We start from the raw sequence: 61,503 nt of genomic DNA, 5'->3' as shown, positions 1-61,503 counted from the left end.
AAAAATTGAGAAAACATTAATTTTTGTGTTTATTTTATTATTATAGATGCGCCAATTTAAGGTCTGTGGGAGAAAACCCACGCAGACACAGGGAGGACATTCAAACTCCACCCAGAGAAGAGCCCAGCTCAGACTCAACATCAGCCCACTCTCTGCGAGACCACAGTGCTAATGTTATGGGGAGTCAATAAACCAAGCCTGGACCCAAAAGCAGACAGGTGAAGCGGCAATCACTTTAAACTGTTTATTCACACACTCCAAAAAGAAAGAAAGAAAAGGCAGAATGGAAGAGGGATTCCTCAGTCAGTTCTCATCCTCACTGACACTGATGCAGCAGCAGAACCTCCTCTTCATCCAGGAGCAGAAGCGTTTGAAGCCATTCTTCCTGCCCTTTTTCTTCCCCTTCTCTTTCTTCTCCTTGGGCTCTGTGTCACCTGAAGATCCAAAAGACATTAAAGACTCCATTCGTCCTCAGTAGCATTAACAGCAATGTGAAAGACTTTAACAAGTCAAGAGGACACAAGTGGAGGTGAGCATTTCCTACCAGGTGTTCTGCCAGTGATATCCTGGTCTTCCTGCTCTGTGTTACAGGTCTCAGGTATAGGGGAAAGGGGCTCCTTAACCCCCTGGCTGCAGTCCACTGGACAGTTATCAGAAGTGTGCTTGGGCCTATCTGATGGGCTAAACACAGATATAAACACACATACACACAGTTAATATCAGAGTCCGGATGCGTCATGATGTACACATGCTCCCTGATGACTGACATGTCCACAGGAAATCATCTCACCAAGCTTCACTCTGCTTCCAGCTGTCCTCATCAAACACCAGGCAGCGTTCAGGTGGTGCAGGCCGCACCAATATAACAAGTGGAAATGATGGTGATGAACTTGTTCCACAATTTCCATTGGTGCTGTGGAATTGGAACACATTCAGTTAATCAGAGGTCCAATAGAAATTTTGTATTGTGTAAAAACCAACAGTTTTTTTCTTCAAGTGTTGAAGCCTTAAAACTGATGAGTCAAAACCAACCATTTATCAGTTTTGGTCTTTCTCTTGGTCTTATTAGCCTGGCGTGTTCTTGGTTCTGCTGCCTTGATGGTTTTTCTTTCCGCTGCCTTGGTGGGTTTTTTTTCTGCTGCCTGTGTGGTCCCTGCTTTCACTGTCTTGCTGGGTCCTGGTTCACTTTGGTGGCTGGATCCAAAGGTATAAGTCACACTGTTATATTCATGACTAGAAAACACAAGTATGCAGGTATTTGTTTGTGTTGACATGTCTGTAGCTGTTTTCACCAAGTGGGAGACTCGTCAGTGTCAGAAATTCACCATATCTCTGACTCAGAATAATAAGTTGGAGGCTGATGTGAACAGTTTTTGCCAAATCAGTGGAAAATCTCCATGTTTTATAATAGTTACTGGCCACAGTTTAATTAGAGGTTTCTTGAATTTCTATTTAGCAGTGAAAATGTAATTAGAGATTTTTGAATTAATGTCTAAACTACGAAGAAAAAAATGGCAGATGTTGTGATCCTGTCAGTCTAATAGATGATAAATGGTTTGCCATCTGCCTCTGCTGTCTGATAATCTTTATACAAAGCAGTAATACACTCCTAAGCACAGGCACTTACTTAAGGCTGTAGTAGAAGGGGGTGCCCCTTGTGATGAATGGATGTGTGAGGACTTCACGTGGGGTAATCCTCTCATCAGGGTCCACCTTGAGCATCGCCTTCAGCAGGTCAATGCACTCCTCCGTTTCCTCAGACTCCACCTCCATCAGGTTCGGCAGCGGCAACTAAATTCAACAGCAGTAAAGTCAAATTTCTCATTCAGAAAAAGAAAAGCAATCATAGTCTCTCTTCAGCAGCTACAGCTCAACCTACTTAAACACCTACCGGTTTGATGTCATCCAGGTTGCGGAAATGGTAGCTCCTCTTGTCACTGAAATAACCGGAAGCTCCCCAGTACTCCAGAGCTGTCTAATAGAAAGTTCAATGTATTTCAGTGGATTTTGGTGGAAAATGATGGAATTTTAATTCAAGAACAGAACATTAAGGATGAGATGATTTTTGGTCTTGTCATACCTTCAGTCTCCACTGACCAGAAGGTCTTTTAACAAAATATTTGTCAGTGTACATCCCAGCAGTCAGAAGACAGTCGGGCGGTACACCCAGAAGTTCGACTATGCATCGCAACTGGAGACAAAACAAAGAATCACATCAGCATGTGCAGCAAGATGCTTCTTTTCTCTTCATGGCTGGAAACTGTCGCACATAATATTTAGAATTTACTTCATTTGTGGATCATCTTTCAAAGTCTAAATCACTGTACAGCTGCCAAATATGGGATTACAGAAAAGTTTGTGAAAGGTTACGTCCACATCTACTCCTACCAACTGAAATGTGTTTGTAGCACAGAGAATCAAACATTGTGGAGCACTAAAATCTGACATCAGATGTGTGGTCACATTTGTAGTTTTGAGCCAATCAGGGGGAGTGTCCATGGATGCAGCTGTACTAGCTCTTCATGGGGCAGAGAAAAAAGGAGGCAGTAAATGACTTACTGTATCATATTCACATTTCCCTGGGAAGAGTGCTTGACCAAGCAACATGTGGCCCATCACAACGCCTAGTGACCACATGTCGATGGCCTCTGAAAAAGGAAGTCCCAAAATAATTTCTGGAGCCCTGAATATGAAACAAATGTAAAACACAGGATGAGGAACGCTGTCATATTTTAGCAGACTGCTCAGAAATATCCTACAAAGAAGTAGAATCATGATTCATGTTTCTGTGTAGCTCACCTGTAGTGTGTTATTTGGTGTTTGCTTCCTTGATCCGCTTCCCAGGTTTCAAAAGCCAACCCAAAGTCGATTAGTTTCACCCTGAGGGGCTGCTCGCTGCGATCCACCAGCATGATGTTGTCTAATTTTATGTCTGAATGGATCACTTCGTTGTCCTTCAGGGCTTCTAATGCCGTGGCCATCTGCAAGTCCAAACATCAGCAATATTCAGAGAATCAAGCAACACTGACAGCTTTTTTTGATATTAGTGTTGTATCTGATGCTACTGCATTCATACCTGTTGGACTATATTCCTGACTTTATCTAAGGGGAAGTGGCTGTGGTGGGAAAAGTAGTTCCCCAGAGTCAGGTCCAGCATCTCGAAGGCCAGAGCAGTTTTGTTGTCCGTTGTTCTGAATGACTCAATGAATCGGACAATGTTAAACCGGTCCAGCTTCTTCTGTCTAAAGGAGTTTAGTAGATTCACCTGGAGATAAGACAGGACATGACAAGTTTGATGCTTAGTTATTGACACATAATTCACATGTTGACAAGCACTAAATTTGTGGATCAAAGCAAAATATAAAGATGCTAATAAAGAATAAAGGAACCTACTTCGTCATAGGTCAGGTGGTTGCGTCGAAGGACCTTTACGGCAACAGTCTCTTTGGTGTCCATTTTTAGACATTTGAACACCTTTCCATAGGATCCCTCTCCCAGATAATTCTTCACTTTGTAATTACTGTGAAGTATCTGGTCTTTCATGTAGAGAGATGACATGAATGGCAGACCTCTCCTTGCCATCGTGATCTGGTTTTCTTCAAGAGATAAAAAAAAATGTGGGTGAAAGAGAAGATCAGGTCATCTGAGCTCTGATCCACACTGAATGCATGGCCACCAACCATCTTGGAAATCAAGTTCATAAACTGAAGCTACATTTTCATTTGACTTACACATATAGATTCTGTGAAAATCTACATTACACACATGATGAGACAGCAGTAAAACTGAGCATTAACTTCCACTTTGTACTGAGACAGTAGCAGATGTTTCCTGCTCATGGGAACACATCTTCATGTTGACTCATCTTTCCTCACCTGATTGGAAGCTGTCTCACATTTTTCTACATCAAGGACAAACAAGCAGTCGCTTACCTGTATCACTTGAGTCTTTCAGTATCTTGAGTTTGTCCAATTTGTCAATCGGATTGAGATTCAGTGCTTCTTCTTCTTCGCCTTCTTCTTCGCCTTCTTCTTCTTCTTCTTCTTCTTCTTCTTCTTCTTCTTCTTCTTCTTCGTCTTCTTCTTCTTCTTCTTCTTCTTCTTCTTCTTCGTCGTCGTCGTCTTTGTCTTCCTCTCCGTCCACTTGTGCAAAGTCAACTGACAAAGTGGCAGCTATCAACACTTCTTATATGTGACCTGAGTTCTAGAATATCAGTATGATGTCTCCTTCTAGAATTCCATATGCAAATGAGAGAATTTTCATCAAAGCAAGTCAAACCAAAAGTAAATGTAATTAAATAACATTCACTGATTGTACTCCAGTAAATGTTGAGTTTCTCATTCCTTCCACATGAGACAAAATCTTGTACTTTGCTCCACCAGTTACTGTTTTTGATGGCTGGAGTTACTGCAATGATTATTTATTGTATAAGTCCATGTAAGAGGCTTTTATTTGTTATTATTTACTAGAAGAAGTCAAGAAATGTGCCATTCCACGTTTGTCCACATGGTGTTATACTTTTTAACACATAGTATATGACACCATCTCAGTTGGTGATGTGCTTTGATGGAACATGTTCCCAAGGAAAATAAATAAGTCGCCACAAACCTGATTCGGGGGGTGGGGGGGCGACCCATTGTGCCTCATTTGTTACTCTATATTAAACCCTTGTGTGGTGTTCATATTTTTGTTACTCAGCCAGTGTTCCTGGGTTTTTAATTCAACGCAATCAAACGATTTTATGTTAAAATTCTCAACAGATGACCCCTCCAGAGTTGTGAATGGTGTGATCCTAATGATAGTCAATGTATACAAAGAAACCAAAGTTACAATTATATCCGGCCTTTATAAAAGATTGACAACAAATAGACATTCATCTAAATACATAAAAGAAAAATGGGAATCAGAATTTAACATAAAAATTACTGATGAGGATTGGTTCAACATGTGGAGAATGCATCACACATCCACTAATTCGCAGATCTGGAAGGAGTTCACTTGGGAAAATCTGAGAGGTTTATTTCACCAATGCATGATTTGTTACTGAAAATACTAGGTTATAAGATTTCTATGTCTGGTACAGTACTGTATCTGTGTAACCTATGTGAAGAAAATGTACAATCAAAGGATAGATACTTGCTTAAAATACTAATAGCCGCTAAAAAAGCTATTACAAGGAAATGGGGAAAGGAGGACACCCCTGACCCAGGATCAATGGACACAGATCATAGAGGAAATATACCTATGACTACAGGAAGGCCAGTTCAAAGAAAAATGGATAAAATGGACAAAATTTAAGACACAGAACTGTGACAAAGACCACAGGAAAGATAGTTGATCAAGTAGATGAAAATAAGAACATGGATAGATAACTACAAAGTAACTCCTGCATGTTTGAAACTGTTTGTCTATTACATTTATATAAAGAAAAAATTTCAATAAAAACAAAAGTGATAAAAAAAATACTCAACAGATTTTTACTTCATTTTTACCTGAATTTTACTTAGATTTTTAATCTATTCATAACTGTACTGTGTTTGTTGTGTATGTGTGCTGCTGGGACAAACTCATTTCCCTCTGGGATTAATCAAGTTATCTATCTATCTATCTATCTATCTATCTTATTGGATTACCTCATTGAAAAAATGAAAAAACATCATTTTTTGTGTTTATTTTATTATTATAGATGTGTCAATTTAAGGTCTGTGGGAGGAAAGCAGAGTACCTGGAGAAAACCCAGCACATTCAAACTCCACACAGAGAGGAGCCCAGCTCAGAGTCAACATCAGCCCACTCTCTGCGAGGCCACAGTGCTAATGTTATGGGGAGTCAATAAACCAAGCCTGGACCCAAAAGCAAACATGTGAAGCGGCAATCACTTTAAACTGTTTATTCACACACTCCAAAAAGAAAAGGCAGGATGGAAGAGAGATTCCTTTGTCAGTTCTCGTCTTCACTGACACCGATGCAGCAGCAGAACCTCCTCTTCATCCAGGAACAGAAGCGCTTGAAGCCATTCTTCCTGCCCTTTTTCTTCCCCTTCTCTTTCTTCTCCTTGGGCTCTGTGTCACCTGAAGATCCAAAGGACATTAAAAACTCCATCTGTCCTCAGTAGTATTAACAGCAATGTGAAAGACTTTAACAAGTCAAGAGGACACGAATGGAGGTGAGCATTTCCTACCAGGTGTTCTGCCAGTGATATCCTGGTCTTCCTGCTCTGTGTTACAGGTCTCAGGTATAGGGGAAAGGGGCTCCTTAACCCCCTGGCTGCAGTCCACTGGACAGTTATTAGAAGTGTGCTTGGGCCTGATGGGCTAAACACAGATATAAACGCACATACACACATCAAAACTACAAAACAATTCAACAAGTTTTTTTGTTTGTTGAAGGTACATAAACTGATGAGTCAAAACCAACCATTTATCAGTCTTGGTCTTCTTGGTCTTATCAGCCTGGATGGTTTTTGTTTCTGCTGCCTGTGTGGTTCCTGCTTCCACTGTCTCTTGCTGGGTCCTGGTTCAGTTTGGTGGCTGGAGCTTTGGGTTTCTCTGTTGCCAAAGGTTTAAGTCACACTGTTATATTCATGACAAGAAAACAGAAATTTGCAGGTATTTGTTCAGAGGACAATGTCCATGTTTTATAATAGTTAGTCAGTTTTAACCGTGACCAGTTAAAACTGATCATTCTGGATTCTTCTACGTGCGATCTGAAGGTCAAATGTCAAAGGTCAAGGCCACTGTGATCTTGTGTAAGTTTTGCCATTATGACTACAAAACACAATCAACTTTGAGAATGACTCAATGAACCGGACAATATTAAACTGGTCCAGGTTCCTCCACTTGAAGGAGTTTAGTAGACTCAGCTGGAGATAAGACAGGACATGACAAGTTTGATGCTTAGCTGTTTCTCTTTGCATAATTGACATGTTGACAAGCACTAAATTTGTGGATCAAAGCAAATTATAAAGATGCTAATAAAAAATAAAGGAACCTACTTCATCATAGGTGCTGCAGCCCCGTCCAAAGAGCTTTACAGCAACAGTCTCGTTGGTGTCCACTTTGATACATTGAAACACCTTTCCAAAAGATCCCTGTCCCAGATATTTCACCATCTTATAGTTTCTGGGGAAAATGTTATTGTAGCTGCTGAAATCTAATGACCTTCTCTGTTCCATCGTGATCTGATTTTCTAGGAGATTAGAAAAAAAAGATCAGGTCATCTGATTATCTGATTATCTGAGCTCTGAGCCAGACTGAATGCATCACAACCAACCATTTTGGAAATCAAGTTCATAAACTGAAATCAGGGTTCAGATTTCAGTCCATCAAGACGTCATGATAGTTCAGGTTAACATAAGGTTTAGGTAAGCTGAATGGGATCGCTGGCCACTTAGTCTTTCTAAATAAAATACTGTTTCCTCCTTGTTGAGCAGCTGACTTTATTTTGAAAGGTGTGGCAGGAAGTAGCCCTGTGTGGGCGTGTCGCAGTATGCCATAGTGAACGCCTTGAATGCGGCGCTTGCTGTAACGGATCTCAACCACAGCTACTTCTGACAGACTTGAGCGGTGTCCGGGGCCGTCGCTTCACCTATCTGTCCTCCCTCTTTCTTGGTTCCCTTGTGTACAGACCGGAGTCATGGCTGACCGCTGTCTGCGGAGTCTGAGTCTGCTGCTGGTGCTGCTGCTGCTGCCGCCGCTGGAAGGTAAGGCTTTGTCCAGCACACAGCGGCAGAGCCGCATGCTCTTCGCTCTTTTGTGCCGCACTTTCATTCAAGGCCGAATAGCGGCACACCGGCCTGAAAGCAGACGTTAAAGAGACAGAACAGCGATCCACACCTCACACAACCACTCGGAATAATGATGTTTTCGTCTAATACACATCCACGTGTTATTAGAGTTTATTACTAGAACCCGAATTAGTTGGTGTGGCTCCATTTGCTCTGGGTCCAGCTATCACAGGTATAAAAGATCCCAGTTGTAAGAGATGAATTATAGATTATTATATAAAATATATTATTTGTGTTAGTCACAGCAGGTTAAGTTGTTTTCTGATGTTAGATATGATAGTTATCACAGATCAAAGTCATGTGGCACCACCCACAGTGACCTGTCTGGATTACACATGCTGAAATGATGTCACTCTCAGTGGTGATGAATATGAGGTGAATTGAGGTGAACGATTTCAAATGATGATGATCAGTCTGTATTAACACCTGTCCATAGAACACAGTGACCTAAACCACCACCATCCAGACAAGGAGGAGCTCCTGATATTTTAGTGTGGTTTTTTGGGATATTTTAATTATTTCTTTCCAAATGCATGGCAACATATGTATTGAAAATATGTTTGAGTGAAACACTGCAGTCTTAAATTAAAAAAAAAAAAAAGTGATGGTTTTGCTGGTAAATACAACACTGTGGTGCAAATTATGCAAATGCATTTCAAATAATATGAGTGAATTTTGGCTTTCCAAGCCAGGAGGTTGGGTTTTAGGCATTAAGAGTGAAAATGAAGTATATGTGTATTCTTAAATAGTTGTCTTGAGGTTAATATTAGAGGTAGGATCAGATAAAAACACATTTGAGAGTAAGGTCTGGGCAATAATCTGCTGCAGACTGTAAAGATGCACCTATCTAAAAATCTGTGTGGGACTCATTAAGATCTTTTTTTGTTTTTTGTTTTTTAAGTAAAGGCAAATGAGGCCAAGGATGCTGTGCAGCTAAAGCTAAGGAGAAGGCCCACTACAACTGAATAAATGTAACTGATAGCAAAAAAACAAGATTTTATCATGACATGGAAGAAGAAGCTGTATTTAATGAGGACTGGTCATGTCCTCCTGATCCCTGATCTGCCTAACAGGGTCAGGATCAGCCTCCTGCTGTTCTGCAGCTGACTGTTGGATGTCGTGGTGGACACCAACTAAGTACATTTACTTGTTCTTTTGTATTTCTGTAGTATTTCTGCCATTTCACAGGGAAATGTTGTAGTTTTCAATGCAACTGTGGTTTTCAAATTGTTTATTTTACATACAAAACTCTTGATTGTCTTACAATACAATATTATGCAGTTACAGATTCACCGAGCTAACCCTATATAAAGTCGTTAAAATTAGTCACACCTTAACTAGCTGTGACATTAAAGTGTCACTCACATGTATGTGAATGCATCAGTCATAATGTTCTAAAAATATGATGTTTATAAAATGAGTACTTTGACATGATGCCGATGATAATTTTACTAAAAGGGGGGACATATGCAAAATGCACTTGCAATTTTCCATCTGTCCGCCATTGTTGTTTCCTCGCTAACGCCGGCTACGGTATCATGAAGATGTTGATGGCAAGAAGAAAGCACACAAATTGTTCTTTTGTTGGTTGAAAGAACAAACACAACAGTCTGTTTGTCCTTCCCGCTTCATCGTCCCACGTGAACCGTTTCGCTTCGGACTGCAGCCAGCACCAAGCAAGGATTCTCTGCAGTGCTGAAGCTCAAGGATGGATCGATACCGACTGTCCATGGCCTGACTTCAGACTTAGAATCTGTAAGTTTTGCAGATGCTTTATGCCGTTGCGCTGTTTTGTTTTTTTAGGTTAGCTTTTGGAACTTGTCGTTTGAATTTGGTGCAGCTAATGTGGCTATTGTCTGTTGCACCCATAGACTGGGGCAATGGTGGAATGCTAAGTTCAAATTTGAAGCTAACTAAGTTTACTTAGTGACTAAAATCGGCCTTCCGGAAGCATGGGAGGGAAGGCTGCAACCGTTCTGATCCACAGATACACTTAGTGTTACTGACATGAATACTGTCAAAAGTGAGTCATATAATTCCAACAAGTCCAATGTTCTGTGTAGTTAATTTGTTCAACCACTTATTGCATTTGTATTAATTTCTGCACAGTGTTTGTAGCCACACATTTGAGAGAAGGTTGGTGTAACATCTGCTTCCTGCATACAGGCCAGCACATCTACCAGCACGCTTCAGTCACCTGCAACAACGGATGTTGGCTTCCACACTGACCCACCACAAAGACGCACTGTTGGCATGCAATTGTCTTTAAGGATTCTTCAGACTCTTCTTCATGTCCTTGAATGTGGATGACTTGATGGACCTCATCTTTGAAAAAGTCTGTGGACATGGCATCATACGTGGATGAGGTTTTGAAGATCCTCATCAGCCAGACAAGGATGACAAGCTTGGTGTGTCGGTTCTTTCATCATCATGGCTGAATGATTAATGATTAATGTCATTATCACATGTTGTGACAATATAGTACAATAATGCATATTGCATGTGTTGATGATTGAGGATAATAAATGCTTTACAGTATCTGTAAAATGTTTCATGTGAATTCATGTATAATAATCTCTATGACTGAATATTGGCATGTAGATGTCTATATCTATCTATCTATCTCTGGTGGTATTACGCTTTGCCTTCAATTCTTATAGGTACACTTGCACAAAGTTGGGGATTTTGTAGGATTATAGTCAGGTGTATGATCAGCCAATTAGGTGGTCGGCCAAGGAAACTTGAAAAACACATCAAGCTTATTTCCCTTTGAAATCGGAAGATACCCAGCATTGCCATCAGCTCCGAAATGGGAGAAACCAGTGGGGACCCAGGTACATCCATCTACTGTCTGGAGAAGTCTGGCCAGAAGTGGTCCTCATGGAAGAGTTGCAGCCAAAAAAGCCATACCTCCGACATGGAAACAAGGCCATGTCACTCACGAAAACAAAAATAGGAACTGGGGTGCAGAAAAATGGCTGCAGGTTCTCTGGACTGATGAATCCGAAGGCAGTTTGTTTGCCAAAGGGCTGGGGAGCGGTACAATAATGAGTGTCTGCAGGCAAACTGTGAAGCATGGTGGAGGTTCCTTGCAAGTTTGGGACCAATGTCATTAAGAACTATCTTCAGCGTAAAGAAGAACAAAAAGTCCTGGGAGTGATGGTATGCCCCCCCCCCCCCCCCCCCCACAGAGCCCTGAGCTCAACATCATCAAGTCTCGTCTGGGATTACATGAAGAGACAGAAGGATTTGAGGAAGCCTACACAACCACAGAAGTTCTGTGGTTCTCCAAGGTGTCTGGAACAACCTACCAGCCGAGTTCCTTCAAAAACTGAGTGCAAGTGTACCTAGAAGAAGTGATGCTGTTTTGAAGGCAAAAGGATTTAGATTTCTCTTCTATTCATTCACTGCTTTTTGATGAAAATAAACTATTAACACTTTTGAAAGCATTCTTTGGATTGGACAATGTATATTTGAGCAACAACAATTTCCTGTTGTGATCCAAATTGTGCAATACATCATGCCCACTGCCATGCACTCCACATAGGAAATAACTGCTTGCTGGTTTGTGCAATGTGCATTGGTTGCGTCAAATGTTATATCACCGCAAAGGTCTTTAGATCATGCTGACCAAATCTGAAGTTGCTTGGGTTAAAGTTACGTCATTTTCATGGCCCCCTGGCCACGCCCACAGCCAGTAGGTCCATATATGTATATATAGATGTGGATGACAATGTGGATGTCAAAGGTTCTTCCTTCTCTGCAGCTGCACGTTGAAATGTGTTATAGTCACACTCTACTGGACCACACACACACTCAGCAGAGTGGCAGCCAATGAATTTAGCTACTTTTTGTTTGTCTCTGGACTGTTCTCACTGGACTGTGATCCAGAGACAAACAAAACAGAGAGGATTAGTTCCCTGCGGGGCCCCGTTTGGCACCGGGGGTTTGGGTTTATGTCAGTGTGACACAGTAGCACCAGCGGGGCCTGGGAAGCTTATCTCTAAAGCACTCACACCTCTATTCAACATACAGAGCTCTAATCAAAGACACCTGCTTCTTCTGTCCCTCTCCTGTCTGTCACTCCCTCTGTCCTCTCTGGACTGTACAGTCCTATCTCAGGATTTTGACCTGTCTGATGCTCTGGATGACAAAGACAGCAAAGCACGTAAGTACAACAGAACATCTTAACATAAAACATAAAAATCCTACAGCTGGAGGAGACTGTTTACAGGAGGGTATGTCACACTTCCTGTCAGTTAACGAATGACACCGGGTCAAAGAATTCTCTTTATATGATCATATAAATGTATAAAACATAATTCATGCCTCACTTTTACTACAGCCACGCCTCCACCACATCCGGCAGGAGGACCGGGAGGAGGTAAGCTCCACACAGTAGGCACTGGAGCAGGACTTTAGTTTCTGGGTGACCGGCTTCCTGGATTCCACAGTAACACAGTTCTATCAATGGTCTCCACAGAAGGTGATCAGGAGGATTTATCTAAAATCAGTGGCACCACCACAACCACCAAAGCCCCACCTAAGGTTATCCCCAAAGCTCCCACAGGTACCAAGGCCCCGGTCAAGCCCAAACCCAAGCCAGGTGAGAGAACACACCCCTCTGTGTATACAGCCACCTGAGGCCTGTACCTCAGCTGCAGGGAGAACCGGGTCCATTAGAAGCAGGTTTACATTAGATCCTGGTTTATATGTGAGATTTGCTTTTTACTTTGCGGTGAATGGAAAATAGAAGGACTTCCTCCATGTTTAGCTGGTGTCTTGATACGGTCAGGAGAAGGTTTCCACTCATTTCCACAGCAGTAATTTCATTACATTACAGTGCAACATTTTCTCTTTTTAGCCGAACTAGCATTGGAGCACCAGGGATGGCACTGTCTGTCTGCTTGTCTGTCTTCCTCTCTGTCAGTCTCTCTGTCTGTCTGCCTGCCTGCCTGCCTGTCTACCAGTCTCTCTGTATGTCTTTCTGTCAGTCTCTCAGCCTGTCTGTCTCTGTCAGTCTCTCTGTCTGCATGTCTGTCTTCCTGTCAGTCTCTGTCTCTCAGCCTGAATGACAATGTCTGTCTGTCTCTCTCTCTCCACGCCTTCCAGTCTCTCTGTCTGTCTATCTCTCTGCCTGTCTGACTGTCTGTCTCTCAACCTGTCTGTCTGTCTCGCTCGCTCTCTCTCTGCCTGTCAGTCTCTCTGTCTGTCTATCTCTCTGCCTGTCTGACTGTCTGTCTCTCTGTCTCTCAACCTGTCTGTCTGTCTGTCTCGCTCTCTCTCTACCTGTCAGTCTCTCTGTCTGCCTGCCTGTCTGTCTGCCTGCCTGCCTGTCTACCAGTCTCTCTGTCTGTCTGTCTGTCTCTCAACCTTAGTTGGATTCATGTTAAACTAAGACAGTTATGCTCCACATTAAGCCTATTTGCTGTACATTAGCATGTTAGCGTTGTGGTCCTGATGGTGATCGCTGACTGTCTGACCCTTACAGTGGCTGATGACTTTGACCTGTCTGATGCTTTAGACCCCAACAATGACATTAGTGACAAAGAGAGGAACAAGGGACAGGGAGGTGAGTGAATGAGAGTGAATGGCTGCTCTTTTCTTTTTCCTCTTTTCTTTTTATTAATCACTTTTTTTAATTAAACGTAACCCTCCAACAACCTGACGTGAAAACACAAAAGAGCACCTTCGAGTTCCAGCTGAGTGATGTGTTCGTTCCTTCTTCTTCTGTGGTGCAGTGAGTGTCTCTGTCTCTTCTTTCAGGCGGATTTTCTGATGACGATCTGCTTGATATTAGCAAAGACCCGAACTACAAACCCGACAAAGGCAAAGGTAACGTCTGTACTACCCGAAAAAAGAAAATCCTGTTGAAATGAGAAATTGAGAAAAATTCATCGTTCAGTAGCTCAACAGGTGGGAACGTTGTCTGTCATCCTCTGTCCACAGGTGGACTCCCAAGTGGTGACAAGGATCAGATTAACCAGTATGATGACAACACTGGTGGGTTTTCTCTGTGTGCAGTGTTAATTCATAAAGGTGTGTGTATCTCTCTGACTGTCTGAGCTGACTATATATTTATCTGTGTGTGTGTATGTGTGTGTGTGTGCTTCCAGAGACCACAGCAGAGGTGGGCACCATTGCAGGGATTGTTAGTGCGGTTGCCATGGCGCTGGTGGGTGCAATCAGCAGTTACATCTCCTATCAGAAGAAGAAGCTGTGCTTCAGTATACAACGTAAGGCTTCTGCTGTCACCCTTCCTGGAGGACTCAGTCTGGACAGTGTCCTTACCAGTGTGGGAGGACATGATATTGGAATGATATGTTGATACTCATGTGAATGTGCGCTTGTCCTCTAACAGAGAGCCTGAACACTGACATGGTGAAGGGTGAGAACCCTGAAGTTGTGGTGGCTGCAGAACCACCAGGTAAACACACACACACACGCACGCACGCATGCACACACACACACGCACGCACGCACGCATGCACACACACACACACACAATTTCAACACAGTCCAGTGAAAAATAAATCATAAATAAAACTATATTTAGCTTTGAGCTTTCATTGATACTTCTGACCTTATGGGTTATTATCATTCTTTATTTCTAACTTCACTGCTTTTACAACACCCTGTCAAAGGACTGCAGGCTAACACTAACAGATTTTACGGAAATATTGATTCATTGATTGATTATTGATTGTGTGAAATCAAATGGGAAGATGCCCACGTCCTCATATCAGCTGCAGGTGCAGTCAATCTAACGTCTCGTGTCATTTTGAAACAGCTGAGATTCTGTTTCCTCTCTGCAGTTCAACAGAGTCTCCTGGAGCCGAGCAGTGCTGAGCCTCCCACTGAAGAGAATGCTGTGTAACACACACACCTATCCACACACACACACACACCAATGTCACCCACTTACATGTTTCCTTTCCCAAATATCCCTACCTAAAGCACCCCCCTCTCACCCCCTCTGCACAAACACACACACACACACAGACACACATATGCACACACACAAACTGAGATGCTACAGAATCGACTGTCTGTTGTGTAGCATGTCCTAATTGATCCTGTAGCTCTGTGCTGCAGCAGCTGGGATTTGTTGTCCCTGTGGTGAATGTGAACACGGCATATTTTTTAGTCTCCGCTGTAAACTTGGCCAACGGCGTATCGAAACCTTTCCAAAATGTATGTGTATATAGTAATTTATTCTTTACTCCTGGGATATGAGTGGTTTCACAGCTAGTTTCACAGCAAGTTCCAAAAACACAGTTAAATCAGAATACTGGAACCAGTAGTACCAGTAGCAACTAATTATGGAATCACTTAAAACCATGACAGTAAACATTGGATACCATGCGTGTACACACACACACACACACACACACACACACACACACACACACATATATATACACAAGTTACATCATGCAAAAATGATACTAACCAACAGTCTAAATTTAGCTTATTCCCACAAATTGTAACATTTTATTTGGTTGGTGACATAACTCTGTCATAATTAGCCATTAATATTATTATATGTGTTAAGGAAATGATGGTGGGTCACATGACTTAGTTACAGTTTGACCCACTTGCTAGATGAATTGCTTTTTAATGGGCTTCACTATTAGCTCCATTAGGTGTGTATTCGTAGACCTGGAGTAACTGGAGGTAACCACTGTTTACATCAGTCACATGATTAGTTGCTAAATGCTGCATTCACACTCAGATCATGTTGTGCATCTTTAATGTACAAAGTTGCCTTATTCCGATTTGGAATCAGTGGGGGAAAAAAATAAGGCACCTAAACATTTCTGCCTGCCTACAGCCTCCGAACCTTTTATACCTAATATAAAAAACTGAATATGCTGAATGTTGAATGAAGGCAACCCGTTTTTTTTTCCCCTTTACTCTTCAATTGATATAATTGAAGAGTAAAGGTCAGTCCTGTGACGAGTTCTGGGAATTGGACGTAGAAAAACGTAATTTTGACATCGGATAAAAGCGATGCCAGCAAAATTACTCCCGCTTGCCGTCTGAGCCCTGTCATTTGACAGGGGTCTTCTTTGGGGGACGAGGCTCACGGAGGCAGAAAATAAGGAAAACCTTTTGTTGAAAGTGTAACTGTGACATGTTAGCTAGTATTGCTTGTGCTATGTTTTATTGTGTTAGTTTCGAGGTGCTGGTGTGTGCAGAAGCGAGTATTGATCTTTGTCCCATGGTGGTCATCATTTCCATTAATGTGAGAAATATTAGATTCTTATGTGTAAAACTAGAATTTTAAGACAATTTAATGTGAGTCATTGAGGCCTGACAAACATCACAAGTGCTTTGAGCCTTTACTCAAACAAATGCAAAATTATTTATCTGTTTATGTCAATGTTCATTGGTTAGGTTTGGACTAAAACGTATCAAAAACATCAGAATCTGCGATAAAATTTTATTTCAATTGCATGATTTGAATCTTGATTTCACAACAGTGGGACGAACAGATTTAGTATATGTACGTGCTTTGAGGTGCTCATATTTAAAGCCTCCTGAATAAAGGAATTTTATGTTTGTGGCGACCTTACTGAGACAATCCTGGTGAAAATCAGCTCCAGCCTGATTCCGCTCATCTGATGGATGAGCATCACTGAATCTTTGCTGGTTCTTGTAACCAGGTGCCATCGCTGGAAGGTTTGAAATCCTACAAATATGGGATTTAATTTGTGTCTCAACTGTAGCAAAAAGAGGCAAATTGGTGCTTGTGTTGATGTTAAGGCCTGAGCATGTTTTGAACAAGCTAAATCACATGAGGCATTGCCCGTGTCACAAGCTGGCTGTTTAGAGTGGCCTGGGATTTATAAGTCTGATTCCTCAACAGACTCCTCAATGGCCACCATGGGAACAAGTTTTTTAGGTGATGTAGTGACGTGATGGGAGGATGTGGGAGGTGTAGTGGAGTGAAGGGTTACCGATGCATGAAGTCAAAGGGTGTGAATTGGTCCACACTGCCTCAGCGGTGAAACTGGTGCAGATGATGTGTTTTTTTAAAAATCTTGCTTTAGCTGTGTAGACGACGTTAGCGGCTGTAGTTTAGCTGTAGGATGGTGAATAGCGTCATAAAACAAGTTCTTTTTTTGAGAAGCTGTGATGGTTTTACATTTTACTGTGAGCAGTTCTGTGTTTGTACTGATAGTATTACATTATATACTCTTCAGTGTGTGTGTGTTTACACTCTTTGCTTGCTCTTTTTACACTTTGTACCCAACTTGACTTTTCCTAATAACTTAGCCTAATAGCCTTTTGTAGCTGCTTATCGGTTTGAGCCGATTTGTTGTGTTCTTAAAGACTCCTGAGGTCCGTCCTTAGGTCTTTGCGTGTTCCTGGATGAGAAAGCATTGACGTGGAAGACCTGGGGCTGTGTCTGAAATCAGTCACCACTGTGATTGTGTTCATGTCGTGTGTGACTGAAGGTAGCGATGGGAGATTTGCAGCTTTAGATTCAGACAATGAAAGGTCATTGTGTGGTTGCATTTGCTTGTGTTGACCTGGACTTCGGCTGATGTGAGGCATCTTGGGTCCTTTTCCGTGGTTCTTGAACTGATATTACCAGCCTTGTGCATATTTCTGTAAAAAAAAAAATGTCCATGTTGACTTGACAACCAAGGTAAAAGAAAGAAGCTACCATCAGACATTGTTAATGGTCTGAGTGTGCGTCTGATAGAACAAAGGTCAATGTGTGAAGGATTTTGGGTATTGTCCCCCAGCTCCTGTCTTTTCATACTGAGAGAGTATATGTTGTATGAGTTATAAATAATGTTGGTGGCCTATAAAAACCAGTGCGTTACATACGTGACGTGGCGTGACGCAGCACTGTCTACTCCGTGTCGCCTTGGATAAGTTGTACCCACAATCCCTTTTGCGCAGCTCCCTCTGCATCAAAGTCCTTGAAGACTCGAGCTGCTGGTCGGTTTTCTTAAGCACAGGCTGGTTGCACAAAGAAAGGCAAATAAACAATGCATAGTTATGTTGGTCTGTGGCACAATAGCTGCACACTTGTCAGCTTGAAGCAGGATAAGAAACGTTTTGTACGTCATCACAAAAACACATTTAATAGGGTGGATCTAAAAGGTTAGGAAAGGCAACTGGACTTGCTTAAGGTTCTTGAAAACATTTCACCTTCATCTAAAAGGCTTCTTCAGTTCTAACTGACTGGTGGTGAATCCAGGTATTTACCTTTATGTGGGGTCATTCACACAAGGTCACATGAGTCATGGCGTGAATGAGTGCTGATCTGTCTGGGTAGGGATCCCAAAACTGCATTATAAGTGGTGTTGTAGACCTCCTCTGTTGAATGATGGTGGTTCCATTTAGACATAGATTGCTTCTTTCATCTCTCAAACTATTGGTCTTCTCTGGCCAAAATGCCGACATTACTGTCCTGTCTGTGACCTCCACGACCCTTCAGGTGTGAACGAAAACCCCAAGATGTGAACCACCCCACAAAAGGGTAAATACTTGGATTCCCCACCAGTCAGGTAGAACTGAAGAAGCCTTTCGCATGAGAGGTGTCTTCAAGAACCTAAAACAAATGCAGTTGCCTTTCTATAGCTTTTGGAAATATCATGACCTGGATGACTGAGAATCTTCACAGACTACAATACTTGGTAGACTTGCTACTCCAAAAACAAAAACCTTAGAATCACCATGTTTCCAGACCTTCTTGTTTTTTCAAGTATAAAGCAAAATTCACTAGTACTAACCTGCCCCCCCACTGATCTTTAAATGTAGACCTAGCTTCCATGATCATCTAGTGCTGGTTTTGTTCTCTTAAAATCCAGCAGCGATTGGGCTCTAGAAATCAATCACTTATTGGCTAAAGCAAACCTTGAGGGTCTATTTGAGGATTTCATCGTCTGCCTGCGTCCATAAAGTTCTCATTCATGGATGTAGTCTGGAAACCTGTTCACTACCCAAAATTGACACGTCTCCAAGCGCGCCTACTGCATGTGCATAGAACATGTCCATGCACATAAGTACCCAGTGTAGTATGTCGAAGAACTGGGTTTTTGAACTGTTTTGAAGAGCAGCGTCTGAGAATGACCAAACCCAGTAGACGGGTCTCATGGATCTTTGTGCAACCAGACCCTGAGAGGTCGATCGTCAGAAACGTTTCCATCTGATTGTAGAAACTGATCTCGGTGGCCTCGACTAACCACAGAAGAGAATGTTTAGAGAAGCTAAAGTCAAAGTTCCATTTTCTTGTAGCGATCCGACATGGTTTTGAGCTTCTCTCTGAAGCTGACTTGCGCGTTCAGGGACTGTGAGCGGTCAGAGTCATGATCTGTTGATGAGCTCACCTCGGAGTCGTGCACGGAGAACTTCTCTGCCCACGTCAGCTGTAGATAAAACGGTGCTTCTCTCTTTATAGCCTTACCTTACACCCTGCACAGTCCCAAGAGGACACACTGCAATATTCATCTAACATCCCCCCAAAACTGAACCTGAGCACGAGCAACACCCACTGCTTTCAACTCCTTCTTTGGGTGCTTTACCCCCCGGAAGACCAGAGCACCTTGGGTACTTCTCAGAGGTGTGGGTGTTGTATCAAGCTGTAGGCTGCTGAAATCTAAACTTCTCTCAAAGCAAACACAATTCCACAAAGCTTTCAGTTTGCTGAATGTATTAAAAATCTTCATGTGCTATAGCAAAAAAAAAAAAAAAAACAAAAAAAAAACCTTTTTAGCTCGTAGCAAAAATACAAATTCACCAAAGATGTAGCAAAGGTGACAAAGTCTTGAAATAATCCTGAAGGAAAAGGACTGAATCTGGGCTTGAATCTGAATGTAACACACGTTTGAATCAGTTTGATGGTTAGATTAGAGTGCAGAGTAGAGTGTGTGAGAACGTAGAGGTCCTTTTTTACATCCAGACGCACCTGATTATCTTCCAAATAATGTGTAATTACCCACAGAATGTTTTATTTACGAGGGCTGATTGATAAGGTGGTGGTCTAATGTAGAAGAAGTCAGCACATTTATTCTTCTCCATAGTCCCCTTCTTAGTACAGCAGTCGTGGATTATACCGATCCCCTTCTTTGCAGACATCTAGGATGTCCAGGAAGTGGTCCACAGCGGCTGTGACATCATCATCATTGTCAAAATGGCAGCTGCTGAGCTCCTTCTTCATCTGAGGGGCGTAGCTTGCAATTTTCAATTACCCGAAACAGAAAAACCACAAAAAGCTGTTAACTTCAAACTTTCTGCAGAGTCACTCAAAGAACTGAAATGCACCTGAGTAAGTAGATCAGCCCTCAGTGAATATGAATGACTCGCTGGTGGATGTTGATACTGCTTGAAGAGTCATTGTGGACAGTTCTCCTGAAACACCTATGAAACAGCTGTTTACAGCTGGTTACCAGACTTGTCTGAACATGTATGTACCAGTACAATCCAAATGCCACTACGGCCTGTAATACCTGTTTAAATGTTAATGTATTGTACTGTGGATTTTAATCTGGGCCTCTTCAGCAGTCAAACCCAGCCACGGTCTTCACCCAGTGTAAATGATGTGGAGTTTAGTAAAGTTGCAGACTCTTGCGGGGCAGGGTGGGTCTGGGGTGGGGTCTTCTCCTTATGGGCTCGGGTCCCACAGCCAGCTGTGGTTGTAAATGTGTATATGAGGTTGGGAGACAGTTGGTCAGGTGTCTGCAGTTCCTAGTGGCGTCGCTATATTTGGTTCCATTTAGGGACCATGTTAGTCTGAAGATGGGAGGTGTTTTACAAAGCGTGGCAACATAACCTGACCTTTTAAAATGGAGCTCATCGGCGTCCACTGCAGCCATCTTGAGTTGTATTATATTTATGTAATTTATTGGATTATAGGATTTCTGAGTCTAAAAGGCACCAAAATGGCAGCACATAAAAACAGCAAGATTCCACCAAAAAACAGATGCTGTGAAAATAAAGGTGTAAGAATGATATTATTATTATGATTGCTAATATTGTAAATATTATATTTCCAATGTTACACAGTTAATGAAGACTTACATGATGGTTCCTCCAGGTTTAGGTTTGATTTGTTAATCTATTATCTTTAGTAATGGTGTGCTCTTATTTTGAAATAAAGACACCATGCACAATGATCAGATACTCATTGATGAGCTGAGAGTTAATTCCATCTTAATCAGGTTTTATTGTCAAGGATTATTTGCAAGCCAGGCTAACTGAGAATAAACCTGGATTATTCTGGTAGCTTGCTTTGTAAAACACTTCCTTGGTGTCCAAAAGGAATCTGCATTGTGTATTATATGACAGCTGAGTTCTTAAACAGCTTCGTAGTTGATGCAGTCACGGAACACGCTTGCTGGTCTGTCTCCGACTGCCCCCTCCCCTGCAGTACACTCTAGTGCCTGCACTGCATTTCTAGTGCCTATCATCACCGTGCAAAGCCAGCCAAAATCCTGCAACTTCACTTTTTTTTTTTTTTTTTGATTCAGAAAGAAATTTGAGTGAAAAACAACAGTCACGTTTCCAGTTCAAGAGGCAAAAAAAAAATAAAGAACTCAGTGGTATTTGAGGGCTGGCTTTGTAAGGCTACCTGTCACGTACAACACCTACAAACTTATCCAGTATACTGCTCTCGTTACACATCCAAACCTGACGCATGCTTTTCTCTTCACACTTTAAAACACACTTTACTTGTAGCTTACAAATCTCGAAAATTTACGTCTTTCTGTCAACCGAATGTTGGGACAGTCTTCACTGCTTTAAGTGTAATATAGTGAGCTCTGCTTTCTCTCTTACTCCACTATGATAAACTACTCTCTGGCAATATGTTATAGGTATGTGTTTGTGACATGAAACCAATAAAAGAAAAAAGACAAAGAAAGAGACTGGTGATTTAAATTGTTCTTTTCTTTTCTTTTCTTTTTTTACTTTAATATGGAATGTTAGAAGTGATGATGGCTCATTTAGAGGGGGGGGGGGGGGGTGTGTTTGACTTTACATAATTACACACATTATTTACATTAAAAGACAAAATTATATTGCAAAAAAAGTAAAGGACAAAGTGGTTGGCAATGATGGAACAACAAAAAAAACACTCTGGGCTTATGGCAACGTAAAGAAAAGGAAAAGAGAAAGACGATCAAACGCCGTCCACATCTGAGTGTGAGGGAGCTGATAATACTAATATAACTGTAAATGTGTGACAGGCAGCCGCACGCAGATTTCTGAATAACACAGCCCCGAGATACACAAATAAAACCACTTTACTGAGCTGAAACATTTTTAAATAACAGAAACAAGCACAGGAAGGTTCCGTTAGGTCACTGATGCTCGTGTCAGGTGAGTTTTTAAACATCATTTCACTTTGTTAAAAATGTTTGTTTTGTAGAAATTTAGGAATGTTGTTATAAATGTAAGAACTCTTCATATTGGAAACACTGTTATGCTTAGTATTTGTAGCAATTGGCCTAAAACGTGCATGTAACTGTGTGTGTGTGAGTGAGTGACAGGCAGTGATTTGTAGGAGTGTTTATGATGTGTGTGTGTTAGACAGCAGTGTGCAGCGGAGTTCCTGCTGTGTGTGTAGGGGAGGGGGAGTGTTCAGAGGAGGACAGGGAATGGGAGGAGAACTCTTTCTGGAGCTCCTCCACCCTCCTTTGCAGCTCAGCTCTGAGGATCAGCAGCTCCTTCAGGGTCTGGTGCACCGGCACCTGAAACACAAAAAATAAAACAACAACAATAATAATAATAATAATAATACACTTGATTTATACAGCACGCACCTAAAGCAGAGATTACAAGCAGCATCCGTCCAAATGCAGAGCAGTTAATGTGGTGTTGATTTGAGTGCCGTTCCTGCGTACCTGTGGTCTCATGTGTGGGTTCCAGCGGGCGTAGTAGCTGGTCCACAGCTCCAGGTGTCTGGAAGAAACCAGTGGATATAGAACGTGGTTCTTATAGTCCACGTAGAAGGGGTTGGTGAAGTCCTCGGTTTGGCTGCGGGGGGCAAGATCCAACAGTCAGACTGCTGTCATTCACTCTGCTCACTCCTATCTAAAAGGCAGCCATCTTACCTGTTAATGTAGGACCACAGGGACATGGTCTTGGTCTGCACCTCCTGCACAGGGTGGAAGAGTTTTTTAATCTGACATATAACTTTCACACCCATCAGCTCATGTTAACAGAGGAACAGTACCTACCTTGGCTGCCCTCTCTGCTTCACTGTTATAGAAGAATGTACCGAAGAGACAGCTGTAGAGGTGGTCCAGCACTGTGATCAGGAACAGCTCATTGAACTCAAAGGCTGCTGGGAACTGTAGTCAGAAGAAGGGAAGCGATTAGTGAGTGGAGGCATTAGGCCTGGTTATCACAGGGCTTGAAAAGCCTATATCAAGGTATATGAAGAGCACGAAGAAGGGGTCTGACCTGTCGAGTCATCTGCCAAACGCAGTCGATGAACTGGACGAAGAGCGGGGAGCGCTCCGAGTTAGCATGGTTCTCATCGCCGTGACCCACACGCTGAAACACAGGAAAAAAAACAAAACACCTTTCAGTAGATATAAACTGTGGCACCTGACCTCAGGTGTTCACACATGTGAATTAATAACTCAACATAAAGACAACAGGAAGCGTATGAGCAGCTGTAATTTACATCAACATACAGACAGGTGGGTAATCTGTGTCCCCATTTCTAACTGCTATTAACCTACAGTCTGTATGTGGATGTTCTACCTGTTATTTATTTTTAGTTTAAATAACTTTATTGATTGTTGCTGTGTACGTGTCTTTACACAAATAAACATGAAATAAAGAAGGGAAATCACTTCTGAAATGCATGAAGAACACACTGTGATCAGACTGTGACCAGACAAGTTACTAGCTCATGTTACAGTCCAAATGAGTTGAACAAGGACAGATGACTCGACTGTGGACGCACTGGGACTTACTGTTCTACATATCAAAACACCTCTTAATGTCAGGTAAAAAGGGACTGACTCCAAATTGCCCCCGATGTGTCCATGAGTGTATGAATGTGTGTGTGTTAGTTAAAGTGCTGTATGCCTAAGTAAAAAGTATGAATGTTTGTGTGAAAGGGTGAATGTGACTTGTAGTGTAAAAGAGCTTTGAGTGGTCTATAAGACTAGAAAAGCTCTATATAAATGCAGTCCATTTGTATGTTGACACCATTTGTCCTCGTTGTCACTTTGTTGCTAATGGTTTCTACGTGAAAATGTTTTTCTATGTCAGAGATATTTGGATGACATGTTTGTCCCGGGTTTAGATTTTGGTTGGTTTCACAACTCAATGAAAAAAAAAATCAACCATGCACGGACAGGCCTGGTGACAAAGACCAGAATTCTCAGTTCCTTACCGCAGCAAACTTGTGTCCAAAACTAATCCACTCCTTCTCCACCAGAACCTGCAAACACAAAAACACGCATATGAACGCCTTATAAACACTGTACTACAATACATAGCTGATACGGAGAAATGCAGTGTGTGTGACCTGGAATCCTCTGAGCGTGCGGTAGTAGCTGTCCAGCATCAGCATGGCCAGAGAGGTGAGCTGAGCAGTTCGGTCCCAGCCGTCGCTGCAGTGAACCACCACCGACGTCTTCCCAGACTCCAGCTTATAAGCTATTTTTGCTGCTCCCGCTAATAACAACTACACACAACACAACAGTACAATATATTAAAGATGTACCCTCTGAAGTGAATGGTTTAAACAACCATTAGTGTGTGTGTCATGGGGTGTGTTTACCCGTATGTACTCCAGCCAGTGCGTCTGGTCGATGGCGGAGTGCCAGTGGGCTTCATCTATGGTTGGATAAACCACGTCCTTCATCTTCCTCAGCGACTCCCTCATCACGTGAATGTTAGGGATTTCCAGGAAGTTCAGGTCCACGTTGGGGTAGAAACTTTCACTCTCAAAGCCTCCATCCTTAGCCTGCACGTGGTGGAGGCGGAAGAGGAAGAGGATCGAAAGGAGGCGGAGAACAAAAGTCTGAGTGATGGTGTAATATGGAAGGGTGAGGAAAGAGGTTTTACCTTGTTGGTAACTGCCACGCTGCTCTGCCGGGCATCAAAGATGGTGAGCTTGTGGGACTGGGCGTTGGCGTCCATGATGATTTGGAGGAGGCGTTCGTCCTCTTTACAGCGCCGATCTGAAGGGCCGACCAAAGGCTGGCTGCAGCGTACAATGGTGGCTTGAGACTCTGGGTGGATCCAGGACAAGACCTGCAGGAAGGACCAGGACCACTGTTTGTCCAAAAACTATTCAACTCACACGAACGAGCCGCACAACATATTTCAGTGTCTTTCAGACTGACCGGTATTCGGTGCTTGGCTCTGAACACAGCCACGCGTTTGATGTCCTCATCTGTGATGTTGGTGGGAATGACCAAGATGGAGGGATAGGTGTCACACAGCTCATAGGTGCTGTTAATCTTACTGATTGTCCAGCTCTCGTTAGGGAGGCCCTGGCAAAAAAAACCCCACATCAAACCACAAAGAAGAAACCATTAGAAGATGGTTTCTTCGACTGCAGCCCAGTCCACAATGCAGCAGAGTCCTATGGAACCTCCCACAGGTGGTGAGCCCATGGGTGCTGCCCGGAGTGGGGTTCAAACCCACAGCCCTGAGAGATTGAGTCTCATACTCTACCAACTGAGCTAACCGGGCGGCTTCATACAACACTGCTGTTTGCTATATATAAAACAGCAAATTTTTAAGCTGCTCTGCCAAATAAGTCAGTCATTGATCGACTGAGATCAATGGATCAATGCAGTAAAATGGTTTTGTTGAGAGAGCTGGATCAGGCGCTTGCAGATTCTGTCAGTCTGACGGTTGGTGTGCGCTTACCTGGCGCCTGTACTCTGCGGTTGGGTCGTACACCTTCCAGCCGTCCACAGGAAACTGCTCCTTGTACAGAAAGGCGAACAGAGGCTGCCAGAGGATATCACAGGATCTGTGTCAGCCTTCAGTTACTACAGGATGTTTTATCACACCGATAAATGATGGATATGTTTATGGTTTACAAGCAGTAGGTAACATTATGGTACATAAGTACAAACTAAATACATCGGTATTCACTCTACTGATATAATTTGAAGAACTGTTAGACACTGTCCTGGAGATGGTGTAGACACCCAAAATCTTTTTATGCAAAGATTGGTTTCATTCACAATGAATTTACTGATTTATTTGAAATAATTCATCAATATTTACTATATAATCCCCAAATTTTATATAATCAAGCTTATTTTTTTTTGCAAAAGAAAAAAGATAATAATAATTATGATTATATTAGTAAATAATGATGTCATCAAAAACAACAGATTTGTTGCACCTTCAGTGCTGTCACTCTTCGGAGTCTCATTTCCTGTTTTACTTTGAAGTTACGTACCTAGTGTGTCTGTTGTTTTACTTCCTACATTTGAGTTACATCAACTTCCTGTTTCATATTTTGGGAAAAATTACATGATGCCAAGTCGAGGGCATTCCGTGAAAGCTAAAAGTCTTTGCAGTCTCGTGTCACACAGGTCTTTAGATGCAACCTACCAATTTTGAAGTCCATCAGGTTAATTCTCTAGAAGGAGTTTGTTATAATACAATGCCTGTAATTTGATCTGCGCAAAAAAAAATCCAAAGTAAATTCAAAATGGCTGACTTCCTGTTGGACTTAGGCTATGACTCAAGGAGGCTTTTTTTTAAGTTTGGAGACCTTACATCTGCCTACCAAATTTCATTCATCTACGTCAAAATTGTGGTGGGGGCTTAGACTTTAGAATTTTCAAGGGGGCGCCCTTGAGCCATTTTGCCACACCCATGCCCAGGACCTGTATCGAGTTATGCCACTTTTGATGCATGTGCCAAGTATGGTGAATTTTCAACACCCCTTCCACCTCAAAAGTGCTAACTGACCAGGTCATGGGAGAGCGGGAAGGCATGTTTGGCCAGCGCCTCTACCACATCTGGATGGCTCTCTTCTGTCTTATAGGCAAACCTGGGACTCCTCATGTCCTGAAGCAGGGAGACAATTAAGGGAAAGGTTTTAAAAAAAAAAAACATTATAAAAGTTGGGAGATGTTATATCAGTTCATTGAAATCAGTATGCATGACAAATGACTGGTATGTGTGAATAGGTTGTACCTTGCAGACCAGCTCAAGTCCTTTGGTGTTCTCTCCCTGAGTGGGAACACTGATGGTCTCCAGTCTGCTGATGACTCCCAGGTTCACATCAAGAACGAACGCAGACTCCTGCGCATACACAGACTAACATTAACACACAAATAAACACAAACGCAACACCAGCCACTGCACGTGTGATTTGATAGCGTTACATCACACAAACATCAACCAATCAGGCTATGATGATAAGTACTAAATAATAAATGAAGTCTGCCGTACCCTTTCCACAGTGGTGAAGTAAAGCTTGTAGTCTGTGATGGTTAGAGTCCCATTAACTAGACCACTGTATGGACAGATGTACATCACATCCTTGACTGTCATCAGCACATGCACACACAGGACAAGGTTTGATTAGATTAGATTAGATTTATTGTCAGGGTGAACAGTATTTACTTTGATAGAGATGTTTTAGGAATAATGTGTGATGTAGTGTGCGACTGCCTGAATGTACCTGTTGTCTGGATGGTCTCTCCTGGCAGCAGAGGAATCTGGTTCTGGAACATTCTGACCTGCGCCCCGTATCTCAGAGCCGGAAGGTTCTGCATAGAACACAGAGTCAGAGTCAGTGGGACCGATGACATGGACCAGCAAGCAAAGGTCCTGTACCCCAGGCACCTGACAGACATGTTACTGAACATGTTTCAGACAGGGTTTTATTAACCAGCTGACAAGAGGTCACCAGACGCTGCTAACTAATAAAACTAAATAAATGACAGAAAAGGATTAGAATAAACTGCAATACGATGTTAAGACATATGGACTCAAACACTGGAGACACAACAGAACACTATTCATTGTGAACTGAAACTCATAAGCAGGTATGATGCATGTCCTCTGATGATTTTAGTGACAGCTGGAAGACAAACAGCAGTATGTGGTTTTCAGCTGATCTCCTATACTTACGGTGCGTGTTAAAATGTGTCTTGGTCCTCTGGCTTATATAAGAAATATGTGGTAACAATAGAGACGTGGCCAAAAGTGTTGGGACACTGCTTCCTGAAAGGTTCCTCTGCCCCCACATTGCTAATATCATTAACAAGTTTGAGGTCCACGGGGATGTAACCGCCCTACCTGGACGTGGCCACAGGAGGAACACTGATTGAACTACAGAAGCAAGGTAGAACAGTGACTCATCATATGTTGCTTTCTGAATGTAATCTGTATGAAGTTATGGGTCCCAGTACTTCTCAAAAAAATAAAAAGCAACATGTCTGTTCTATTAAATATGGAATAGAAAATAGTAGATGCCAGTTACTTTTGCTAGTTTGAAGTTATTTCAGTGCTTTTTCTTTTTTTTTAAGGGTTTCACCACTTTTGGTCACAACTATATATAAATAACAGAAATAATAGAAATAAGGTGGGAATATTTTAGAATGTTAGAAATCAGGAAACATATAAACCATCCACTGCTACTCCACTGATTTAGTATTCACTCCCATAATGTTAAGAAGAATGGTCAACACTGATCCAACGGAGGTTGAAATATCCTGACTTTTACTCCTAAAAAGTATGGACCAAGCCATTTTGGGAGTGTCCAAATCAACAGCTTCTTTCAGCAGGCATGTGGTATTTTTGTCCCTCCTTTGGGACAACATCAGTGAAGGGGGTGGAGACAGGAGCAGGAGAGGAGGAGCAGGGTGAGGCGTGCGGACCAGGACAGAAAGAGGGGTGGGGAGGCGGGAATAAACAGGAAAGAGGACACATAGTGAAAGACTTGCCAAAGCACTGGAAGGATGCTCAGAATCACTTTCTCCATGGTAACAAAGCCCTTCATCATGTAAATCCTGCTGCAGGGTAAAGCCAGCATGGAGAAAGTGAGAGAAAAAAGAAAAAGAGAGAAAGGAAGAAATATTATTCTGTACGTAGGATGCTCTTACTATCATATTTCAACTGTCACATCAGACACAGCCGACACCAGTATCTTTGTGCTGGGTGATGCTCCACATTCCAGTGGACGTTTACATAATGTTTCCATCAGTGTTAGGGTTAGTTATTCTTGGATTGGCTAAGAGCTGATACTGTTTTTAAACTAACTTAAAAACAGTGTCTTAGTTACAAGGTTTGCTCACTACTGAGCACTGACAAGATCATTTTCCATTCACTGCATATCTGGGTTAAAATTAATACTGAAACTGAGGGGATCATATTGACTGATATTTCATTATCAGATGTTTTAAACTTCAAAATATCTCAATCAGTATCAGCCTTTTTGAAAGTCCAGCACTGGTCGGGCTATCATTTTAGAAATGAGTTCTTCATTCGTTCAGGCAGTTTGAGCTCACTCACAGTGGTGCCCTGCAAATACACAACCTAAGCACAACAAGCCAAAGAGCAAAAAGTGTAGAAAATAATTCAACAGTCTTATTCATCAGTACAACACAGACAAGACAACTGACTTACAACAAACACACAAAGAAAAGATAGCAATATAAGTAAAACATAGTGATAAAACAGGAGCATTCATCACATAAAACATCACTTAAACTGTTCTAGGGATAAAAATCTGCCTAATTTAAGGAATTCCTGAAGCTTATTCCACCTATGAGGAGTAGAGCAGGTGAATTCATGTGAGTTAGAACAGTGTCCCATATTCTTGAGTCTCAGAAGTTATGATAAATGAAGAGGTAGGTCAAGTCGCTAAAAGGGTAAACACCCCCTGCTGACACAACAGAAACTATTTGTGCCAATTCATTCTTAAAGAGTCAACAGGGAAACTCCAACACTTGGGTCATGTGACCAGTGGTGTAACTTCAAAACTCAGTCAGTCAATGAGGGACGGGGGTGAGCAAGTGTCCCTTGCTGTTGCCGGTCCAGCCAACACTTGTTTCCTGTACAATCTGCATTCTATTGTTAAAGAGAGTAACTTTTAACCGTCGTTTTAACCAGAGCAAGCAAACGTCAGAGCCGGCTAGAAATGAGAATCTGGGTATTTTGTGGACCAGAAACCACATTCAAAATGGAACTGAAATCTACTGGAATGCACGCAACCCTATCTACCACCAGAGATCACTCACTCAATCCCAACCAAAACCTGTTTACCTAACTGCAAAAAAACTTATTGGAGCCTTTAAATAATAATGGTTCCACTGGGGTCAGGGATTGCAAAGTAGCCTACAGCTGAGCATGACGGGAATGTCATTAGTATTTTGTACTGAGTTTTAGTTCTAAAAAGACATACTGGACAAATCAAATGCTTGACGTGATGATGCAGGCACTAGAGGAAAAGAATGAGGATCATGAAAGTTATTGCAATTCAATATCTGTACCAAATTTATATCAATCCATCTTATTAACTGCGGAAATATTTTAGTTCAGACTGAACAGGTGGACTGAACTGATGCTGCCACGCCCAGCGTGGCTCAGAGCTCACTGGGCTGACAGCATGACAGCTACTGTCTGCTTGTATTATTCAGAAACAGCCGATAAGACTTCAACTCTTACCCTGGGATTCAGCCTCTTGGACACCTGGAGGTTAAACACACACATACACATACATGAAATGGAAGCGAATATATTCACTTTCACAATGTATTTGGTGACATGTGGATGCAAACACACAGGAGCCCGAAGCAAATCCAGTAAGAGAGGTGCACTGCAACTTCAAAAAATAATGCGGATTCAAATATCCAAGCAAACAACAACAACGGAGACCTGTGACAGCATGAGAGAGCTACAGTACAGCTAAGCAAATACATGTGTGAATGTGCATTTAAAAACAAGCAACAGAGAAAAAGCTCGCTCTCTCTATATATGTGACACATTGTGACACACAGTGCTCCATAACTGCAGCGTTAAGTGGAACAGAGAGCCCAAACTGTGCCCTAATTCCACCCTAAGACAGTAGAGGTGAATGGAATTGTATTTATTGTGCTCACTGCACGAAGAATTAATGCTTCACATGTGAACAGACACCAGCCTATTTACAAGAGTATACAGGAAATTCAGTAGTTTTCTTTTGTTCTAAAGGGCACACCGAAGCAAAAATGCTGCATAGCGATCTGAAATTCCTGTAGCATATATGAATACACACAATGTTACACCTCCGCCTACTACTGCACGCAGACATGTTTTTTTTTTTCTCTCAATCCAATCCCTTGGTTCAAGGACACAGTTTGATTTTTAATGAACCGACGTGTGGCTCGGAGGCTGTGGCTGTAGAAAGCAGGCTGCAGACAGGAAGAAGAAGAAGAAGAGAAACTCTACAGCAGCTCAACAGTGGCTTATCTAAACACAGAAAACAGCTGTGATACAGCACATACATGTACACTGAACACCCAAAGCTCTGCTTAGGTACATATACAACATGTGTACATACATACATACATTCAGTCAGTCACTTCATTCAGCCTTACCAAGAAATCTGGTCTTCTCCCAGCCTATCAGTTACAAAATACAAACTGGTGAGAAAGACTGTCAGCAGTGTGAGTGTGTGTGTGTGTGTGTGTGTGTGTGTGTGTGTGTGTGTGTGTGTGTGTGTGTGTGTGTGTGTTAGCTACCTTGTTTTCCCTGTTCACGATATCAGGTGGGACTGTTCCTGAGATCTGACTGGAGATGGTAGCTGCTATCAGCTGTTTACACCACTCTACATGAGAACCTGTTGGACTGAACAGAAATAGACAAAAAAAAAAAAAAGTTGATACATCCATGGCTCCCAGCCCCCCTCGGGTTTGGACCCCTGAAGAGGTGATAACTAGACATGCAGGCAGGTATGAATTGTTTACACCCAGGAGCCCACTGAGGCCATGCAATTCGGACCTGTAGGCCCCTTAGGCGCTGATGGAAGTCCCAGGTAGAGAGCAGCAGAGAGACTGGAAAACATACCACCATACCTGAGGAGTATTCCAGAGAGTGTGGTTTACCTAACCTAGTTTAAATCCCTGGACCTGGTGTTGAGTGAACCCAGGGACAGTTCAGCCCCCCACCAACACTGGTGCTCTGGCCCTAATAAAACAGGCTGAGATGTGCAGAGTACAGTAACTTGGCTAATTGCAAATGGCAGCGGTTTGTTCAGGACTACTACTTTTTTCTGAACATTAGCTCCAGAGTGGAGCAATAGCACTACAATGCAGCTGTTTCGCAGCTGCCTGCTGTAGCATCATGGCACAATATTTTTGACCCAATTAATCATTTTGTCCCAAGTTGAAAAATACCGGCATTATCCTTTAATTTACCTATGAGTTAATGATAGAGTATAACTTATCCAAATCTTGCAGGTGCAAGGGACAGAGACAGATAGGTGTCAATCAAGCACATTTGAACACACCTCCAAAGAGGCTGATAACACGCTAAGTCACACTGTTTGGACTATGGATGTGCATGGCCTTTAGTATTTTACCATCCCTATTTCATATTCATATATTTGATATTATTCTTAATGCTGTTAAAGTTTTTAAGTTCTTATGCTTTGTCTTGAATGAAACGAATACATGTGACTTTTATCACATTATGACCAAACCAGACCGGGGTGTCCAGGGCTTATTTTCAGCCCAGGATGGGCCACCCACAATGGGCTGATCCAGGCCCTAATTTCAGTTGTGAGATGCAGAGTTTCCAGGTGTTCGTTTGTAGCGTTCTACATTCACGAAGACGATTTAACTAACACAATAAAACAAACGTGGCAATAATCGATAACTGATAGACAGACTGTGTTATCGTCTTTTTCTGTAAACATTAGCTAGTGTCACAGTACATTACGGTGGGCTAAATTAGCGGAAGCTACTTGACACTACGCTACAACAGTTTAACTGAGCGTGCGCGAGCTACTGAGGCTGAGTTATCCCACTGACAGACCGGATGTTGTTTACTCTAACAATACGTTTGGCTTTCTTACTCTTCTTCTTCTGTAGATTTAAATAACACGAGCTTTTAGCCTGTTAGCTACTGTATCGTACGTCACTCCACACTCCAGTCAAAAATCTGGTAATTTAGCCTCTGCTCACAGGAAAAGACTCTTGAACCAGTTTTAAAACTTTATTTTTTGCGAAATAAGCCCTACATAACATTATCTATGACGAATTAAAGATACAGGAAATATTTTCAGTAATATTTAATGCGGAATAAAATATAGAGGAAAAGCAAGATAACCGTAAATGGACAGTGTGACTTCGAAGTTTCACATGTTCTTCGGGTGATATCGGAAGTACTCACCTGTCCAGGGTTTCACCAGCGCCTTGTCCGGAGGTCGGCGACCCCCAAGGCTTTCTGTTCGGCCCTGCTCCGTCCGCTGTTCCGGCCTGTTTCTCCATCTACCGAAGAACTGTTTACTGTTACTCTCTGGGTCACTAGGGACGGGGGCGGGCGATTTCCTCGAATAAAGATACCGATGAAATAAAAAAAAAACCTTGGTTGAATTCCAGTATATGCCCTCAGTGCGCGTACGTGTTTTTTTCTAAAATGCTGCGTGTAATATTCGGCTCCAGCAAACCTCGTAGTCTCATTCGGTTATTTTCTCTTCCTCCTGTCACTCGCATCTCTTCCTCCCTCCGCGGCTCCGCCTCTTAACAACGCGACCGAGATGCTCGGATGAGGGATGAGAGGAGGGAGGCGTGACGCACGCGCACGCCGTCGCCCTGATTGGACCGGCGTTTTGTGTGGGACACGTTCATTTCGTCCGGTTAGAGCTGGATTCAGGTTCAGGTTTAGGTTTAGATTTACTGTAGCTGTAGCCTATTGCTCTGTGAACAGGCCCTAATTCGGGCTGTACTGTATGACATTCTGTCTGCTTGTCTGTAATGAGATCAGGGGCCTTAAATAAGCTACGTAGCCAAAAATATGTGGTCATCAGAGCACAACACCCATTGGCATTAATGTGCTGCTCGTAACAGCCTCCACTCCTCTGGTTTCATGACAGTCCACAGGGTTTGCTCCCATTAGAACACAAGGACATTAGGACATTATTTATGTTTCGTTTGGTTTTTAATTACAACTTTCAATGGCATTAATCAGGCGAACAATTTAACGGCCACCTTTGACCTTTATATTGAAAATATTTTCAGGCATATGAAGCAAAATGCATTACTTCACCGCGACCACCAAGTGGTGGAGGAGGATTTTTCCACAACCTGGCAACCCAAAACTTAACACCAATAATTAGTGTATAAATGGTGCCTTATCAGAACGTCTTAACTATAGATCTATTAAGTGCCTTAAGGGGTTAGAAGTGTTCAGATTTTAGGGTTTTGTCATGTGTGCATGTAGGAAGAAAGGTCCACATTCACAAACAAGACAAATACACGCAAAGCACCAGAGGCAGAAATACTTAAATTAATTTAATCAGTAATATTTACATAACAGGAGCCATCCAACAAACTGTGGAGAGGATATAACATGATTAAAAGAAATACATTTGAAATGTATTCTGATTCCACCTTCTTAGCACACTTCCACTGTTGATACTAAAAAGATCTTGAAACACATTTCATGTGTATTTATTGAAAAGTAGGCTATATTATGACACAAAACCCCTCAAACTACAACCCCCCTATGTTAATGAAAGAGTCAAATTGAAATGAACAGTGACACAGTTACTTGTCAGATTCATTACCACAGAGCCAGAATGAATATAAGAACTAAAGATCCATCAGAGAACTGAGAGGAAGAGGTTAAGGTTTGTAACAAGTGAACAGTAACCAGAAGCTTCTTCTTCTTCTGCCCTTCTATCCTGGGTTAGCGAAAAAAAAAATGCCCTCAAAAAAAAGAAGAAGAAAACAAATAGAATTTAACCAATGGAGCAGAAATCCACAATTTATACCAACAATTTCTGAACCAACATTACTTTCCTTTTTATAAAACTGTAAGATTTTACACTACACAAAATAATTGTATTTTACAACAATAGAACTTTTGACAGTAAAATAGGTTTTGATTGAGGTAATTACATCATGGTGCTTGTACAAAGTAAAGAATAAAAAAAATAGATTTTCATCTGTTTTCCCCTAGAAACACAACCACCTGACACTTTCCGCATTGCTGTCACTTCTTCTTCCAACCAAACCTTTCGCCAAGGATGCAAAATACTTGTTACAAGTATCCATTTTGTGGAGCCTATATTAAGTCACTTCTTTCTGAACACAGAAATCACATTGTTCTCTCTAATCTGCCCCACTTCACCCACCGTAGAAAAGTCATGTTTGAGATTTGACATACTTGCAGGTAGCCCATTCCCTCCAGACTCCATCCTGACTATTTTCTTTATTTACACCCTCTGATTTTGTTCCAGTTGCCCATTGTGATGGTGGACGGCTTTGGCACCACCTGCTGGCCAATCCAATTTACATTTAAAATTAAAATTAAAATTCCAAATTACATTTGCATTGTCAATCTGGAAGGATTTAAGGATGGTTGTACTCAGAAATAACTGGTCCGTACAATGTGCTGTTATTTTTGGGAGAGGGTGTGGGGCAATGCCATAATTCTCTCCTGGAAGACATTTGTAGGGTTGCACTTGGAGCTCACGTCAAACGTGACAAAAACAGTTGTGTAAAGGACACAGAGCTGCACAGTCACAATTGAAGGGAGTGTGAATGTTGGCGTGATGGTTTCAGAGAGTTATGGAGATGGTTGGAGACAGCTCCCCCAATCCAACATCTGGAAACTGAAAATTCTTGCCGTGATACTTCCTGCTTTGAAACGTCAATTCAGTGTCAGGTCTGCCTCTGACAGTAACCAGCACAACCAATACTACAAATGTATTTCCAGTCAACGTTGAGGTTTAGAAACTCAACCGAGAACCCTGCGTGTCCTAGAAAGGTCAAGGGATGTACATTTAAATGTCGGAACCAATATATTCTGACCATTTAAAGGGGCAATGTGTAGGTATTTTACTTTAAAACGTTTAAAAAATAGCTAAAATTATCAATAGAATGTGAAAAAATACATTTTCACATTATGACGCAGACGTCTGTGTGTTGTGTTGCAGAGGTATCCATTGGTTAGCATACTAACCAGCTAGCCCTAGCCAAGTCCCGTCTCCTTATACGACTTTGTACCTCAAGAGGCAATAGTAAGTGACTGTATAGCATCCAGTCTGCCCTCAAGAAGCAAGAAGTAGTAACTTTAGTAGGTTAGAAACCTGACTTTCAGTCGTCCCCTCTCAGGGACATTCCTCCACTCTTTGCTCAAGCTCAGTTATTGAGGATCCTGCTCCAGCTGATCACATTCCTCCAGCTCTCACGCCTCGTCCTCTGTTACATCACCACTCTATAACAATAACCAAAGGTTTGGCAACATGCCAACACCTGCCCTGTGCTGAGGTTAGATTAATTCAAGCTAACATTAGCTCAACATGAACACTGATTACTTACAATATGGGTGGACACCACAAATCTCTGGTAATATGCCAGGAGTGTGAGTATGAATTCAGCAGTTAGGCCAAATCTTACATATTGCCCCGTTTGTAATTTTTCTTGCTACTCTTTGATCTTGCTAGCACAAACCCATAAACAACAGCAAATCAGACTATACACAGCTGTTTGACTTCGGGAACCATCCACACAGCAGTCAAGCTCAAACATGACAGAAGGTGATTCTCACAAGAATCAAGGCACAAAATCTGGACATGACCTGATGCACTTCACAAAATGAATTATTACACCTCATTCACAATTGAAACTGTTGCACTATACATAAAATACATCATCCCAGATCATTGTTGCTTCCAACTTGCGGGCAAACCCAATCAGCTGAACATACTGTGAGGGAAATTTTTTCTGAGCCTTCTCCAATTCCTCTTTTACTTGGGAAGGCAGCTTATTTTAAATTCAAGGATGCTGTAGAAAAGCACAGTGGGAGGAGATATATAGGGTAGCCATAGTTCCAGAAGTAAAGTTCCAATCTGTGTCCTGTGTACATCATACAAGGTAAATACAACTGGACTTGCACTTCCTAGACCTGAACCTAGAAACCTCTTTGATGGCAACCAGGTGAAGTTGCCCTTGATTCAGTTCTTCGAGGATAACCATGACTTGGATGATTGAGAACCTTCAGAGATGAACAGTGCAGTTTAAAGTTTACCAAAGCAGGATAGCTCTAAATTGTGTTTGACTCAGGTGGAAGGGTTGCCTGTGGCTTGACCCATTTTGACAGACCACCAATGTGTCACCGTGTAGGTATTGTCCCTGTAAATCCCAACAATAGGATCATCTGAATTTTTTCCTGTAATGCTAATGAAATTGTTCTGTCAACATTGTCTCCAATGCAAAAAAAAAACATTGCTGGATTTTCGTAAGACAGTATTCACTTGTGAAGGAGATTAGGTCAAGACAACTAGTAATTTACAGAGGGGGGAAATCCTTATGGAGCCGGCTGCTCCTCACACTATGCATCTATATTGGGAACAAATCAGGTAGCATATCTTTAAAATGGTCTATTATTTTCTGAACTGACAAATACTTCTGTAATTAAAGAAAAACACAGTCTCCAAGAGTCAATGTCAAGACAAAATGGTCTTGAGAAAAATGCTAATGCTAAAGGATTTTTGGTATCTATCAATCCACTGGCAACACAAAGTATATAGTCCATTCCTGCACTTAAAGTACTCTGGTAATCAAACCCAAACCCCAGAGACTGAGGATGACTAGATATTTCTCATACAACTGACTGAAGACATATGGCAGCAGAGTATTTAAACTCCAAACGATTGTAATAAGCAGTTCTGTCAGCATCTTGACAGACTGAATGATACAGTACATACATTTGTGATAGATGTTGCTGGCCACGATGCTGGTCTGAGTTTGTGTCAATTGGGTTCCAAACTAACTAGAAAGGGAACTTTTTGAGTTAGCAGCAAAGTCCTTGTATCAGGCTATTTTCTTACACATCTTTAAATTCCACTGTCATAAAAGAGAAATTTGATTCCGTTTCCAAAATTCTTGTTTTACACACACACAGACACACAGACACACAGACACACAGACACAGACACACACACACACACACACACACACACACACACACACACACACACACACACACACACACACACACACACACACACACACAGTTGTCCATGTGATATCCTGAGCATGTCTTAATGAAGCATGTGCTTTTTGGACAGGCTGGTTGTTCATGTCTTTTCATTGGAGGATTTTATGGAAGTCCATTTGAGATGGACTTAGATATTAGATAGTCTGTGAGGATTCTCAGTCCAAGTCATGGTTATTCAAGAAGAACTGAATCGAGGTCAACTGGACTTGGTTGTAGGTTTTAGGCACGAAAATAACTTGGTTAGGTTTAGGCACAAAAACTAATTGGTTAGGTTTAGGGAAAGATCATGGTTTGGGTTAAAATAAGTACTTTATTACGGTTAGAGGACATTCGTTGTCATGGTTAAAATAATAAACATGCATGGTTATGGTCAAAAGAAATGACTACTGGTTTCAAGCCATCCATCCACCCTGATCTCCCTATGCAGATTTTATCACTCTTTATATGTTTATTATTTATATTCATCTTCCTCCTTTGCTCCCATAATAATTATTAACACCACAAAAGGACGCAATTATACATAACTATGGGTCAAATTAAGCTGCTTGGACAACCTATCCCTTTGTTGAGGGATGGTTTCTCTGCTTCACTACACTTTCAAACCACCTGTCGTCCCTATCCAAAATATGTATGTTGTCCTTGACGGAGTGTCCCTTATCGTGGACACAGGAGGAGGCCTACCAGACCACTTATTCCCCACCTACAATGCCTAGTATCTACAACCAAGTCCAGCTGCCCTCGATCCAACTCTTCTTGCTATTAATAAGGCGTAACTTTTACTTTAAGTACATTTTTCAGGCTCTTTTGGCAGAAATGAACTTCCATAAAATCTCCCATTAGAAAAATTACATTTGTTACTTTCCACATAAAAATCAAGTATAAATCTCTGATGCTTTCAACATAGGTCTTTTAGCTTTCCCCAATAATTCCTATTAGTTATCATAACATGTTTTGTGCCACTTTCAATCTTGATGTCAGAGGACACAGTCAATTTGCTACACAAAGCTCTAACCTGGAGTCCAGTGGTTTACGACAACTTGCTCAGACAGCTAGACGAGTTGTTGTAAAACAAGTCCACCCAATTATCTAATCCAAGAAGATAACTGGAAAAGGTAAACAACAGGTAAAATAACAGTAACACTTTATTCATTAGCTAAAACTGCCCCACCTGAAACTCTTACAAACAAAAACCATCACCTGTCCAAAAGGCACATGTGCTATTAGATCACGTGACTTTAACACACAGGACTTTTCAGTGACGGTGGTTTGGATTTCTACACACAGGCTGATTTCCAAAAAAAAAAAAAAAAAAGAAAACTTTCTTTTTCTGCTCACTGTCCCTAAAACCTTAGTGCTTGTAACAAACATCTTGGCATGGTAAGGCTATCATAGACCTAAGGCTGGCTTCTCCATCCAAGGGTCTGTGTTTCATGAGACCGTAAATATACAAAACATGATGCAGGATCAGAGGCCGGCACCACTTCATTCCCCTACACTATCGTGAGAACCTAAAATACGTTTCAAACTGCATCAAAGCTGCATTCACCACTTAATTCCAACCAAACTATTCTTATTGGCTAGGACTGTATTTGCTCTCAGCGCCATAGCTTAGCGAGTGCTGGAAAATACTGCTTAGGTGATAGAGGTGGCAAAACACCCACCGATCAGCCAACAACAACAACAATAACAACAACAGCATTAAAACCAGTTCCTCCTGCATCGGTACTGCAGCGTTCTAATCGACTCCTCGTGGTACAGGGCGACACTCAGTGCAGCAAGTAGGAAGAAGTGTGAAAAGTGAGAGCTGTACAACACCTTGATTAGCATTACGCTTTGCTCACACAGGACACCAATGGTTGTGTAGTAGGGACAAAGGCAGAAGGTGGGCTGAGTGTGTCACCTAACAATATTCTGATTGTTGTGTTTCCAAACAGTATTATTGGGGATTTGGAGACATTAGTAGCAGTTAAACTCCATCTAAATCACATCTAAATGATCTGATTTAATTCCCTGGACTGATCAACTGATACATAGATAGATACTTGATTAATCCAGAGGGAAATGAAGGCATCCTGTAGCTTTTTTTTTACACAACAATAAACACATTTACAATCAGAATATCTGAAAGTATACATAGGAATTAGCTTCCCTGAGCTAATCGCACAGAGATTCTCTTCTTTTGGGGCAATGTGAATTGTTTTAACTTTTTACAGAGCCAGTTTAGCGGTTTCCTAAAGACAGTACAAGCCTATACCCCTGACATTTCTTTGAAATGGAAGCACAGAGATTAAATTGCTATCGGTCGTTAACAGTTTGTCCAAAGGATCAGGTGTGGTGATTGTCCCGTGTTGCCCTTCCACACATGCAGAACACAACCGAGAGATTTTGGTTTAGGCAAGGGGTACTGAACTTCCCTCAACATGACTACACACTCGCCTCAATGAAACATGGCAGGGGTGGCAGGATCTTAAATCCATTTAATGTCTGGTTAAACTGGTTCAGACCCTTTGAGTTCACACATGCAGCTCCTCCGGGTGATGTCTCGAAACATTCAGGGTTTCGCTGCATGTGTAACCCAAGGTTCACTTATTGGCTTTTATCTTGAGCTTCAATATGTAAAATGACAGTAAGTGGACCTTGAGTCAACCTAATTCTCACCTCAGTTTGTAAATGAATCCGTAGTGTATCTGAGCTAAATGAAATAAAAATAACCAGCAACAGCGCGGCGTGGAAGGCAAACACACAAAACGTCAGCCCTTCTGTGCTGCCTGTGTGAACACTGATACACAACCGCTGTGTGTCCTGTGTGTTCAAGCCCTTTGACTGAAAGCCACTGAATGTCTTTAAGGCTTCACTGTATGATGAGTGTGTGTATAGAGAAGTCTTGTGACAAGGCTGTACTGTGACATATTGCATAAATCACCATCATCACCATTATGGTGTTAGAGTTAACTGTCAAACCTAAATCATATTAGCATTCTTTGTTATCCACAGTTAGGACTGCACAATACTAATTAATTCCCTGCATGTGTGTAAGACTGACAGAAATCAGAGTGAAAAAAGACGTGAGTGCAAGTCAACAAGTTTATCAGAGAGTTTGTGTGTGTGCGTGTCCCTCAGAGTGGTGTGTGTAGGTGTTTGTATTGCTGTGACGGTGTGGGGGAGGAGGGGGAGGAGGTGTTTGGGGTGGGGCTGTTAGCCAGACGGGAGGAAGGAGAGGAGTCGGAGAGATGCAGCTCCTCCAGCTTCTTCAAGTACTCGTCTCTGAGGGCCAGCAGCTCCTTGTAACGCTGCTCCACCGGGCTCTCCTGCTGGAACACACAACACACAGCATAAAACACACACACACACACACACACACACACACACACAGGGTCAATATTGTAGCAAAACTATTTTGCAATTTTGGGAGTTACATTATAAAGTTTAGTGTATTTTAATATATTTAAATTTTTAATAATGAAATAAAAAAAGAGTAGAATGAAAAAGGTTGCAACAAAAGCGCCGCCGAGTTTTTGGTGGAACATGAGTAACTAATGGACCAAGTTTTGTGTTAATAGTGATTATTGGCAAGATATGCAACACTTCCTGTTTTTGACCGCAGATTATAAATGCAAAGTTTCCTGCAGATCAGACTCACACCCCAGGAGTTGTTCGAAGTAGGTTTTGCATATTTTTGGAAAAAAAAAATTACAAGTGGAAAGGGGTGTGGTCTATAACAGGAGATTCAGATGTATGCATGTAAGGTTGCTGAATGTGCACTGTACAATGAGAGAGTTACTGGCTTAAAAAAACCTTACCTTGGTTATAGCACCACCTGCTGGTGGACATGTGTCATTCTTGGTGTCTGACATTCTGTACCTCCCCTCAAAATTTCACTAACATAACTTTTCCACTTCTTCTTGGCCCCTGAGGGTCTGGGGCTGAGGGCAGATGCCCGCTTGGTAATCCAGCCCAGGTCGCAGTAGATTACACCAAACACAGTGGTGGTCTTACCTGCTGTCGTATGCGTGGGTTCCAGCGGATGAAGTATGTTACCCACAGCTCTAGGTGACGCATGCTGGCGACGGGGTAGAGAACCCTGCCAGACTCAGGGGTGTAGAAGGGGTTTAAATAAATGTCCATCTTACTGTTGACCAAAGACCACAGAGACACTGTCTTCGACCTCACCTCCTGCACCACAGAAAGAAAGTACCCGTCACACATTTGTAGTCGAAATTCGAAAATGCGACCAGAAAGTCGGAAAGTGTTAATATGTTAATGTGCTCTTACGTGCTGGTCTCGTGCGCTCTCACAGTTGTAGAGGAAAGTCCCAAAGCGACAGCTGTAGAGATGATCCAGGATTGTCAGCAGGAGGCGCTCATTAAACTCAAAGGCTGTAGGAAACTGAGAGAAGAGTTAACCAGTTAGAATTCAAAGAGGGCCTCAGTCATCTCAGATCAGGGAACGCTCTTAAAGATTCACTTCCCTGTTAGTCCGAAAAATAATATGAACATTCAGCTGAGCATCAAAGTTTTAACAGTGTTAAAAGCATCAAAATCAAAATTTCTACAAAAACATACCTGTTTAGTCATCTGCCATACACAGTCAATGAACTGCACAAAGATGGGCGATCTGTCCTGATCCGCATGGTTCTTATCACCGTGACCTATCCTCTGCACACACACGCAAAAAAAAAAAAAAAGAACAGCAGTGAATTTAAGATTCATATCAAAACACACAAAGCTTAAATAGATAATTATGAAGATAGGAATTAAAAATATTACTTACTGAAGCAAATTTGTGGCCAAAGCTGATCCACTCCTTCTCAATCAGCACCTGAAAAAAACACAAAAATCATTCATCACATCAGGCTAATCCATCCATCCATCCATCTTTGCCACTTATCCAGGGACAGGATCACAGTGGCAGCAGGCTGAGTTCGGCAATCCAGACATCCTTTTCCCAGCAACATTTTCCAGCTCCTTCTGGTGGATCCCAGGGGCGTTCCCACACCAGATGACATCTATAATCTCTCCAGCGTGTTCTATGTTCTTTCGACATGAAGGAGCAGCGGCTCCAAGCTCCCCCACCAATGTAGATCCCCACCCGAAGGGAGCAATCCGCCATTTTCCAGCAGAGAACCATGGCCTCCGACTCGGCGGTGCTGACCCTCATCCCAGCTGCTTCACACTGAGCTGCAAACCGCCCTAATGCATGCTGAAGGTCACAATCTGATGAAGCCAACAGAACCACATCATCTGCAAACAGCAGGGACACAACTCCGAGACCTCTAAACTGAACAATTACCCCAACCCGCCTGTGCCTTGGAAGCCTGTCCATGAAAATCAGGACGACAATGGTGACAACGGACAACCCTGGCAGAGTCCAATACCGACTCAACTGAAAATGTAGGTCCCGAGAATTAGCACTGGAACGTGGTGGAGGGGTTTGGGTTTTCTCATGATCCTGGGAGCAGTGCTGTCAGAAGCAGTAGCCACTGATAGGGTCTCCCAAAACATCAGGTTAACTGTAATTTTAATTTTCTATCCATTTGTGACATTCCACAACATTTAAATGCGGTATAACCACTGCAAAGATGAAATTGCAGCTACACTTGTTCAGTTACTGACCTGGAATCCTCGGAGTGTGCGGTAGTGACTGTCCAGCATCAGCATGGCCAGAGAGGTGAGCTGAGCGGTTCGGTCCCAGCCGTCACTGCAGTGAACCACCACTGAGTTTCCACTGGAAACCTTGTCTGCTACTTGGATGGCTCCTGACAACACCAGCTACACAGAAAGGATTTAGACAAGCCAAACCTTTAGCCTTTTAGAAAACGAGTAATGAAAGTCCATAAAGGTGCAACTTCAAACATTAACAATGAGAGTTTCCATGTGTGCAAACTAAATTTTTTTCTGACCTTAACATGTTCTAGCCAGTGTGTAGACTCTAGACTGGACAGCCAATGTGATTCCTCCACATTGGGGTACACGATGTCTTTGAGTTTCCTCAGGGATTCCCTCATGACGTGGATATTCTGGATGTCCAAGAAGATGAGCTCTGCGTTTTGGTACTCATCCCCCTCGTAGCCTCCTCCAGTGGCCTGGGAATTGCAAAGATAAAAAAAAGTATAAGGCAAAATGAAACCTTGGTTTGAAATTCTTCAACAGTTACATGATTCATTGTCTAGAGGACGGTGTAGATTCGCAGTAAATTTATCAAAAGTGGTTTTCCAGATACTCGTTGTGAACTAAAGCGTTGATCCGGGTGATGTTTTGGCCTGGCTGTGGTGCTAGACAAAGGCTCAGGTCAGCCAGCAAAAACTGATGTTACTATTTATTGTGTTTCTGTTACTTTAAGAAACTCAAATGGGGACAGGAATCCCATGATAACGGAATGTCTCATCACAAGTCAAGCTTCCATGCAAATTTAGCACAAATCTCAGTAGCACAATAATGCGTACTTCTATCCACTACTGCAATATTAGCACATTGAGGTACACAGGTACGCAGGTGGTGGCGCTAATTCTCCACTCAGGTTCCAGTGCAGAAGAGAAAGCAATAAGATGATTCAATTTCATGTTCATTTTTTTATGGACAAACTGAAAAATTGGCTTATAATCAGTGGATGGACACTGACTATCACATACTCACAAAAAATGGACCACTGGACAACTGATTGCAAAAAACAAGACATCTGAAGATGTTACCTGGAGTTCTGGGAAATGATGCTGGCTGTTTTTCAGTATTTTTTTTTTTCATATTTCATATTTCATAGACTGAGCTGATTAAATGAAAAGACATTAAGCAGACTGATCGATAATGGAAAGAATCATTATTTATAGCTCTTATTCTTGCCCTTTTAAAAGGGAAGCCATCACACCCTAATACCTGCATCAATTCAGAACTATCAGTTACAATGTCTTGTAAGCTACAAGTAAATGGCAGCTTCCTCAAGGGTTAAAATTCCACAGTAACATTACAGTCTCCATTTGCTGACACCATCTGCTGCTTTTACATTTTCCTCTCATCATTTCTAACAACTATTTCAGACTGACTGATACTGGCAAGTGCTGTACATTAGATGGTAACCTGCTGCACACCCTCCTGTGTACATGAAACCAACCCTATGAGCCCTGACAGCAGCTCCCCCCCCCCCCCCCCCTCTAACCTTGTTGGCCACAGCGTTGACGTTGGGCCTGGCATCATATATGGTGAGCTTGGAGGTGTCGTTGGCCTCCCTGATCAGGTCCAGGTAGCGCTCATCATCCTTGTTCCTTTTACCAGACATGCCGACCAGAGGCTGACTGCAGCGGACAATCACTGCCTGGTTCTCCCTGTGGATCCATGATAGGACCTAGGACACAAGGCAGATGAAATATTTGCCAGTCAGGTGCTGTAGGACATGGAGTCACTGTCAGGTAGCTTTTTTTTTGAGAAGGTAAATGATAATACTGCTGTCATTTTATGTTTTTATGGGTTTTTTCCCCAATTCTATACTCATGGTTCAGTTTTCTATAGATCAGTCTTGTGCTCACCGGTATGCGTCCTCTTGACCTGAAGGATGCAACTCTTCTGAGGTCCTCCTCTTTGCTTTTTAAGGGCACCACCAATGCAGTGGGGTAGGTGTCACACAGCTCATAGTTCTTATTGATGAATGTAATACGCCATTTGTTATTAGGTAAGCCCTACAAAAGACAATAACCATCATTAGATACTGACTGAATTCACTGTCTCCTTATGTTCTGAGAAGTGCTGGTATCAAAAAGCAGCAGCAGCACTATAATATTAAAGACTGTAGTTCTGCTCCTTACTTGGCGTCTGAACTCCTCTATGGGTTTGTAGACAGTCCAGCCATTCTCCTCGTACTTCTCCTGAGTTAAGTATGCGAACAGAGACTGGATGGAGGGGAGAGAAGGGGGCTTTTACAGACTACAGTGATATTATTATAGCAGCAGCACAGTGACCTTGAACACCCAGAGATTGGAAAACCTGAACCCTAGAACCAGGTCTGAAACCTCAAACAGCCATTTGAGGGTGCTTCAGAAAGTGAGGACCGGCCAAAATGTTCTCATTTTGCCAAAAATGTCTTCTGTAAGATTTATAGCTCATACTGGTCCTCACAAAGACAAAAGCCCAAGTACAAACACACACACAACTTTAGCCCCAGGACTGCTGCAGGCACCATGGATAGCTGCATAGCTGTTCTTATCATGCTACTTTCTAATCCACTTGGGAGTCTGCCTGGGCCGGACCATGTGCAGTTGCATTGCCGCTGAAGCGTAGCCCACAAGCATTTTTTTTTTGTCCCGATTGCAGGGAGGAGCTGCTGGTTTTAATTGCCATTTCTCTTAATATTCATGTTTCATCTCTGTTATAGAAGCACAGGAGTGCTGCCTAGATAGAAAATGAACAGGACTTTTACTTCGAGAACAGCGTGTGCCTGAAATAATTCATGCCACTTGGCAACGCTAGCTTTAACCACTCTTAAAAGATAAACCTGTGACATTATAATGCTGGTTGTTTGGCTGTTGTCCAATACAGTCAGAAGATAGTGATCAGAATTAATGCAAAGGTTCTCATAGTCTCTCTTGGTCTTTAATAGACATAAAAGTAGCCCTAGCAAGGCTTGCTCTGGCACACATATTAGCCAGGCAGATGTAGCTGTGGTGTGGGCGGGTAGGTGTGTGTCATGGGGTATGAGGAGGCTGCATCTCAGCACTGCAGCATTTGCATGAATACTGGGCTTTGAAATAAATGGAGGTCGACTGTAAGCTGAAAAATGTCCTTTCTCAGCCAGATATTCTCCCTATATACATGATTTTCATTGTGCTCCACACCGAACAGGGGTTCCCTGTGGTTTATTCAACCAATGCGGATCTAAATATCTGAGGAAATGAGACTACGTTTGCTGTATCACCTAAAGCCTCTGATTTTTTTTTTCCCCCCACATGAAAGAAAACAGCCATCAGTAGATGGTGGTAGAAGTCAGTCGCTGACTTACCAGACCATGTGAGAGGGGGAAGGCATGCCTGAAGAGGAGCTCGAAGATATCTCTTCTGCTGTGGCCCTCCTGCTTCAAGGCAAACCTCAAATTCCTCATGTCCTGTAGACAGAGACAAATCAACATGATCAACATATCAATATAAACACACAAAAACAGCGCAGAAAAAAAAAACTGGTGCTCCTACACTGACCTGGCACTGAAAATGGGACACACATAAAGTGGCACTGGCTCTAAAACATAAATGCATTTGGCTTTAATGGTTTATGGTACGTGATGTATAGACTGTAACTTGTGAAAAATCTGCTAGCTGGTTACTGTAATTAACACAATGAATATTGAATATAAAATAATTTCTCTCTCACACACACACACACCTTGCAGGTGATATCCAGGCCGTAGGAATTTTCCCCCCTGCTTGATGCCCCGCCCATCTTCTCCACCCGACTGATGGCGCCCAAAGGAACATCCAGCGTCACTGCCACATCCTACAACACACAAAGTCAGCATGTTGTTATGCTCACACTCAAACAACCCGGGAAACCCTAGCCCTAGACCCCCAATACCCCCACAAGCCCAGATATCTTCAGAATTACAGATTCAACATGCTTAATGTTGGGAGTCACTGTCACTGTGGAGTGCCGCACGGCTCCACTCTGGCCCCCTACTGTTTTTAGTCTTTGGATGTTCCAAAGACCCATAGAACAGCTTTGGTTCTATGGGAAATAAAAAGCAACTTCATGCAGTTCCATGAAAATATAAACCTCTTTACCACAATGTATGTTTTTTCCCCTCAAAGCAGTTTTACAAAATAAAAAGAAAACTCATTCTAAATCCTAAATCAGTTTAGGTCATTGCACCTATTACACTAACACAAAACTAAAATACATTAGCTACCCAATGTTAATGTTTGCTCAACGGTAAAATCCCAGTTAGGGTGCTGTCCTCTGTGAGCTCGGATGAGGGTAGTCCGGTGGTGGAGGTTTTTAAAGAGGCTCTGTAACATTCAGCAGGCTTGAATGCTGAGAGGAGGACAGCTGTGGTCCACTCTACTTGCAGTCGAACAAAATGCAACTTCTTTTCTTAAATTGAATACATGCACATTCAAGTGTTGCCTAAAATTCATGTGTTGCCGGTTTTGGCAGCAATGTCCTTTTTTGCATTATGTTTTATTGGCATCAAGCCTGATAAAGCGGGAGGAACACTTCAGATCTCTTAGACATTTTTACACCTACTATGCCACACAAACTGTAATCAAGCCTCTAAAAATACAGCAGCGCACACGCACACACACATACACACACAAGCCCCATCTCTAGGCACAATGTAGTGTTTTTCCTGCAGGACTCAACAATGTACTCTACTTTAATCAGCCTGTTTTTGTTGAAAACTATTCTTAGAGACAGGCCTCATTTTTTTTTTTATCTAACATTCTGTTTATCTGATTCAGAAATTTGTGATTTAAATGTTTTGCAGTGGCGTATCTTCGAACAGGGAAGGAAACGCTGCCTTCGCGTTTTGTCATTTTTAAATGAAGGTGCCGGTGACAGCTCAAATATGGCTTTGACTTACAGCTGAACATTTAGCCAAACGTTTCCCCAGATATGATTTTTGTAATAACAGAACTGTGCCCTGCAATAATGGGACAAAGTACCGTGTTAAAAACACCACAAAGGACACAGAGAGGTGTGTCACAGAAGATGTTATTAGATATGTTATTTAACCCAACTGCTGGCAGATTAGTTGATGACTTCCACCTGTGTGTCTCTCTCTCTCTCACACACACACACAGCTACCATGAGCTACTGACTGGCCCCAAATGAGCGTAATGGGACTTACAGAGTCTGAGCTCTTGAAGTAGAGTCTGTAGTTGGTGATCAACACTTTGCCTTTGACAGCTCCGCTGAATGGACAGATGTAGATGATGTCTTTATCTGAAAACAGACACATGCAAAAATGACATATTCATTTGACCTCTCACCCTTTTTCACAGTAGTACTCTGGGTTCAGGCCTCGTTATTACTGTTGGTAAGCTGTGAGTACTGTAATCACCACAGGTGCAGAGAAGAGGAAGCAGAAAAAGAGAAGAGAGATGTGCAGCAAAGGCTGGCTATAAATACCCTCGGAGTGCAAGAGACTAATGAGGACAGACCGAGTCGACACATTACTACATCATATGTAAACTGATTTTCGCGGAGTGTATCAAACTGTATCGGAAAGCACCAGGAGATACTGAGTCTTGTGTAAAATAACTGATGACAAAGGAATAGAAAAAGGCATGTTTGTATCTTTTTGGCTGCACTGCAACAGCAATACCAGCATTATAATGTGAACGTCCGTGAATGAGTGACTGACTGAGCAGTGAAGTTACACCACTGGCCAGCCAAATGAAGTGCGACACTGCCAGACTTCTGCTGTAATTGGAGATTGTGGAAGTGTCACAGTTACCACACTTAATAGCTTCACCACTGAAAACCATTCATTTTCAGCGCTAAGTGGAAGAAATGACATTTGCATGCATTACATTGCACACATTAGCTCATTAGCTAATGTTTATTGTACGATTAACTGCTGGTAGCCAACTAACTAGCTACCATAACCAGATGTAAGTTTACCCCAAATGAACAGTGGTTATTGGTGTTCATTGGCAGATCAATTTTGTAGTTACTATAACACTTCTTTGCAACTGTATTAGCACGTCTAACTTTAATGAATGGTAGCTAGCTCACCAGCAGAATAAATGCGGATAATCACAGTAAAAAAGAAAGCACAGTATAACTGCACATAACTGATGACTCATATTTTTCATACCCATCCTGTCCTGTGGAAACCATGTATCTAAGATTCTGTTAATTCTATTACCATTTAAAAACCCTTTTAGCTAAGTTTTTCTTGGCTGATGAGAGGCAAGGTCGCAAACATATGATGACCTCAAAGAATATGATGCATTGGTGTAGATTACACTACCCAACAGTATATAAAGTAGTCAAAATTAGCTCAGTCTTAAACATCTACAGCAGTATATAAAACACACACATTAAAGCAGTAGTAATGTAAATGCTATTATATAAATATACTGAATTTAAGTATGGTCATGTGTTAATATTTTCCAAAAATTGTTACAAATATAGTCCCTGTCAGTTCCACTTGATTCAAACAGATTGACAGTGCAGAGCTTTTGACAGTTACATGAACCACATGACCACATGGCGCCAAGATCAAAGAGTGTTGCAACTCTCTTATTCAATAGCGCTGGCATTACTGTGAAGAAGTTTCACCATGGGTCAGCCAGCCAAGTTTTAAGAGTTTCAAAAAAGCATTTAGCGACCAAATCTAGTGACTTTTAGGACTAACCTTAGCTACTTTCTGATTCTCAGAAGAGAATCTCCAGTATTTCCCCGCAAGTACAACGTCAGGCTTTCCCTTTGCAAGTATACCTCTCTATGCATCTTCATCTGATCGCACATCAGTTGACATAGACATGAATGAGTTTCTACCTCTCCCTCTGACTGATCATTTTACTGGTAAATATATCTGAAACCACAGCACACACCGTTGTCTTTAACATATGTGTGTGGTTATTGTCAAATGAAGTGCCTTAGAAGTGACTGCTGGCTAACATGGATCTTAATGGGCCGAGTTTCAGTCACTGTTTCACAGAAACCGGGAAACATGTCAATGAGAAGAGTGTTATTGTGAATTCAGCTGAATTAGATGACTGGATATGTGAGCACAGGGAGGAGGAGAGAAGCAAGCAGATATAAGACTGAAACCTGCCGATGGATGCAAATACAACACCATAACGTCATGAATGTGCAAATTAGTGTATTTTGTCATCCTGCAACATTCAGCACCTTTTCAATCTTTACCTATTCTCCACTGAAAGAAGCTGTTTACAGTGGTTTCACAACAGTTTTCAACCACGTCCTTAATTTTGCACATTGACCAAACAAAGTCTGAACATATACTAGGTTTTGACATAGTCGTGTTATCAGTAAAACAGAGTTTCAAAATGGACCCTTGGCCACAGTGTGATGCACTCACCTATAATTCTGTCCTCTCCTGGCAGCAGACTCACGTCTGCTAACAACTCCATCTTCAGGGACTCCCTGGAGGACTACAGACACACACATGCATAGAAGTACGTAAGATTCAAACCAGTTAAAATCAGTAATCTTAATGCCTATGTACACAATAAATCATGAAATCCAAAACATGTACAATATAATTAAACACTAGAAAAGTTTCTAATTGTTCCAGTGGCTCACCCCTGGCTCCACAGTATCCAGGATAATCAGCTGTCAGATGCTGGGCATTTCTAAACTTTCTAAACTTTGTCCAGTAAGTTCAGTTTACCACAGGTGGACTCTAAACAAGTTCAAAACACATCTCAAGGATAAATGGAAGAAAACCAGATTCACCTGACCACAATCTGGATAGCTATTTTATCCATTTAGAACCCAACAGACAACACTATACTGTGTGCAAAAAGTGAAGGGGCCTGAATACATTCTGAAACCACTGTAAATCCACTTACGCTGGAGATGTGTGGGTCCAAGGCATTGGAGTTGTAGACTGAGACTGGTGAGGCCATTGCTCAGGGTGGGGGGCTTCCACAGGCTGAGAAAGAAACAGGGAGACTGTTAGCTGTGTCATGCAAAACCTTCTCCGAGGAAGGTCCTGTTCTAAAGCCTGACACCTCACAATGTTGTTTGAGGTCAAATCTGTAGCAGTCTTTACACTCACCAGCCACTTCATTAGGCACACCTGTTCAACTGCTCGTTAACGCAAATATCTAATCAGCCAATCACATGGCAGCAATTCAATGCATTTTGGCATGTAGACATGGTCAAGACGAGCTGCTTGAGGAGAATGGCAAGATTGTTTTGAGCTGATAGGAAGGCAACAGTAACTCAAAGCGACCCCCAACTAAAATATAGTTTACCAGCAACTAAACAAGAGACCTGCATCAGCTACTTAGCTGATCCAACTTCATGTGGTCACCTGAGTCACCATAACCTGTGCGTCAGCTCCAACCAGTCCCACTGACCTCTGACCTCTCTCATCAACAGTTGTTTGTTTCTGTCCTCAGAACTGTTGCTTCACTGGATGGATTTTTGTTTCTGGAGAGTCTTATCAACCTTATCATTACAAGTCACATTCACCCATTAACACACAGCTTCATTCAGTGCTTTACTAACATACACAAACACACACATGCCCCCCACTGATCATACACTGGGGGCAATTTGGGGTTCAGTATCTTGCTCAAGGACGCTTCAAAATGTGGACTGGAGGACGCAAGGGATCAAACCACCAAACCGTTTAGTAAATGACCTGCTCTACCTCCTCCCGTTTGTGATTTCACAGCAAGTCAAGAATGCTCTCCAGGATGTAGGCGGACATGTTTCCTTGTCAATGATCGAGAGAAGACTTCATGACCAGAACCTCATAGGATTCAAACTTCTGGTAAACCTCAAAAACTGAAAGTCCAGGTTGTAGTTTGAATAAAACATCCAAAATCAAACTGGTAGATTTATGGAACAATGTTCTACGGACTGATGAAACACAAATCACCATCTATGAGAGTAATGGAAAGAGGAAAGTGTGGAGGAAAACACAGGAAGAGCTGAAGACCCCAAAAACCACCACCTCATCCGTCATATGTGGTGCTGGTTCTGTCCTGGCTCAGGCGATGTGTGTGGCTGTCGAAGGAACTGGTACACTGGTATTTACTGATCATTTTACTGCTGATGGAAGCAACGGGATGAATGCAGAGGTCTACAGGAGCATTCTGTGCTCAGACTCAACCAAATGCATCAAAATAATAATAGTACAATAATAAAAAGCATCGAGCAACATATTTACAAAGCAGTGGAAGCATTTTGATTTTAATTAGATCACAGATATAGATAAGAAAACATATATTAACAGACAATATCAATTTGTCAACCACATTCAGCTCCGCTGTCGGAAGGAACGGTTCAGGAAATCATTCCTACCGTTTGCAATAAAACTGTACAACAGCTCTATCTATCCATCTTTCTATTTTGCCATAGTGCTTGGATACGTGGATACAGGGTCACAGTGAATGCATGCATTCCATGAAGCGACTCAATAGCATCTTGTAATTAGACATCCCCCTTATCTTTCAGACCTTCAGTTTCTAAAGATTCTAAAGTCTCTGGCCTTATCTGACATAACCCTCATGACGTCCAAAGCCACTAACCCCAGAGGGTGTATGACACAGTTAAACAGCACCTCAAAGGACTTGTATCAACACCACTCTAAACCAATTTCTATTAAAAACTTAACATTAGAACCTTCATGAAGGAGCATTTATTGGGGGGTTGGTGGGGGGGGCTGTTGTATTAGACACCAGTAGTTTTAGGTACATGTGCCTAATAAACTGCCAACTGAGTGCACTGCAGTGAGGGAAAGTGATCAGTCATAGTGTGGAACGACTGATGTCTGGCAGTTAGATATGGAGTTGTTTCATATTAATGGCTTTTATGTTTTTAACTCTGCTTTGATGGACAGCAGAAAAAAAATCCCTAAGCCTAACCCCTAATCCCTAATCCCAGACCAGTCATTAGCTTGTGTTTCCATCCAACTGTTTTTAGGTCCATTTTTGATCTGCACATAAGAAAGAAAAAACTTAAGAGGAATGACTGGAAATTCTAGATAAAAATCTCAAAATCTCACAAAAAAAGCTGGAGAAGTTGGTGTATTGATAAAAGCAAAATGTGACAAAGCGCAATGGAAACTCAGCCAATGAAATGAATACATGAAACAAACATAAATGCCATATTTCCTTCATGTTTTCTTCACCATTTGAGGTTTGACTCAGGCTGTACATCATCTGTTTCACCTTCTTCTTCAGATGTGGTTTTAATTGCACTTTGGCTGGAGAATTAACATCACCAGCTATTTATCTTGACAAACCAACTCCTAATATTCACAACAAATTGGTGAATGCGTTAATTTGGATTTTCTCTTGCAAGTTAATGCTTGATTAAAAGCTGTGCTACATTTGGAAACCCACCTAATGGGAATCATTGCCACAGCTGAGAAACCACAAGAAAAACCCATCAGTCCTGTGCAAGCTCTAGGCTGTCCAGCTTTAGCACTGGGGGGCCCTGTAGCTGCTACATGTAGACCTATGCTGGCTGGGGGATGCTGCAGGAGTCCAACTGGCTGTGAGAACAACTGAACACCCCACTGCGACCGAGCAAACTCAAAAACATCAAGCGCCAATACTCACACTAGAGACATGAAACTACAAGTAGTGAATGCTTCCTTATTCTGTGAAAGCCCATGAGCAGGGTGTAGTGTGAAGACTAAAAAAAAAAAAACGTACTATTTATAGTCTGACTAACCTGGGGTTTTGTTGAAAATGAAAACTACCACCATTTCACAGCTTCCTATATTTTAGGTTCTCTTAGAGCTGGAAATCAAACCTCAACAATGTACCATTTTGTTGACAACGGCCAGTGTTGAAGGACAACTAGTTTACTGAAGACAGATTAACACGGAGGAGTGACTAGCAATAAAAGTAAACCGATAACAGTGCATTTTATGCTAATGTTGCAAAATATAAAAACTGCATCTGTGACCATGGGTCAGATGCTCCTGATCAATAGCTGTATGACTAACAATGACATAGATCCATTTTAACGAATCAGAAACACCTTCAATTCGAAAACAGGCCAAATTGCTTGATTTTATGTGTGAGTTCAAAGAGACAGAAATGATAATATGGCGTAAAAACGAACGAGGAGTTGAAATTCAATACACTTCTCAGTAAAAGTAGCTAAAAGACGTGTAACACAGTGGAATTCAGTGTAACTCGGGGTTAGCTAGTATTTTCCACAGACTAACCAGACCTGACAGCTAAGGAGCAGTTTGCGGTGTGGACACCCAGCTCTAAGGTATGAATACACAGCAAAAGGGTGGCTTTCACTCTCTTCCACCGTCGACAATACAGCAGGCGTCGTAGCCGGGTAGCGTTCATGGCTAATTCTGAACACACAAAACACTTAAGAAGCGGGGTAGAGAGGAACAATGGTCCTCCAAAAGCCGTAAACCGAACTTTTCCAACTTGGCCATTCCAATAGGTACAGCTGTGGAGTTGCACCAGGAAATAGCGGAGGCCTAGACGGTAGGGCAAGCTCGTTCCTCCCGAAATTTAGGCTATTTCTCTGCCACAGTGAACATAAACCTCCGGCAACCACTTCCGAAAAACACTTAATAAGGACTCGGGTAGCCTCGTTGATGCCAAGTGTCTTAACTTACCCGCGAAGTGCGATTCTCCCGTGGCTGAATGTCGATCTGTTTCCCTCAAGCCACAGCAGGATCTTACTCTACGTCACGTGCCGGGCTGTCATGGCGCGGATTGGATGGTTGTCAAACCAGTGTTCGCAAGGAATGATGGGAGACGGAGTTTTTCCAAAAGGGTATCCATGTTCCGTATTTTCTTTACGAGCAGTTTTCGCTTTAAACAAAATTTTAGATGTTTTTAACACGATGCAATAGAGAATATATTGTTCTACGTATATGCTATGAACAAATTGTATTTTGTATATTATAGTGATCTCCACTTCTATTCTTATAATGAAATAAAATCTTTTTTGTGGTGTCCCTCTATTTCGATAAAAAAAATAAGAAGGCATTCAAGAAATTACAGGAATGAAATTCAAAAGCCATGTATGTCATATAATTACAGTATAAACTACAAATGAATGGTACAGATATTGCAACAGTCACAGTCTGAAATGAACAAAATGTTCCTAGTTTTTAAACATCCAAGTGAAAAAAAGTAGAAACAGCTCTTTAAAAAATTAAAAGAGCTGAGCTTGACCAGTTCTGTAATGAAGAATGGGCAAATGTTACTCAGTATAGGTGTTGAGTGTTGGTAGAGAAGCATCCAGATACCAGGTTGTTATTTAGGGAAAAAATAGCTCCACGTAATATTAATGCAGAGGAGTGATTCTTTATCAAATCAAGCTACAATTTTTTAAAAATATTTTTTCTGAATAATTTACCCAGACAGCTGCTTGACACAGATGCCATGGGACTCTCATGGGATCTCTGAGCTGATTTGGGTTACTGCTGTCTGACAGTGAATGCACTGATAGTGGAGGGCTCCGTGTCAGCGTCAGCATAGACTGCCACACTAAATCACACTAGAGAAGAGGAGAGTCCCCTCTGAATCCATAAACAATGTACAGGCCCAAGGCCTGACAGAGATGCACTACCTCCCTGTCACTTTGATTTCTTTCAGAGTCCAGGTTGTTTTGATGGGTGATGTTTGGTGTGGTAAACAGGGGAAACTGACCAAACACATGGTTGTTGCTTTGTGGGTCAGTGACATCAGATTCAGTTCCTGTTTTTCCATTCAGATCTTCAGTTAGAAGAACATTCCCCTGGAAATAAATGAGTTCTGAATGGAGAGTTTCAAAAATGTCCTCTTCAAAATAAGGAGAATCTACTGAGGGTTTATAAATAGCACAGCATTCATGTAATCTCAACCAAATATGTGATTTATCCTGTTTTACTGGTGAGATCTGACGGCAAAGATCTCTTTAATCCCAAACCAACTGCAACTGCAGCATAGCTGCATTGCTGTGGCTGGGAAGCGGGATGAGGGACAGTTGCTATTGCATGTCTCTGCTGCTGATGGTGTAAAGTGGGTAGGTGGATAGGGTCTGAGGAGGGTGAAGCTAGCTTTCTTTGGTTGTATTTCATAGTGGTAAGGTGGTTGGGGTGTTGATTCTGAGGTGGTGATGAAGAGGAGGAGGAGGAGGTCTGGGATTGTCACTAAATCTCCTGGCAGAGGAGGGGGTGCCTATGGCCATGTCTTTGAGGATCTTTGCAAATAGCTGCACCTCCCTTTGTGTAGAGGGAGTCCATCGTAGAGGTCCCAGGTGTCAACGCTTGGGTGGAGGGCCAGGTGGACACTTGATAAGGTGACACATCCTCTTCTAATCTACAGTGGGTATGTAAAGTATTCAGACCCCCTTAAATTTTTCACTCTTTGTTAAATTGCAGCCATTTGCTAAAATCATTCATCAAGTTCAAGTTCATTTTTTTTCTCATTAATATACACACAGCACCCCATAAAGACAGAGAAACATGAAATTGTTGAAATGTTTGCAAATTTATTAAAAAAGAAAAACTGAAATATCATACAGCCATAAGTATTGAGACCCTTTGCTGTGACCCTCATATATTTAACTCGGGTGCTGTCCATTTCTTCTGATCATCCTTGAGATGGTTCTACACCTTCATTGAGTCCAGCTGTGTTTGATTATACTGATTGGACTTGATTAGGAAGGCCACACACCTGTCTAAATAAGACCTTACAGCTCACAGTGCATGTCAGAGCAAATGAGAATCATGAGGTCAAAGGAACTGTACCCACTGTACATGTTAATGTTATGAATGACATGAAAATGATTTCCTTCTAGTCTTCTGTTCTTTTGTGCAGTTTCTCTTTTGGAATGTAGCTAGAAGCAGTTAGCAGTTGACAGATAACCTTGTTAGCTTGCACATTGCAGCATGCATATGATTAATTCTCCTCCCTTACTGCCTTACTGTGAGTTACTATAAAACTATGCATATATATATGTGTGTTTCAAGAGATGAGCCAAAGCAATTCAGAAAAAATGTTTAAAAAAAAACAAAAAAGGCACATAAATAAAGCAGGATTCATCTGAAAGGCCATGTCAGTGAGATGTGACCAGTATAAGGCACATTACTGTTTATAAGTGACCCAGGAGGTCACAACTGAACCATCCTATGATGGAAATTGGGAGCACACCAATGAACTAAATTACTTTTTAAAAATCAATGTGACCCCATCAGAGCTGCAGACCTGTGAAGAGGCGTGGATTCCACACATCACATAAGGACCATGTAAATACATCACTTTGCACAAGGTTCCACTGGTGACATCCTGAGCTGTGCTGATTTATTTTTTGATTTTTCCACTTGCAGACACCGATTTGTGAGCACAGAAAATGTTGTAAAATGAAGCACTGACATATAAGAAGGAAATGTGTCTCTTGGCCCCCAGATGAAAGAGGAAGTTTTCCTTTTAATAGTCTGCATCAATACTTTAACATGGTTTTTCATTAGACGACTGTAAATAACAAGGAAAATCCAAATAAATATGACTTGTATCATCTAATACTGCCCCCACATGAAGAAAGGCATGTTAAACAAGGCTAACAGTCTAATAAACTTAGCAGATAAATAATTCATTTAAAGTCCATTTAAATGAAACAAGCACCCTGAGTTGCAGCTTAGTTAACAAGATCAGATTTCCTCACAAACACACGTAGGGGGCAGTCTAACAGAAACAACTTCTGATGAGCTGAACAGAACTTTCAATCAGCTGTAAACAGAACATACTTTCAACATATATAAGCCAAATAAGCAGTGGACACACATGGGAAACATACAGATCTGTGGTTACACTGCTTTGAAATAACCCATGCTGAAAATAAGTGGCCTATTGTTGAATATAGCTGTGGACTCCTGGCGCAGAGTTTGATTTGCTCACTATACTTTAGCGTTGTGCTTTAGTGTTGGCAGCTCTCATCCCTCACATTTTAATGCCTGCTGAGAGAACAGAAACTTCATAGCACATGAATGGATTATGAAACAATGTTTCTTCCCCTTTCTTTTGTTGTAGACACAAGAAACAAGACCAGGTCAAAACCTGGTACATCTGTTAGTTGATGATTGGTCGTTGTGGATCACCTGTACTATGCAGCTGGTTATCACTTAACTCAGTTAAAGTGCTTAATATGATATGAGAATGATATATGAGGTGAAATGTAAACAACATGATCACATGACCAGAATAGAAAAGAAACTAGACCTAATTTACAACTGAGAATGTCAGACTGAGGCTATAATGTAAATAATTACAGGAATTATTATTAATTCAGTAAGTTTCATACTGAGAAGTAGTTCATACCTGACTGAAATGTTCATTTATAATCACGTGAAATATTTAACAGTGTGCGCGGATCATTTTTATAAAAAAAAAACATCAGAGGGTTTAGTTTGAATAAACAGTTCTGGTCACAGAGCCTCCTCATGTTATTCAGAGCTACAGTGATGGAATCAGAGTAAAAGCATCAACACTTTCAGGAATTCTGTCGGATTAAAGAATCTTTGTTCAGTTCAAATGAAGCTAGAATATTTATGTAGTTACTGATAAACTCTCCCTCTGTTTTAAAACCAGAGTGAACACATGAAAAAACTCCTACAGAAAAAAAAAATTCCACTCATCTATAAAATATTTGATCTTCTTTATTATTTAGCACTGTATTGTAAACTCTTTTGTCCTTGTCAGGATCCTGTAGGAATGATGACTCTGTTTTCCCAGTGATCTGATTGGTCAGTAGTGAGGGCGTTGACAGGTTTTGATCTGATCCTCTGAAGTTAACCTGATCTGAAGCAGGTTAGGTGTGCAGCATAAGTTACCATGGCGATGTAACCCAGTAAGAAGTGAACCAAAGTCAAAACATTTTACATCTGTTGCTGCTCTCCTGCTCTCTGTGCTCACACATACAGTTATACAGAATGAATGTAACCTTACGCAGAATATTCTGTTGAATAATTTTTATGAATACCAGTGTATTTTAACAATTTAAAAGCTGTATTTAAATCTAGGTGGTCAAGATGTTTGCTGTGCTGTTTCAGTTTAGATCTTTTTCAACCAAACGAGACAGAAACCTGTTGTTGTTGTTGTTGTTGGGAAACTCCATGGGAATGATGGCAGGCAATATAAACAGATGGGTGACAAGTTAAAGGAAAATCAGTTAACAAGTCAGATCTTTCCATAAAAGTCGTATGAACTCACTGAATGGTTACATGTTACTAACTCAGCTTCTTCTCTTTCCTGTGGTTCTGTTCTTTCTCGTCTCTCTCTTCTCTTCTGCTGTTGTTCTCTGCAGGTTCATCATGCCCTCAGAGCTGTAGAGTCTGGATCTGGATCTGTGGACCACCTACTGCCCCCATAATCAGTCTCATTCATTATCATTATTAGTCCTATTATTAGTCTGACTATCATTAGTTCTACTATTGTTATTGTTTGTATTGTTATTAGTCCTGTTACTAATCCTGCTATTGTCTTTTTATTTTTAGTCTTGCATCACTCTCATTATGTGGAACCTGCACTGAGCTATGCCCCCCCCTCACACACACACACACCTCTCTCTCTCTCCTCCCTCCATGAGTCTGGTTCTGTTTAAGGTTTCTACCTGATAAAGCACCACTGTCACCAAGTGCTGCTCCTGTGTTAAATGTTGAGTCTCTGTAGATAATATCAGACAGAGTAAACGCTCTAAACCTGCTCTGTATGAAAACTACCTTCAGAGAACTTCTGTTATAATTTGGCGTCATAGAAATAAAACTGACTTGGTCATCACAGTCACCATATATATACATTATAATAAGTTTACATTAATGAGACAGTCTTGATTGTGCCACTGACGTATTTCAAATTTAATTACAATCAATTCAACAATGACACTTGAGTCACTAAAAAAATAGAATGCATTAGAATAAGAATCCTTCTCCTATACTCTCCATCATTATTTAATTAATTGCTCAGTCAATTTGAAAATGCAGTTATTTTCTACATCGCCTGCTTTAACATTTCTAGTTTCCATTTTATTTGTATTAAATTTGCATCGCAAAAAAATAAAAATTAAATTAGGTCTGACCAACTAAGCAGCAGTATGAAGCTCTGATTGGCCAGCTGTCGCTTTCTGTTGTGAGCAGGAACAGGTGGCAGGATTTACAGGGTCAGGGGTCAACAACTGGTCAGTTTTACATTTCTATCAATTAAAAATAGAATGAGAAAAATATGAGAATTAAGCAGCAATTTTTTTTTAGCATGATTATTATTGACATCTGTTTTTAACTGTTCATCATCATTCAACATCATCAGGAATGAAACAGAAGCACGAGATAACTCAAGGAAACAGACAAGACAAAGTCACAAGGAATGGAAGGAACTTAAATCCACAAGGGAGGCAAGGGACAGACAGACAGACAGGCAGGAAATAAAAAGATACACAAGATAAGTACTTTCAAAGTAAAACAGGACATAAAAAGCAAAATGTCTGCACAAAGCCAACCAGGACCTGTGAAACAGAGATGTGAATGTGCAGTCTCCAGTCTTTATTTGTCCTCATAAGAGACATACAAGAGTAAAGCTCAGTGGACAAATGTAGGGGTAGAAGGACGGTGAGCTATTCTTTTTCATTTCTAACTGTTCCAGAGACTTTACATTTAGTTACTGATCTGCAAAACAACAGTAAGGTCATTAATGTCCTTTAAAGACCTGGTAGAATATGAATGAATGCTCAGTGTGACTAATGAGTCCAAGCAACTACTTATATTGAATTAAAAAGGACTAGTTCAGGATTAGATGAGTGTAGCAGCATCCCAAACACTATCAGAATATTATTACTACCCAACTGCTTGGAAGTCTACACACGTCCCTTTTTGTGTCCTACACGTGTGCGGACACACATTTT

At 41.6% G+C, this 61,503-nt stretch overlaps 4 protein-coding genes and 1 non-coding gene across 15 annotated transcripts; 1 reads left to right on the top strand and 4 right to left on the bottom strand.

Moving 5' to 3' along the window:
- Window positions 1-303: 303 nt before the first annotated feature.
- On the bottom strand, window positions 304-3,582 carry LOC121177514 (homeodomain-interacting protein kinase 2-like). Its single transcript, XM_041031837.1, has 11 exons — window positions 3,394-3,582; window positions 3,077-3,265; window positions 2,800-2,981; window positions 2,560-2,683; window positions 2,081-2,191; window positions 1,892-1,975; window positions 1,628-1,791; window positions 1,033-1,194; window positions 791-913; window positions 545-681; window positions 304-434 (listed from the first exon to the last, which is right to left on the bottom strand). The coding sequence occupies exons 1-11, from the start codon at window positions 3,580-3,582 to the stop codon at window positions 304-306; spliced, it is 1,596 nt and encodes a 531-aa protein (XP_040887771.1).
- A 3,942-nt stretch (window positions 3,583-7,524) lies between these two features.
- Window positions 7,525-19,563, top strand: cd99l2 (CD99 molecule-like 2). 2 transcript variants are annotated; one of them, XM_041030799.1, is made up of 10 exons: window positions 7,525-7,702; window positions 11,898-11,954; window positions 12,132-12,170; window positions 12,270-12,392; window positions 13,278-13,358; window positions 13,553-13,621; window positions 13,736-13,789; window positions 13,903-14,022; window positions 14,148-14,213; window positions 14,602-19,563. In XM_041030799.1, exons 1-10 carry the CDS (start codon window positions 7,636-7,638, stop codon window positions 14,661-14,663), a joined length of 738 nt encoding a protein of 245 aa, XP_040886733.1. In that variant the 5' UTR covers window positions 7,525-7,635; the 3' UTR covers window positions 14,664-19,563. The 2 variants fall into 2 exon arrangements, with proteins under 2 accessions (XP_040886733.1, XP_040886734.1); XM_041030800.1 differs by lacking the exon at window positions 13,278-13,358.
- Window positions 19,564-21,685: 2,122 nt separating this feature from the next.
- Window positions 21,686-33,458, bottom strand: mtmr1a (myotubularin related protein 1a). Of its 9 annotated transcripts, XM_041030790.1 has the most exons (21): window positions 33,279-33,458; window positions 33,125-33,240; window positions 31,474-31,579; window positions 31,330-31,353; window positions 30,419-30,442; window positions 28,696-28,764; window positions 27,429-27,516; window positions 27,197-27,291; window positions 26,939-27,046; window positions 26,711-26,809; window positions 25,649-25,732; window positions 25,117-25,266; window positions 24,836-25,024; window positions 24,549-24,734; window positions 24,294-24,452; window positions 24,159-24,206; window positions 23,213-23,305; window positions 22,987-23,100; window positions 22,861-22,904; window positions 22,651-22,783; window positions 21,686-22,497 (listed from the first exon to the last, which is right to left on the bottom strand). In XM_041030790.1, the coding sequence occupies exons 2-21, from the start codon at window positions 33,220-33,222 to the stop codon at window positions 22,333-22,335; spliced, it is 2,076 nt and encodes a 691-aa protein (XP_040886724.1). In that variant the 5' UTR covers window positions 33,223-33,240; window positions 33,279-33,458; the 3' UTR covers window positions 21,686-22,332. The 9 variants fall into 9 exon arrangements, with proteins under 9 accessions (XP_040886724.1, XP_040886732.1, XP_040886726.1 ...); XM_041030798.1 differs by lacking the exon at window positions 33,279-33,458 and having other exon boundaries at window positions 31,474-31,571; window positions 33,125-33,241; XM_041030792.1 differs by lacking the exon at window positions 28,696-28,764 and having other exon boundaries at window positions 33,125-33,458.
- Window positions 25,396-25,468, bottom strand: trnal-caa. Its single transcript has one exon. It is a non-coding gene; the product is annotated as a tRNA-Leu (tRNA).
- A 759-nt stretch (window positions 33,459-34,217) lies between the features above and the next one.
- Window positions 34,218-55,306, bottom strand: mtm1 (myotubularin 1). 2 transcript variants are annotated; one of them, XM_041030852.1, is made up of 16 exons: window positions 55,238-55,306; window positions 51,480-51,562; window positions 50,987-51,059; window positions 48,782-48,876; window positions 47,320-47,430; window positions 46,943-47,044; window positions 45,753-45,836; window positions 45,477-45,626; window positions 45,110-45,295; window positions 43,860-44,042; window positions 43,573-43,728; window positions 42,731-42,778; window positions 42,523-42,615; window positions 42,233-42,346; window positions 41,957-42,133; window positions 34,218-41,271 (listed from the first exon to the last, which is right to left on the bottom strand). In XM_041030852.1, exons 2-16 carry the CDS (start codon window positions 51,534-51,536, stop codon window positions 41,077-41,079), a joined length of 1,824 nt encoding a protein of 607 aa, XP_040886786.1. In that variant the 5' UTR covers window positions 51,537-51,562; window positions 55,238-55,306; the 3' UTR covers window positions 34,218-41,076. The 2 variants fall into 2 exon arrangements, with proteins under 2 accessions (XP_040886786.1, XP_040886787.1); XM_041030853.1 differs by having other exon boundaries at window positions 34,218-41,268.
- Between the last annotated feature and the right edge of the window lie 6,197 nt (window positions 55,307-61,503).

Source organism: Toxotes jaculatrix, chromosome 23 (genome assembly GCF_017976425.1).
Source record: "Toxotes jaculatrix isolate fToxJac2 chromosome 23, fToxJac2.pri, whole genome shotgun sequence".
Classification (NCBI taxonomy): Eukaryota; Metazoa; Chordata; class Actinopteri; family Toxotidae; genus Toxotes; species Toxotes jaculatrix.
Note: the sequence above shows the minus strand (reverse complement) of the source record. Positions and strands in the feature narration are given on the sequence as shown.

Coding starts and splice junctions, on each gene's coding strand:
- LOC121177514 (XM_041031837.1), bottom strand. CDS start 3,582: ATGGCAAGGAGAGGTCTGCCATTCATGTCATCTCTCTACATGAAAGAC. Junction 914..1,032: donor AAGACCAAAACTGATAAATG/GTTGGTTTTGAC, acceptor CCAATTCCACAG/CACCAATGGAAATTGTGGAA. Junction 682..790: donor TGGAAGCAGAGTGAAGCTTG/GTGAGATGATTT, acceptor ATCTGTGTTTAG/CCCATCAGATAGGCCCAAGC.
- cd99l2 (XM_041030799.1), top strand. CDS start 7,636: ATGGCTGACCGCTGTCTGCGGAGTCTGAGTCTGCTGCTGGTGCTGCTG. Junction 7,703..11,897: donor GCTGCTGCCGCCGCTGGAAG/GTAAGGCTTTGT, acceptor TGGACTGTACAG/TCCTATCTCAGGATTTTGAC. Junction 13,622..13,735: donor CAAACCCGACAAAGGCAAAG/GTAACGTCTGTA, acceptor CTCTGTCCACAG/GTGGACTCCCAAGTGGTGAC.
- mtmr1a (XM_041030790.1), bottom strand. CDS start 33,222: ATGGAGAAACAGGCCGGAACAGCGGACGGAGCAGGGCCGAACAGAAAG. Junction 31,354..31,473: donor TCGTGAACAGGGAAAACAAG/GTAGCTAACACA, acceptor TGTAACTGATAG/GCTGGGAGAAGACCAGATTT. Junction 22,905..22,986: donor AAGCAGAGAGGGCAGCCAAG/GTAGGTACTGTT, acceptor CACCCTGTGCAG/GAGGTGCAGACCAAGACCAT.
- mtm1 (XM_041030852.1), bottom strand. CDS start 51,536: ATGGCCTCACCAGTCTCAGTCTACAACTCCAATGCCTTGGACCCACAC. Junction 45,837..46,942: donor TCCCCCTCTCACATGGTCTG/GTAAGTCAGCGA, acceptor CCCTCCATCCAG/TCTCTGTTCGCATACTTAAC. Junction 42,779..43,572: donor GCACACTCCGAGGATTCCAG/GTCAGTAACTGA, acceptor TGTTTTTTTCAG/GTGCTGATTGAGAAGGAGTG.